At 38.6% G+C, this 72,089-nt stretch overlaps 4 protein-coding genes across 8 annotated transcripts; all 4 read left to right on the forward strand.

The window, feature by feature from the left end:
- The first annotated feature begins 287 nt into the window (after positions 1–287).
- On the forward strand, positions 288–13,593 carry LOC130173558 (protein NLRC3-like). 4 transcript variants are annotated; one of them, XM_056382946.1, is made up of 12 exons: positions 288–377; positions 1,118–1,243; positions 1,668–1,775; positions 1,877–1,984; positions 2,075–2,203; positions 3,752–3,830; positions 3,973–4,198; positions 4,366–6,169; positions 7,141–7,314; positions 8,857–9,030; positions 11,106–11,152; positions 11,294–13,593. In XM_056382946.1, the coding sequence occupies exons 2-12, from the start codon at positions 1,155–1,157 to the stop codon at positions 11,923–11,925; spliced, it is 3,570 nt and encodes a 1,189-aa protein (XP_056238921.1). In that variant the 5' UTR covers positions 288–377; positions 1,118–1,154; the 3' UTR covers positions 11,926–13,593. The 4 variants fall into 4 exon arrangements, with proteins under 4 accessions (XP_056238921.1, XP_056238924.1, XP_056238922.1 ...); XM_056382947.1 differs by having other exon boundaries at positions 298–377; positions 1,121–1,243; XM_056382948.1 differs by lacking the exon at positions 288–377 and adding an exon at positions 408–430 and having other exon boundaries at positions 1,121–1,243.
- Positions 13,594–14,161: 568 nt separating this feature from the next.
- On the forward strand, positions 14,162–19,632 carry LOC130173560 (neoverrucotoxin subunit alpha-like). Of its 2 annotated transcripts, XM_056382950.1 has the most exons (4): positions 14,162–14,402; positions 14,900–15,073; positions 17,145–17,191; positions 17,333–19,632. In XM_056382950.1, the coding sequence occupies exons 1-4, from the start codon at positions 14,389–14,391 to the stop codon at positions 17,962–17,964; spliced, it is 867 nt and encodes a 288-aa protein (XP_056238925.1). In that variant the 5' UTR covers positions 14,162–14,388; the 3' UTR covers positions 17,965–19,632. The 2 variants fall into 2 exon arrangements, with proteins under 2 accessions (XP_056238925.1, XP_056238926.1); XM_056382951.1 differs by lacking the exon at positions 14,162–14,402 and having other exon boundaries at positions 14,792–15,073; positions 16,308–17,191.
- Positions 19,633–22,101: 2,469 nt separating this feature from the next.
- On the forward strand, positions 22,102–27,316 carry LOC130173072 (polyadenylate-binding protein-interacting protein 2-like). The gene is made up of 4 exons (XM_056381985.1): positions 22,102–22,222; positions 22,488–22,699; positions 24,970–25,155; positions 26,205–27,316. Exons 2-4 carry the CDS (start codon positions 22,553–22,555, stop codon positions 26,268–26,270), a joined length of 399 nt encoding a protein of 132 aa, XP_056237960.1. The 5' UTR covers positions 22,102–22,222; positions 22,488–22,552; the 3' UTR covers positions 26,271–27,316.
- Positions 27,317–63,214: 35,898 nt separating this feature from the next.
- neurog1 (neurogenin 1) lies at positions 63,215–64,729 on the forward strand. Its single transcript, XM_056383305.1, has 2 exons — positions 63,215–63,396; positions 63,503–64,729. Exon 2 carries the CDS (start codon positions 63,525–63,527, stop codon positions 64,122–64,124), a length of 600 nt encoding a protein of 199 aa, XP_056239280.1. The 5' UTR covers positions 63,215–63,396; positions 63,503–63,524; the 3' UTR covers positions 64,125–64,729.
- The last annotated feature ends 7,360 nt before the right edge of the window (positions 64,730–72,089 follow it).

A 72,089-nucleotide genomic window follows, 5' to 3' on the forward strand; every position in this document is an offset into this window, starting at 1 on the left:
CAGTTTGTACCGGACAACACCAGATAAGGAGTTTACATGTGGGGACAGATTCACATTCAGGGATATATAAAGTTCAAACCAGTCACACAAAGTTCAAACCAGGTCACACAAAGTGCAGAATATGATTTTCTATAACATCAACATAATATAACTTTAACTGTTGTTCCACAGTGTTGTCGGGACTGTTCTCACATCGTATTCAGCCCATTAGAAAACCCTCATATCAAGTCTGTTTACCTGTTCTCATTCTTGTTGGCTCCGCCCGCGTGTTCCTCCTGTTACCTAGTCAACCGTGACGTCACGGCACCGCCCGTTGGACAGGTAAAGTTCACTTCTTGAGCTCGCGGAGCCGCGGCGTCCTCTCCCTCCGTCGAAAGGTATTTGTAAGCGACACTTTCCACAGTTTGACTCTTGAATGAAGTTTGTTCAGGTGAGTGAGGTGTTTACTTCCGGTAGGAACAGCAGAGATGTGACTAACAGTCAGCTCCCAGCTTTGACTGGACACGTCTCACTGGTTCCGGGCTCGAACCGTCCGGTACCAGTGGCGGGAAAAGTCCCGAGTTGTGAGTGAGAAGAAACCGTCCCGACATTGATGTAACTTGTGTTGTTTGTGTGGTTTAAAGTAAAAGTGCAGCACCCCTCCCCCACACGCCTACCAGGCTGTAGGCCTGTTCACTTTAGTTTCATATTTAACGTTCCCGCTGTTGCTGCGTCATGTCGCGTGCTGCCATGGTCCCGTCTGTGTAAACTGCGTAGAGGCCATTTTGTGAAGGCGGGATTTGAACCTGTACTTCAGGAGAACCTACAGGTGAAGGTAGAAAGTCTCTGGGAGCTGATGTGGATTCAGGTAACATGGTTGATGTGTGGAGCTTTTGGCTGCGTGCTCTGACCGGATACAGTAGTACAGTACAGTGGTGTTCCAGATGTTGAAGAGCTTTTCAAAGTCCGTCAGACAGAAGTGAAAACTTCCACCAACATGGAAACTGTCAGATCAGTGTATTGATTATTGGGATGAAGCAGCTGTTCCAAAGCTCCATGGGTTTCCTCCCGTCAGAGCTCTGTGTGTTTGTCATGTGACTGAGAGGCATGATGGGAAATGATGTGTGCTCTCTCCCAGCAGGTTGTTGTGTTGGTGTGACGGTGGGGGCTCTGCTATGGATCAGTGTGAGGACAGAGAGGAGGAAGCCCCTCCCTCTGAAACCTCTCTGTGTGGGCAACATGACAGAACGACCACAGCTCAGAGGTAAGCATCTCTAACTCTTGTTCCATCAAGTCCACGTTAGGACGTCTATAATGTTCACTTCTATGTTTTATCATTGAGCTCAGAGTCAGTGATGGTGTTGTACTGGACTACATTATATTCAGAGGTGTTCCTAATATTCTGACCCCTGGTGTATGTAAACAGGGAATAGCTCTCAGTATAATGTCGTCAGTACAACACCAGCTTTAACTGTGACCTCTTTATAAATGTCTGACAGTGTCGACAAAACCTGAACATTATTATTGTTTTAAAGGTAGAATTTAAAGCACAACTGTTGTTCTGAATTACAACAGATTGCACAGCTGTATCTAATAAAGTGTGCACTCAGTGTATGTTAAAACTTTAACGTATTTTACATCAGTATTTTGTCCAATATTCACATGTATCATTGATGTTTTTGTATCAGGATCCATCAGAGACCTAAATCTCCTGATCCCAGCTGTGTGTCCTTCAAGAGCGACCGGTCGAAGGGGATTGGTATTGATTTTAAACAAAGACATTTATCTGATAAAAAGTAAGTTTGTCTCAGTATTAATAGTTTATTATATATTGCTTCAACTGAATATGTGACTGTTAATTCATTATTCATTCATTATTTTATTTCTTTGTCATCAGGATCCATCAGAGACCTAAATCTCCTGATCCCAGCTGTTTGTCCTTCAAGAGCGACCGGTCGAAGGAGATTGTTACTAATTTTAAACAAAGACATTTATCTGATGAAAAGTAAGTTTGTCTCAGTATTAATACTTTATTATATGTTGCTTCAACTCAATATGTGACTGTTAATTCATTATTTTGTTTCTTTTTCATCAGGATCCATCAGAGACCAGACTCTCCTGGACCTGGTTCTGAGCCTGAACCCAGCTGTGTGTCCATGAAGAGTGACAACAGTATGAGGTTTCCTTTAGACTTCAAAGATAAACTCCAGTCGGTCGATCCAAGGTAAGAATGTCAGACTGATGATGGAAAGTCTTTCCTGACACATTACAGTGTGATATTCATCCTCTGTTGATGCTGCTCTGTTTCCCACTGAGCACAAACACGTCTAAACTACATCAGAGAGACATGATATCAGTTCACAGGAGTCAGGGTCAAAGTTTTCTTGCATTAATTCAGGACGTTTCACTGAACATCACTAATAACACGTCTGAAAAACGTTGGACGTAAAGACGCTACGACTGAAGACATGATACCTGTCGTTTTGTAAAAAGGTGCAACTCACCTGAAGACCTCACCTACTAAATCTGAGATGAAATGACTTTATAAATATACATTGCAGTGTTTCCTCTAGGATTTTTTCGGGGGGGGGGGGGGTAGAGTCAGTGGCAAAGTTTGCACCCAGGCTCATCTCTCTCTCCTGCTGCTCTGCTCTCCTCCACTTTGTTTAACAACTCCTCCCTGTCTAATGTCACTTGTCTAATAAGATTACATTAAAAGTGTGAGTAACGTAACGCTAACAGCGTTATATAATTTACACTCACATCACATCTGATTACAAGTGTGAACATTAAAATACTATTTTTGACCTAACCATCATCATTTACGAGTCAGTAAAAGGCTTATGATGCTTCCTGACCAGCGTCTTCTTCATCTGTTGTTCTCTTCTTAGAGAAGTATCTGAACAAGCTCATCTGAAAATGCAGTCAGCAGTTAAAACATAATGACGTGTAGGTATTAGCTTAATGCTAACAATTAGTTTAAGTTAGCGTCACTGAGTTGGCTAATAAGTCTACCTTTTCTCCGGTAACTCGCTGCCTTATTCCTCACGACACGATCCCCCAACCACCCCATTCCCTCCCCTCCCCTCCCCCGCTGTTGCCCCCATCATCACACAGGCTGTGCTGTGAAGGTGCATTTGCGACAATTTAAAAAGAAAAAAAAGAAATTTGACGGCGTGGCGGCTCGCCACTGCTAAATGAATGTAGAGGAAACACTGACATTCATAAAAAAGATCTCTGCAAGCTTTTCATTATTTAAAAATAATAATTCTGAAACTTCATTAAGAGAATAAAAACAAATAAAATGTGACACCTAATACATTACATACACATAATACAAAATACCTTTTAGTGAGGGAACCATAAACTGAAACAACAACAACAACAACAACACAAAACTCTCATGTAGTCACATGGTTTGTGTTCAGTAGGACTACATCACTCTTCTCTCACCAAAGACACTGGATGAAATCACAGGTTTTCAGGTCAGACTTTAGATTTAAAGTAGAAATTAAAAAGTGGTTGTGTTTCTATGGTAACGACTCACACAATCAGGTGGTAGGATGGTAGTAGTGTGTCTGCTGCTCAGCTTCCTCTTCACTCAGCTCACCTTATAATAACTGTCACTCAGCAGGACTAGTAAACCTTTACCGCTACAGGGAGTCGTCTGATTGGCTGTCACATCCAAACATGACTTCATGGACCTTCAGCTTGTGTCTGTCTCTGTGTGGACAGACATAATGTGAGCTCATTCTTCATGATTCCTCCACAGAGTGGACCAGGAAAGCTCAGAGGTTCCCAGTGCTCAGTCTGCCCAGCAGCATCAAACACAGCTGGACTCCATATTTATGGTCTGTACATGTACAACAACTACTGTTCCATCTGTTGTGTTCACAATAATCTCCATGCTGCACTTTCAGACCAGTGGACTGTCAGTCTGTCCAACATGGATCTGATGTTTGATGCTGTCATTCATATAGTTTTCTGTTCCAGCTGCTGGAGGAGAACATGGTCACTTTTGTGAAGAACCAGCTGAAGAAGATGCAGAAGCTTCTGAGTCCAGATTACCCAGAATGCTCAGGGAGTCAGAGGGACGATGAGGAGGTGATGGATGGTGAGGATGAAGAGCAGAGGAGCAGCAGAGAGGCATTTGAGAAGATCACAGTGAACTTCCTGAGGAGAATGAAGCAGGAGGAGCTGGCTGACTGTCTGCAGAGCAGTAAGAGGATTTCTCTAAAGATTCAACATGATGGAGAAATGAGACATTTACTAACATCAACACATGGAGGGAAACATGTTCATACATGTTTTCTTTAGGGGGATGAAATGATGAAATATTGACTTTATAGTTTCTTCATTGATCTTATTTGTTGTTTGTTCCTTCAGAACTTGTTGCTGCAGTTTGTCGACGTGAACTCAAATCTACCCTGAAGAAGAAGTTCCAGTGTGTGTTTGAGGGGATCACTAAAGCAGGAAACCCGACCCTTCTGAAGCAGATCTACACAGAGCTCTACATCACAGAGGGAGGGACTGGAGAGGTCAATGATCAACATGAGGTCAGACAGATTGAAACAGCATCCAGGAAACCAGTCAGACCAGAAACAACCATCAGACAAGAAGACATCTTTAAAGCCTCACCTGGAAGAGACGGACCAATCAGAACAGTGATGACAAGGGGAGTGGCTGGCATTGGGAAAACAGTCTTAACACAGAAGTTCACTCTGGACTGGGCTGAAGACAAAGCCAACCAGGACATACAGTTCACATTTCCATTCACCTTCAGAGAGCTGAATGTGCTGAAAGAGAGAAAGTTCAGCTTGGTGGAACTTGTTCATCACTTCTTTACTGAAACCAAAGAAGCAGGAATCTGCAGGTTTGATCAGTTCCAGGTCGTGTTCATCTTTGACGGTCTGGATGAGTGTAGACCTCCTCTGGACTTCCACAACACTGAGATCCTGACTGATGTTACAGAGTCCACCTCAGTGGACGTGCTGCTGACAAACCTCATCAGGGGGAAACTGCTTCCCTCTGCTCGCCTCTGGATAACCACACGACCTGCAGCAGCCAATCAGATCCCTCCTCAGTGTGTTGACATGGTGACAGAGGTCAGAGGGTTCACTGACCCACAGAAGGAGGAGTACTTCAGGAAGAGGTTCAGAGAGGAGGAGCAGGCCAGCAGCATCATCTCCCACATCAAGACATCACGAAGCCTCCACATCATGTGCCACATCCCAGTCTTCTGCTGGATCACTGCTACAGTTCTGGAGGAGGTGTTGAAAACCAGATGGAGAGGAGAGCTGCCCAAGACCCTGACTGAGATGTACATCCACTTCCTGGTGGTTCAGTCCAAACTGAAGAAGGTCAAGTATGATGGAGGATCTGAGACAGATCCACACTGGAGTCCAGAGAGCAGGAAGATGATTGAGTCTCTGGGAAAACTGGCTTTTGAGCAGCTGCAGAAAGGAAACCTGATCTTCTATGAATCAGACCTGACAGAGTGTGGCATCGATATCAGAGCAGCCTCAGTGTACTCAGGAGTGTTCACACAGATCTTTAAAGAGGAGAGAGGCCTGTACCAGGACAAGGTGTTCTGCTTCGTCCATCTGAGTGTTCAGGAGTTTCTGGCTGCTCTTCATGTTCATCTGACCTTCATCAAGTCTGGACTCAATCTGATGTCAGAAGAACAATCAACTTCCTGGTTATCTAAAGTCTTCAGGGACAAATCTAAACCCAAACATTTCTACCAGAGAGCTGTGGACGAGGCCTTACAGAGTCCAAATGGACACCTGGACTTGTTCCTCCGCTTCCTCCTGGGTCTTTCACTGCAGACCAATCAGACTCTCCTACGAGGTCTGATGTCACAGACAGGAAGTGACTCACAGACCAATCAGGAAACAGTCCAGTACATCAAGAAGAAGATTGAAGAGACTCCCTCTGCAGAGAAAAGCATCAACCTGTTCCACTGTCTGAATGAACTGAATGATCGTTCTCTAGTGGAGCAGATCCAACAGTCCCTGAGATCAGGACGTCTCTCCACAGATAAACTGTCTCCTGCTCAATGGTCAGCTCTGGTCTTCATCTTACTGTCATCAGAAGAAGATCTGGACGTGTTTGACCTGAAGAAATACTCTGCTTCAGAGGAGGCTCTTCTGAAGCTGCTGCCAGTGGTCAAAGCCTCCAACAAAGCTCTGTAAGTCCACAGATATTTGGATTCATGGAAAAGGTTTCTGTTACATTTTAAGATGAGAGAAAAACAAATGAATTAATCAACATGAAGTATTTCTCCACATTGACGGATGTCACAGATCACAGTACAGCTGGCCTTTAGTCATCGGCCCACCAGCAGCAGTAGTTGGTCCTTAAAGAAAACTGTCAGTTTCAAAGTTTTACATAATTTTTAATCATAAATATTGAATTTATCATTTTTAATACAGTGTTCAATTAAATCCAAACACATATGACTCTGTTATATTGAACACTGCCCTGATATGAAGTCATGCATGTAAACCACAGCTCTGTGCCTCATTCTGCAACATGTGGTTAAAACAGCACATGGTGCTGGAGTGAACACCAGAAACAGATCAATACTATAGTCCACCTTACTGAAATAAATCAAGTAGCCATAGAACTAAATCAGTTTTAATGCCACAGCTTCAGCAGACACGACCAGAACAGGTTTGATGGGAGCAATTACATCTCTCTGATACAATCCTAAAACCAAGAATCGTGTAAATCATATTTATTTTTAAATGAATTAAAGAGGAAACAGATGAAACATGTTGAAAACAGAAAGTCCTGCATTTGATTCATGCCTGAAAAATATGTTCCTCCCTCTGAACATTGCTGAAAGAAGTTGGTTGGTGCTTGGCTGAAGCTAACTGCCTCTGTCTTGAGTGGTGTGTTTAAACAGCCTCTCTCATGTCTTTATTTCTTCTTCTACATTTCATCAGGAATTTAAATTTTCAGTGTTGAAAAACTTTCAGTGATTTTCTTCTTCTTCAGCTTCATATAAAACGTACAGATATAAACTCTGCAGCTTGTTTAGAATAGAGCATCAAATACTTCAAATGTGAGAAGAGATTACACATCACCAAAAACATAAAGTGTGATTTTATTTGAATACTAATGTTATTTCTGTTCTTGTTCATATCATCTCTTCAGACTGAGTGTCTGTAACCTCTCAGAGAGAAGCTGTGAAGCTCTGTCCTCAGTCCTCAGCTCCCAGTCCTCCAGTCTGAGACACCTGGACCTGAGTAACAACAACCTGCAGGATTCAGGAGTGAAGCTGATCTCTGCTGGACTGGAGAGTCCACACTGTGCACTGGAGACTCTCAGGTCAGGTCAACCTGTTCAAATATGATCAATGTTCTAATCCTGATCAATAAATGATAAACCTGTGCATGTTCCTTCTGTTTATTATTATAGAACCAGTTATAGTCGTTTATTCACTGATCAGTTGATGATCAATTATTTTTACACCTCCGTGCTGACGACAGTCTTTCCAGGTGATCTCTGTAACGCCTTGAGGGAACTTCTTCAAATTTGGATTCAAGGATGAACTGATTAGATTTTGGTGGTCAAAGGTCACTGTGACTGCTCTCACAACACCTTTTAGACATTGCATTAATTGCTCAAATGCCACCAATCTGGTTTAGAACTACAGACTTTCTCACACCTTAGTGACAGGACGTATCCCAATATAGTGCTGCGATATGAACATGTGCAATAATCACATCGCAAAAGACCGAGAGAAACGATGAACTAGAAAAATCATTTTGTTTGCACACACCATTTATTCACACTGAGTTTTCAAGGCGTAGCTCCTGAGCTAAATGAACCAGAAAAAAACGACTGAATGTTCTCCACGTTCACACACACACACACACACACACACACACACACACACACACACACACAGAGGAGATGACCTATAATGACCTTTGTCTGTGTTCTTCATTCAGCTTCACTGTGTTTTCATGTCAGGAATATTATTTAGTTTATAGATATTTTACATTAGTTTCCATAGAGATATTATTGAGTTCATATACAGTGACTCTGCTGCTGTGAACATTATTGTTGCTGCTCTAGAAACTAATTTTGTCTATTCTAATCCTGTTGTAAATATTATTGTTTTAAAAGTAATAATAAGAATCAATACAAGTATCAATAAAGAGCAGATAAGCTGTAATGTATTGATGAGATGAGGTAGATCTAACATTATACAGCTACACCTGATGTAGCTGTATACACCCTACACCCTGTCTCACTGCTGCAGCCTCAACATGAGCCTCCAGACACTTAGAGAAAACCTGTATTCACACTCAGTGAACATGTGACCTGTCAGATGAAGCCTGGACACAGGGGTCATGGTGTCAATCAGGTGAGGTCATTTAGCACCATGGTGGAGGAAAACATAGGGACTGTATATGTGCACTTCAATATTTGTTCATTTATCTCAAGTCACATCGTCATTGAAATATTGAACAGTCTTATTGCATAATTTCCTCATATCCTGCAGGACTAGCCCAGCGTCATTTACTGTCATTTACAGTCATTTACAGTCTTTCCTCTAAGCTCAACAACACTGGGTGATTAATGACATCTAGTGAAAGAGAGTGAACAAGTTTGATTTGTGGCTGAAATTCTCTCTTTGTGTATTTAAGTTTGTTTTAACCAACAACTGAAACTGAGTGGAGCTGATAAGGAAACGTAGCGTGCTGCCAGTGAGGTCTGATTGTTGGTTTATATTAGTGGTCACATGGATGAAATTCCAGTTTGATAGACTGGTGGTGATGGTAATGTACTGGATCCCAGTGATGCAGTAACTTGTCCAGTCCACCCTCAGATTGTGTAACGTGTTGTTTTGTGTGTCTTCAGTCTGTCAGGATGTCTGGTCACAGAGGAAGGCTGTGCTTCTCTGGCCTCAGCTCTGACATCCAACCCCTCCCATCTGAGAGAGCTGGACCTGAGCTACAATCATCCAGGAGACTCAGGAGTGAAGCTGCTGTCTGCTGGACTGGAGGATCCACACTGGAGACTGGAGACTCTCAGGTATGGAGAGGCCTGCAGCCACAGACACTGAGCCACATGCAGTAACTACTCATACTAGTGATTTATTTATTGTCTCTATGAAACATTGACTAGCAGTGAGAGGGTTGCTGATTCATGTCCCGTCATGTGACGAGGGGAGCTGTAATAAGCTGCAGCTTTTCAGCCAGTATTGTTCTACTTTATTTCTATGTGTATTTACTTTGTATGAATATTAATAAGGAGCAGAATAAACTGAAGTGATTTTAGAGGATCTGTGGCATTCAGAGATTTAGTTTCACTTAGGATTCTCTCCCTGTCATTTATATACAGTATATGTAGAAGTGTGTGTGTGTGTGTGTGTGTGTGTGTGTGTGTGTGTGTGTGCGTGTGTGTGTGTGTGTGTCAGTTGGCAGTTTATTAAGTACACCCAGTTAAAACTAATGCAGTCTAATACAGCAGTCCTGTAGTAAATCCTACCTAACCCTTCATACACTTGAGTAGAGCTGCCACTAACCACTATTTTTCTAACGAATAATCTATCGACTATTTTATCAATAATCGATTAATCGAAACGAATAATTTTACTCCAGAAAATGGAAAAAGGACTGGCATGATCAATAATCCCAGATTCAGGCAGAAACATTTTCTCAAACACTTATTCAGTGTAAATTCTCAGGCAGCAGCAACGACTTTATGACTTTATGAGAGTTTTTATCAGCTACAAGGACCAAAGAGATTAAAAAGCTCCGTCCACTAATGAACAGACACTTACATGAAGTAATCCTTCACATGTCTGTGACTGATCTCACTGTGCAACATAATCAATAATAATCACACAGTAACACTGGTTAAACAAGACTTAGAGTGAAGGGGTTTGAACTGTGATGTGCTCATCCTCCCACAGTCAGACATTAAGCAGCTGTAGGGATGGGTATCGTTAGGATTTTATCTTGATCTGATCCATATCCTTATTGATCCAGCTCAGACTGTTACTGCTTCTTTTCTTTTTAAAAGAATAAATTCAGAACAGGATGTGAATTGATTGTTCTGGTTTGTTTCAGCCAGTCGCTCAGTTACAACAATCTGCCACGTTGTAAGATTCATGGTGAAGTCAGATCATCAGTTACAGGCTTTCGTTGTAGCGTTTCCTAACAGTTGGTCATCAGCTGAACCAGCGCCATGTTGTTGTGTGAAAGACACCGGGAGTCGGAGGAGGAAACATGACAACATCTCTTTTCTGTTTGTTGCTTGTTGAACAGATGGTTGGAGGAAGTTCTTATCGGCCTTTTAGGTTTTATTGCACTGACAGTAAAGTTCAGTGATAGTTGTCGTCGACTCCAGTAATCTTCAGTTCTCTTAATAGTGACACGTCACCACAAATAAATCAGTGTTTGTGTGAGAAACGATTCGTCGACGGCGTCGATCATGGCGACTAATGGAAGGCGTCCCTCTGGGACAGGAAGATGAAGAACCTTGATGAAAGAGGATGAGGAAGAAAAGTGGACAGAACACGACAGTGAATGTTGTTTCCATTGATGATGTGATGAGAATCGATCTGGGTTTTCTCCTCTCACGATATCGGTCCAATAAACCTGATGATGGATTTCCAGCATCTGCCTCTCTGTTGGAAGCGGCTCCCTGGGGCCTGATACGACAGGAGCCACGACTTGAATGTGACAAAGTGTTTGCATTTCAGTTTTGTGAAATATTGCTTTGTCTTCAGCAGCAGTGTATTAAGCAGGTGAATGGAAACACACCTGTAGTCTCCATATACTGCAGTAGAGTGAAGGAGCACGGTCGATGTTTCCTCTGCTGTGTGTTCATGTATGTGTGAGGAGCTCCGCCCCGCTGTCATGTGAACAGTAACCGACACAGAGAGAAGAGGAAGAAGTGATGGAATCAAACCAGAGCGACCACGTTTGCTCTAAGTTCAGGTTGTAGGAAGCTCCAGGTTACAGGTTCCTCCAGGGACAGAGAGAGAAACAGAAGCAGCGCCTCTTACTGAGACACAACAGTAGAGAATGAGTGACCTGTGTGTGTGAGAGCCATGTAATGTCCATGTCTGCATGCTGGTCTGACCCCCCTCCTCCTTTCAGGGCGGAGCCTGGTGGAGTCCCATGGTTGACTCCAGGTCTGAGGAAGTGTAAGTGTGTTTTTCATTTGATTCATCAAAACAAAGCAGCACATTCAACCATCTTCAAACTGATGTCATGAGTCATCATCAAACTGTCAATAACTGATCACATGATCAATAACTGCAGCTGTGTCTTGTTCTCTCCATCAGATTCCTGTGAACTCACAATCGACACAAACACAGTTCACAGACAGATCAAACTGTCTGACAACAACAGGAAGGTGACACATGTGGTGGAGGATCAGTCATATCCTGATCATCCAGACAGATTTGACCTTCGACCTCAGCTGCTGTGTTCAACTGGTCTGACTGGTCGCTGTTACTGGGAGGTCGAGTGGAGAGGAGGGGTTCATATATCAGTGAGTTACAGAGGAATCAGCAGGAAAGGAGACAGTAAAGACTGTGTGTTTGGATGGAACGATCAGTCCTGGAGTCTGAGCTGCTCTAATGATGGTTGTTACTTTGTCCGGCACAATGAGGAAAAAACACGCCTCCTCTCCTCTTCCTCTTCCTCTTCCTCCTCCTCCTCCTCCTCTTCCTCCTCCTCCTCCCCCTCCTCCTCCTCCTCCTCCTCCTCCTCCTCCTCTTCCTCCTCCTCCTCCTCCTCCTCTAACAGAGTAGCAGTGTATGTGGACTGTCCTGCTGGCTCTCTGTCCTTCTACAGAGTCTCCTCTGACTCACTGATCCACCTCCACACCTTCAACACCACCTTCACTGAACCTCTGTATCCTGGGTTTGGACTCTGGTATCATGGGTCTGTTTCTTCTGTGTGTCTGTTGTAGACAGAACCTCCTCCTGTTGGAGAAACTGTCTCACTGCTGCCCAGATAGTTCAGTCTGTACAGGATCACACACAGCTGATGTTATTTAAAACCAACATGGTTTCCACATGGTTTCCAGTTTGTTGTTGTTTTCTGTGACAGTCTGTCGTTAACGATTGCAGATGTATCCAGAGGTTTTCCATGTAGATCCTGAACATCAGGCACAAACATGGTCTGCATGGATCACTTCATAGATTTTCATACTGAACAGCAACATAACATCACGTCACTGTTAACATGTCATACAAACAACCTCCTGTGTCTCTCTGCCCATGTTTGGCACTGGCAACAACATGAGCAAAACTCCACACAAGCTAAAATCAAGACTCAGCTGTGGAGACAAAACCAAAGATTTAAAGTGTTGGTCTGGAACAACTAGAAATCAGTCACAGAGGAGGAGCCACAGAAAAATGAAGAGAGATATATTCCCTCAGAACTACAGTGTATAACCTTACTGGTATTTTACACTTTTAACTGGTGTCCTGTTTTTCCTCCTGTATATTTTACCTTTGCTTTTATTTGATGTATTTTCATTTCAGTTCTTTCACTTGATTGTGAAGCTCTTCATGTCTGTGACAAATGTTTTATAAGTAATAATACTGCTGAACGGCCGAGTTGAAGACAATCCAGTGGTCTTCCTGTAAATAACTGTGTTGCTTTGGGACCATAGACTGTAAATTTCACACGGTTCCAACTGAACAAATTATCACTAAATATAAATAACAATAATATATTTCTTCATATTTGCAGGAAGAGCAAAGTATTATAAAAATGACGCCAAGCTCTTTATTGAGGGAAAAGAAATTCACAGAGTAACATCCACTAAAAAGTTGATGATAAATGTTGCAGAACTACATCAATATTATTGAAAATCAGTGGGTGAAATCGACTCTTAAAATATGGAAAAATGTTGTAAAACAATATAAACTAGAGGGAGATATGTTAGTCCTTAAATTGTGTGCATACCACTCAGATTTTACACCGAATAGATTGGATACTACATTTAAGGACTGGTAGCTAAAGGAATAACAGTTTTATGTCTTTTTAAAGAGAAACACTAACTAGAAAAACAGGACGACTATCAATATCTGCAAATACTACATGATGTTAATATGAAAAACCTGATCAGGTACTCTATCACACCTGCCCAAAAATCCCATTATGATAATAGTCTCCCTTTTTGCTGGAGAAACTGTGGAAGTCAAAATGCAAACCACTGCCATGTTTTCTGGGACCTTGTCATCAAAGACTGTTGGAGAAGGAAACACAAGGCCCTACAAGACATTCTGAAATACATAATCCATAATTAACACTGTTTGCTTTGGACATATATCTCAAGACTGGACAAAACTAGAGAAATATTTAATGAATATCCTGCTGAGAGATTAACAGCTTTTATCAACCATAAATTGGAAAAATGTATTGTATACTGGGAAAAACTGATTCATTATGTAAAGTCACTACGGCTGGATTTTAGTTTTACAAACCAATAACCGCTATAGAGAAAAGATCACTCTCTATCTGCTCATGTTTTCTTTGTTTGTTTCTTCTTTTTCCATGTATGTATAGGTAAATACAAATGTCATAAATTCAGTCTCAAGTGTGAAATACATTGTATGGAATTATTATAGATGATGAATGTCATTAAAAAAATAATTATGAAAAGAAACTGATAAAAAATACATTACACTACATCTTAATAAATCCAAACCTTAGCTACTGATATAGTGTATGGGCCAGTACTTCTCCACATATCTCCATAAAATCAACATGATCCAGAAAAGGTTTGTCAGACTGGCCACGTTTGAAAGTCCAAGGAGCCGTCTGCTTCTCTATTTCATAAACTAAAAATATATGAAATATTTTTGATATAAACATCATACAAACATGTATTTTCATTTATAAAGTGAGATTACAGAACAAAAATCACACCAACACCAGAACACCAACTTACACCTGGTGGACACCTCACCTTCACTACCTGATATTAAAAGAAAGTTAAAAGAAGCATTAATAATCTCTCAGGTGGGAATCAGGGTAAACTAATAGGGTTTTGATTCATGTATTTTTGTTTTGTTTGTGTCTCTGGTTGATGGATTCATTTAAATATCTGTGTCACTTCCACTATATATTCTGTTGTTGAAGCTGTTTTCTTTTTTCCTTTCTCATTTTGTAAGAAGTAATTTTTGTTTTAAAAGTAATAATAAGAATCAATACAAGTATCAATAAAGAGCAGATAAGCTGTAATGTATTGATGAGATGAGGTAGATCTAACATTATACAGCTACACCTGATGTAGCTGTATACACCCTACACCCTGTCTCACTGCTGCAGCCTCAACATGAGCCTCCAGACACTTAGAGAAAACCTGTATTCACACTCAGTGAACATGTGACCTGTCAGATGAAGCCTGGACACAGGGGTCATGGTGTCAATCAGGTGAGGTCATTTAGCACCATGGTGGAGGAAAACATAGGGACTGTATATGTGCACTTCAATATTTGTTCATTTATCTCAAGTCACATCGTCATTGAAATATTGAACAGTCTTATTGCATAATTTCCTCATATCCTGCAGGACTAGCCCAGCGTCATTTACTGTCATTTACAGTCATTTACAGTCTTTCCTCTAAGCTCAACAACACTGGGTGATTAATGACATCTAGTGAAAGAGAGTGAACAAGTTTGATTTGTGGCTGAAATTCTCTCTTTGTGTATTTAAGTTTGTTTTAACCAACAACTGAAACTGAGTGGAGCTGATAAGGAAACGTAGCGTGCTGCCAGTGAGGTCTGATTGTTGGTTTATATTAGTGGTCACATGGATGAAATTCCAGTTTGATAGACTGGTGGTGATGGTAATGTACTGGATCCCAGTGATGCAGTAACTTGTCCAGTCCACCCTCAGATTGTGTAACGTGTTGTTTTGTGTGTCTTCAGTCTGTCAGGATGTCTGGTCACAGAGGAAGGCTGTGCTTCTCTGGCCTCAGCTCTGACATCCAACCCCTCCCATCTGAGAGAGCTGGACCTGAGCTACAATCATCCAGGAGACTCAGGAGTGAAGCTGCTGTCTGCTGGACTGGAGGATCCACACTGGAGACTGGAGACTCTCAGGTATGGAGAGGCCTGCAGCCACAGACACTGAGCCACATGCAGTAACTACTCATACTAGTGATTTATTTATTGTCTCTATGAAACATTGACTAGCAGTGAGAGGGTTGCTGATTCATGTCCCGTCATGTGACGAGGGGAGCTGTAATAAGCTGCAGCTTTTCAGCCAGTATTGTTCTACTTTATTTCTATGTGTATTTACTTTGTATGAATATTAATAAGGAGCAGAATAAACTGAAGTGATTTTAGAGGATCTGTGGCATTCAGAGATTTAGTTTCACTTAGGATTCTCTCCCTGTCATTTATATACAGTATATGTAGAAGTGTGTGTGTGTGTGTGTGTGTGTGTGTGTGTGTGTGTGTGTGTGTGTGTGTGTGTGTGAGTTGGCAGTTTATTAAGTACACCCAGTTAAAACTAATGCAGTCTAATACAGCAGTCCTGTAGTAAATCCTACCTAACCCTTCATACACTTGAGTAGAGCTGCCACTAACCACTATTTTTCTAACGAATAATCTATCGACTATTTTATCAATAATCGATTAATCGAAACGAATAATTTTACTCCAGAAAATGGAAAAAGGACTGGCATGATCAATAATCCCAGATTCAGGCAGAAACATTTTCTCAAACACTTATTCAGTGTAAATTCTCAGGCAGCAGCAACGACTTTATGACTTTATGAGAGTTTTTATCAGCTACAAGGACCAAAGAGATTAAAAAGCTCCGTCCACTAATGAACAGACACTTACATGAAGTAATCCTTCACATGTCTGTGACTGATCTCACTGTGCAACATAATCAATAATAATCACACAGTAACACTGGTTAAACAAGACTTAGAGTGAAGGGGTTTGAACTGTGATGTGCTCATCCTCCCACAGTCAGACATTAAGCAGCTGTAGGGATGGGTATCGTTAGGATTTTATCTTGATCTGATCCATATCCTTATTGATCCAGCTCAGACTGTTACTGCTTCTTTTCTTTTTAAAAGAATAAATTCAGAACAGGATGTGAATTGATTGTTCTGGTTTGTTTCAGCCAGTCGCTCAGTTACAACAATCTGCCACGTTGTAAGATTCATGGTGAAGTCAGATCATCAGTTACAGGCTTTCGTTGTAGCGTTTCCTAACAGTTGGTCATCAGCTGAACCAGCGCCATGTTGTTGTGTGAAAGACACCGGGAGTCGGAGGAGGAAACATGACAACATCTCTTTTCTGTTTGTTGCTTGTTGAACAGATGGTTGGAGGAAGTTCTTATCGGCCTTTTAGGTTTTATTGCACTGACAGTAAAGTTCAGTGATAGTTGTCGTCGACTCCAGTAATCTTCAGTTCTCTTAATAGTGACACGTCACCACAAATAAATCAGTGTTTGTGTGAGAAACGATTCGTCGACGGCGTCGATCATGGCGACTAATGGAAGGCGTCCCTCTGGGACAGGAAGATGAAGAACCTTGATGAAAGAGGATGAGGAAGAAAAGTGGACAGAACACGACAGTGAATGTTGTTTCCATTGATGATGTGATGAGAATCGATCTGGGTTTTCTCCTCTCACGATATCGGTCCAATAAACCTGATGATGGATTTCCAGCATCTGCCTCTCTGTTGGAAGCGGCTCCCTGGGGCCTGATACGACAGGAGCCACGACTTGAATGTGACAAAGTGTTTGCATTTCAGTTTTGTGAAATATTGCTTTGTCTTCAGCAGCAGTGTATTAAGCAGGTGAATGGAAACACACCTGTAGTCTCCATATACTGCAGTAGAGTGAAGGAGCACGGTCGATGTTTCCTCTGCTGTGTGTTCATGTATGTGTGAGGAGCTCCGCCCCGCTGTCATGTGAACAGTAACCGACACAGAGAGAAGAGGAAGAAGTGATGGAATCAAACCAGAGCGACCACGTTTGCTCTAAGTTCAGGTTGTAGGAAGCTCCAGGTTACAGGTTCCTCCAGGGACAGAGAGAGAAACAGAAGCAGCGCCTCTTACTGAGACACAACAGTAGAGAATGAGTGACCTGTGTGTGTGAGAGCCATGTAATGTCCATGTCTGCATGCTGGTCTGACCCCCCTCCTCCTTTCAGGGCGGAGCCTGGTGGAGTCCCATGGTTGACTCCAGGTCTGAGGAAGTGTAAGTGTGTTTTTCATTTGATTCATCAAAACAAAGCAGCACATTCAACCATCTTCAAACTGATGTCATGAGTCATCATCAAACTGTCAATAACTGATCACATGATCAATAACTGCAGCTGTGTCTTGTTCTCTCCATCAGATTCCTGTGAACTCACAATCGACACAAACACAGTTCACAGACAGATCAAACTGTCTGACAACAACAGGAAGGTGACACATGTGGTGGAGGATCAGTCATATCCTGATCATCCAGACAGATTTGACCTTCGACCTCAGCTGCTGTGTTCAACTGGTCTGACTGGTCGCTGTTACTGGGAGGTCGAGTGGAGAGGAGGGGTTCATATATCAGTGAGTTACAGAGGAATCAGCAGGAAAGGAGACAGTAAAGACTGTGTGTTTGGATGGAACGATCAGTCCTGGAGTCTGAGCTGCTCTAATGATGGTTGTTACTTTGTCCGGCACAATGAGGAAAAAACACGCCTCCTCTCCTCTTCCTCTTCCTCTTCCTCCTCCTCCTCCTCCTCTTCCTCCTCCTCCTCCCCCTCCTCCTCCTCCTCCTCCTCCTCCTCCTCTTCCTCCTCCTCCTCCTCCTCCTCCTCTAACAGAGTAGCAGTGTATGTGGACTGTCCTGCTGGCTCTCTGTCCTTCTACAGAGTCTCCTCTGACTCACTGATCCACCTCCACACCTTCAACACCACCTTCACTGAACCTCTGTATCCTGGGTTTGGACTCTGGTATCATGGGTCTGTTTCTTCTGTGTGTCTGTTGTAGACAGAACCTCCTCCTGTTGGAGAAACTGTCTCACTGCTGCCCAGATAGTTCAGTCTGTACAGGATCACACACAGCTGATGTTATTTAAAACCAACATGGTTTCCACATGGTTTCCAGTTTGTTGTTGTTTTCTGTGACAGTCTGTCGTTAACGATTGCAGATGTATCCAGAGGTTTTCCATGTAGATCCTGAACATCAGGCACAAACATGGTCTGCATGGATCACTTCATAGATTTTCATACTGAACAGCAACATAACATCACGTCACTGTTAACATGTCATACAAACAACCTCCTGTGTCTCTCTGCCCATGTTTGGCACTGGCAACAACATGAGCAAAACTCCACACAAGCTAAAATCAAGACTCAGCTGTGGAGACAAAACCAAAGATTTAAAGTGTTGGTCTGGAACAACTAGAAATCAGTCACAGAGGAGGAGCCACAGAAAAATGAAGAGAGATATATTCCCTCAGAACTACAGTGTATAACCTTACTGGTATTTTACACTTTTAACTGGTGTCCTGTTTTTCCTCCTGTATATTTTACCTTTGCTTTTATTTGATGTATTTTCATTTCAGTTCTTTCACTTGATTGTGAAGCTCTTCATGTCTGTGACAAATGTTTTATAAGTAATAATACTGCTGAACGGCCGAGTTGAAGACAATCCAGTGGTCTTCCTGTAAATAACTGTGTTGCTTTGGGACCATAGACTGTAAATTTCACACGGTTCCAACTGAACAAATTATCACTAAATATAAATAACAATAATATATTTCTTCATATTTGCAGGAAGAGCAAAGTATTATAAAAATGACGCCAAGCTCTTTATTGAGGGAAAAGAAATTCACAGAGTAACATCCACTAAAAAGTTGATGATAAATGTTGCAGAACTACATCAATATTATTGAAAATCAGTGGGTGAAATCGACTCTTAAAATATGGAAAAATGTTGTAAAACAATATAAACTAGAGGGAGATATGTTAGTCCTTAAATTGTGTGCATACCACTCAGATTTTACACCGAATAGATTGGATACTACATTTAAGGACTGGTAGCTAAAGGAATAACAGTTTTATGTCTTTTTAAAGAGAAACACTAACTAGAAAAACAGGACGACTATCAATATCTGCAAATACTACATGATGTTAATATGAAAAACCTGATCAGGTACTCTATCACACCTGCCCAAAAATCCCATTATGATAATAGTCTCCCTTTTTGCTGGAGAAACTGTGGAAGTCAAAATGCAAACCACTGCCATGTTTTCTGGGACCTTGTCATCAAAGACTGTTGGAGAAGGAAACACAAGGCCCTACAAGACATTCTGAAATACATAATCCATAATTAACACTGTTTGCTTTGGACATATATCTCAAGACTGGACAAAACTAGAGAAATATTTAATGAATATCCTGCTGAGAGATTAACAGCTTTTATCAACCATAAATTGGAAAAATGTATTGTATACTGGGAAAAACTGATTCATTATGTAAAGTCACTACGGCTGGATTTTAGTTTTACAAACCAATAACCGCTATAGAGAAAAGATCACTCTCTATCTGCTCATGTTTTCTTTGTTTGTTTCTTCTTTTTCCATGTATGTATAGGTAAATACAAATGTCATAAATTCAGTCTCAAGTGTGAAATACATTGTATGGAATTATTATAGATGATGAATGTCATTAAAAAAATAATTATGAAAAGAAACTGATAAAAAATACATTACACTACATCTTAATAAATCCAAACCTTAGCTACTGATATAGTGTATGGGCCAGTACTTCTCCACATATCTCCATAAAATCAACATGATCCAGAAAAGGTTTGTCAGACTGGCCACGTTTGAAAGTCCAAGGAGCCGTCTGCTTCTCTATTTCATAAACTAAAAATATATGAAATATTTTTGATATAAACATCATACAAACATGTATTTTCATTTATAAAGTGAGATTACAGAACAAAAATCACACCAACACCAGAACACCAACTTACACCTGGTGGACACCTCACCTTCACTACCTGATATTAAAAGAAAGTTAAAAGAAGCATTAATAATCTCTCAGGTGGGAATCAGGGTAAACTAATAGGGTTTTGATTCATGTATTTTTGTTTTGTTTGTGTCTCTGGTTGATGGATTCATTTAAATATCTGTGTCACTTCCACTATATATTCTGTTGTTGAAGCTGTTTTCTTTTTTCCTTTCTCATTTTGTAAGAAGTAATTTTTGTTTTACGTTGAGGTTTAACAAAAGCCCTCGATGTGTTTCTTACCTCACCTTCATTAAAAAAGAGAAAACTGTTTACAACGTGTTTGGAAATGTTTATTTGTACAAATAAATAAAATAAAACAAAATAAAGATGGACGTAGCCTCTGTGACATCACCAACAGGTTTCTGAAGCTCAGAGTGAACTGCTCCACTGTCGCCATCTTGGCGTCTGAGCCAAACTCTGAAATTTCCAAAAATGGTCAGAGGTGGAGCCAAGACTTCAGTTTATGCCAGTTTATTCTCCATAACTGTAATAATTGTGTAATAAAATGTAAACAGGTGAGTTATATAAACAGGTGAGTTATATAAACAGGTGAATTCTATAAACAGGTGTCATGAAGGAGGAAATTATCTCTAGAGACCAAAACAGTTTTTGTACCAGGCTGTAAACATGTTTATTTCTGCTGTAAAGTTGGACATTTTAACATGGGAGTCTATGGGGACTGACTCACTGTTGGAGCCAGACTCTAGTGGCCGTTAGAGGAACTGCAGCTTCTGGTTCTTCATGTTGATGCTTCATGTTTCTGGAGCTTGATGCTTGTTTTGGACCCAGGTGTTCACTGTTGTATCTGGTTTCCTTGTCAGGTGCAATGCTAATTACCTTGAGGGGAATCACCTGTGTTTCTGTTACCAAGGTAACAACACTGCATGATTAGCTAACATTAGCACTTGTTACAGCAGACCTCTGCCACAACAGCATGACATCTGTTAAAGGCTAACTTTAACCCAGTCCGGTCCTATGTGAAGAAAACAGCTGCAGAGAGAAACAGACTCACCTGTGGTTCAGGAGTTCCAGGTGAACTTGTGGAAGCCATCGCCCAGGTATGTGGTCCTGTCAGGCTCCTTGCTCTTCCCCTCAAGAAAAACACATCATAATACAAAGCTGCACAGAGCTGAGTCAGCACGTCTGAAACAGTGTGAACACGAACTGAACATTGAACCTTCATGAAGGAGGAGTTCTCATTAGAGTGAATGTTCTTCTGTCGGCCTCATTTTCAGTTCAGAGCATTGAAGACATTTACTTGGCCTTGTTGTGGATCCATGTCTGCTCAGTTAGAGCAGCACATACTATTATGGTCTGGATTTAAATGTAGATTTGTCATCTAAACATTAAATCTGTGAACTCTATTGCAGCACAGTGTAACAGAGAGATTAGTAGATTTCAAGATTAGTGATGCCGTTTGTGCCAAATTCATTCCCCACCTATGTCATGTAAATTCAAAATAGTAAGATCAGACAATTTTTGCCTCTTTTTATGAACATTTGTTGTGTTGTGGTTTCAGAATGATGGAGACGGAGAACAAGTAGATTCAAAACATGATGCAGACTCTGGATGATTATTTTTCCTGTTCAGTAAATAGTTCATGTAGCTGCCGTGAATGGGGGAAAAATGTCGCCTGAATATAGACTGAAGTTGGAGTAAAGCCCTGGATGTTTACAATGTCTGGCCCCGCCCCTGCTTTTATATACACTGGGTTACAATCATGTAACCTAGTCTAGAGAGAGACAAAACAAGAAACACTCATAATCAGACAAGAAGACAATCAGCAAACAGAAATAAACAGTTACAGTTTTAATTAATTTTATTTGTAACGTAGTACTTTTGTATTTCAATAAATACGTTTATTTATCATCTTATTGTTACATAATTTATATAAAGACATAATTTCATGAATAGATGTACTCAATAAATAAATAAATGTATTATTGATTTTATCTATTTAACAAAATACATTTTATTTGTTTATGTATTTATTTGCGAACTGTCATTAAACTGTCACGGTATTCTAGTTTCCGACGCTCCGGTCCCTTTGGTTTTAACGGGTCCTGTAGTACGTGAAGGCAGCAAAGGGTTTGTCCAATCATCAGCGAGCACAGAGTGACGTTGGCGATGTAAACAAACAGAGGCAGCGCGGCCATTACGCTCAGAGAAGAGTTGGACTCGGAGTTGGCCGTTTGATTCTTCCGTCGTCGAGGAAATCCGCTTGTCAGGTATTTTCAGCCATTAAAACACAACGTTCACCTTGTTCAGGTTGTTGTGAAGCTGCTGGAGGTTTATTATCGTGTTTTACTGTCGAGGTAACTCGCGTTTTCTGGTCTGAGGACTGTGAAAACGGCAGAGTCGGCGACCGTCGTTAGCCGCGCTGCTATTGTCTGTCAGACAGCGGCCATCACAGCCGCAGCCTGGACGGCGACTTAACGGACGAAGCGCGCGGTGTTTAACCGTTAAAATGACTCCTTTTCTCCCGCCCTGTAGGGTCGTACACCGGACCGCAGCGACCGAGGCCACCTGTCCCCGTCCGTCTGCGCGAGAGGAGTGAAATGAAAGACCCGAGTCTCAGCAACGTCTCAGCCCCGAACATGACGATCAGCAACGAGGTGATCCTGAGCAGCCAGTTCAGCTCCGACGACAACAACCCGTTCGCCGAGTACATGTGGATGGAGAACGAGGAGGAGTTCAACAGGCAGGTGAGAGGCTCGGAGCCCACGGCACACCTGACGCACAGGTGAAAAAAGGGGAGGACACGTCACGAAAACCGTGTCGGTGTCGTTCAAGCGTGAAGTCGGTGTCGACAAACACAAAAACCTCTTTTGATTTTGTAACATGGAGTCTGGTGTTTCACCTGCGGGTTAAAGGGAAATTACAACCAACAAAAACAACCAAGTGACGTCAGAGGCTCCTGACCTGTTTGTGTCACCTGCTGACAGGTTCAGGTGTTAAACAACAACAAACAGGGAGGAGGTGGTGTTGTTTCAGGAAGTATTTATCTCACACTCAAAACCTCCATTTAAAATAAAGAACAAGAGACTCTCACGTCTTCACCTGCATGTGTTACGACACGTTATAGATCATAACCTTTATAAATAATCTATGATTCCCTCATGATCAGGCTACAGCTCATCTCTGACGGTCCGAGCAGCTGCTGGTAACACGACACTGTAACTTATGTATGTGCTGAACACGATTATAGATCCAGAGTTATTTTACTTCTATTTTTGACGACGTTCTCGTCCGTTATAGATCGACAGGTCACAGCTCAGGCTCCTCGCACTGAGGCAGGTCACATGTTTACAGCTGCTTTTCTATAATGAGACGCAGAGCGAGGACACGCTCAGCCGAAACCGACCTGCTCTTTGTTCTTTATATTATTTATATGAAGTCACCGTGTGCACAGTTCTTGACAGCTGTTGTTCCAGGAGCAAACATCTGTACCGGTGCACCCAGTGTAGACATCGGTTCTGTTCCTTTACTTTCAGGGTGTAGGTGGTTGTTTATCATCACAGGCTGGAGCAGAGGACACACCTGCTCTGTCACTACCTGTATCTGCAGTGTGGACCATGTTAGGATGAGACATAATTAACCTGCTTATTCAAACATGATTCCTCCACAGCCGTGTGAAGAACAGAACCAGTGAGTGTCAGACAGCAGGACACAGGGGGACACTGTCTGTCTGTCTGTCCTACTGTCTGCCTGTCTGTCTGGCTGTCTGTCTGTCCTACTGTCTGTCTGTCCTACTGTCTGGCTGTCTGTCTGGCTGTCTGTCTGTCCTACTGTCTGTCTGTCCTACTGTCTGGCTGTCTGTCTGTCCTACTGTCTGCCTGTCTGTCTGTCCGTCTGTCTGTCTGTCTCTCCTACTGTCTGTCCTACTGTCTGTCTGTCCTACTGTCTGCCTGTCTGTCTGTCTGTCTGTCTGTCCTACTGTCTGTCTGTCTGTCCTACTGTCTGTCTGTCCTACTGTCTGTCTGTCTGTCCTACTGTCTGTCTGTCCTACTGTCTGTCTGTCTGTCTGTCTGTCCGTCCGTCTGTCTGTCTGTCTGTCTCTCCTACTGTCTGTCTGTCCTACTGTCTGCCTGTCTGTCTGTCTGTCTGTCTGTCCTGCTGTCTGCCTGTCTGTCTGTCTTACTGTCTGTCCTACTGTCTGTCTGTCCTACTGTCTGTCTGTCTTACTGTCTGTCTGTCTGTCTGTCTGTCTGTCTGTCTTACTGTCTGCCCTACAGTCTGTCTGTCTGTCCTACAGTCTGTCTGTCTGTCTTACTGTCTGCCCTACAGTCTGTCTGTCCTACAGTCTGTCTGTCTGTCTGTCCTACAGTCTGTCTGTCTGTCCTACTGTCTGTCTGTCTGTCCTACAGTCTGTCTGTCTGTCTGTCCTACTGTCTGTCTGCCCTACTGTCTGTCTGTCTGTCCTACAGTCTGTCTGTCCTACAGTCTGTCTGTCTGTCTGTCCTACTGTCTGTCTGTCTGTCCTACAGTCTGTCTGTCTGTCTGTCTGTCTGTCTGTCCTACTGTCTGTCTGTCCTACAGTCTGTCTGTCTGTCTGTCTGTCTGTCTGTCTGTCTGTCTGTCTGTCTGTCTGTCCTACAGTCTGTCAGTGTGTTCATCTCATTATGACGTGTCATTATTAAAACCAGTGTTTGTGTGTTTGAACGTCTCCTGCAGCGGCATCTCCGTCATGTGACACGTGTCTCCATGGGAACAGATTATTTGTTTTAATATCTGGAGCCAGAGTTCCTGCTGGAGCCTGAGCCTCTCTCTCCTCTGCAGACACTGACCTGAGTTCAGTCTCCTGGTCCTGAATGTTGTTTACAGTCTTTAACATGTTGGAGTCGTGTTGATGCTTAAAGGAAGAACACGTGTTTCCACTGATGAACACATGAATGTCCCAGTCTGACGCCTGCAGGTGTGACCCACATACTGTGTGTGTGTGTGTGTGTGTGTGTGTGTGTGTGTGTGTGTGTAGGTGGAGGAGGAGCTGTGGGAGGAGGAGTTCATCGAGCGTTGTTTCCAGGAGATGCTGGAGGAGGAGGAGCAGTGGGAGTGGTTCATCCCGTCCAGAGACCTCCCCCCTCAGAGCGTCAGTCAGCTGCAGGAGCAGATCAGTCTGCTGGTCCTGGACGAGGACGAGGACGCAGACCTCGACGTCGTGGTGAGTTCACTGACCTTCTTTTCAACCCAGTTTAGATGAAGCAACGCCCTCTTCAGTATGGATCGGGGATAGGGATTGGCTGCGGTCGTTCTGTTGAGGTTTTTGTCACACAGAAGTGGGCGTGGCTTCTAAACTGGGCTGAAACCATGATGGATCCAGAGCTGGACATGAACTTTTGTTCCTGACTAGCACACAGCGTCACAACACGTCAGGTCCAGTCTGAGTCTCAGGGTTCGTTTTCAGGACCTTCACAATGTGTTTGTTTGGTGTTTTGTTGGTGGGAGGAGAGAGAACCAGGTCTGGTTCTGCAGCAGCATCAAACTGAACACAATGAAGAAATGTGCAGCGATGACACAGTAAAAGTAAAACCACTAGATGTAAAAAAAAAAATAATAATAATAATTTGTTACTGGGCTTTTAAACATGGCTGCTGAGTTACAGGAGAGGAGTGTCGGTGGTGTCAGTCCAGCTGCTGAGGCTACGCCCACATGACTACGTCCTCATTTTAAAATGAAAACGATCTCTGTTCAGACTAACACACCTGAAAACACACACACATACCTGAGCAGTCACCGCACTGAGCATGTGCGAGCCGGTGTAAACAGGAAGTAGCTTGTCTCCTCTGCAGTAAAGCCTCTGAAGGAGGAACAGCAGAGACAGTTGTAGCATTAAAACAGAGAATGTAAATGAACAGCATCTGCTGCAAAGACAACAAGGTCAGTGACACTGTCATTCATCATCATGTTGTTTTCACCACTGGTAGTCCAGGCTGATGACAGCCAATCAGGAGAGACACTGGCTGTGACCTCATCGTTTACAAAGGTCTCACTTTCTGTCCAGACTACAACACAATCCCAGAGCTTTCAAAATAAAACACAACCCCAGAGTTTTCAAAATAAAACACAAGCAAGACTGCAGGTAGTAGAGGGAAGTGGAGCCAGGTATGAGTCACACAAGGTGAGCAGATGTGGCCAGCTGTGAGCAGAGGCTCGAGTCAGATGACAGAAGACGTCACTCTTTCATCATTCTCTTCTTCTTCTTCTCTCCAGATGAACAGCAGTCTCAACCCCAACGCCAAGGAATTCACCCCAGGCATCCAGAAACACATCATGTGACCCCGCTGGGCCCCGCCCCCCACTCGCACTGTGACATCGCCAACAAGATGTCAGCCGTATTTTTCAGTCGCCACTCAACCTTCAGCCTGACGTGTTGCCAAAGTTCTGCGCTCGCCTCGCATGTTTTCAAGTTCAGAGTCCAGTTACTGTTAGTTACTGCAATCCTCCACCTGTGTGTGTGTGTGTGTGTGTGTGTGTGTGTGTGTGTGTGTGTGTGTGTGTGTGTGTGTGTGTGTGTGTGTGTGTGTGTGTGTGTGTGTGTGTGTGTGTGTGTGTGTGTGTGTGTGTGTGTGTGTGTGTGTGTGTGTGTGTGTGGTCAGTGAATGTAGGTCAGCTGAGAGGAGTGTTGTTGTTGTTGTTTGTGTTGATTCAGAACAAACCGGGTTGTGTTAGAATCAGCTGATGTCTCACTCTCACATTCTTTTATTTTGCACTTTGATGAAACACAAACTGTTTTTATTTCAGACGCTCTCAGCATCTGCTCCAGTTGGAAAGCACTTCTCCGCTCACGCTCTGGTTTTAATGTGTTAGTTTAGATCTGATTCTCTTTGGTTTTTAGTTTCTCTGCTTTTCTTGGTCTTTCCTGCATCCTTTGTGTTTTTTCTGTCCCTGCTGGTCCTGCTGGTTCTTGCTGGTCCTGCTGGTCCTACTGGTTCCTGCTGGTCCCTGCTGGTCCTGCTGGTCCCTGCTGGTCCTGCTGGTCCTGCCGGTCCTACTGGTTCCTGCTGGTTCCTGCTGGTCCTGCTGGTTCCTGCTGGTTCCTGCTGGTTCTTGCTGGTCCTGCTGGTCCTACTGGTTCCTGCTGGTTCCTGCTGGTCCTGCTGGTTCCTGCTGGTTCCTGCTGGTCCTGCTGGTTCCTGCTGGTCCTGCTGACCCTCAGAGCAGCCGACTATCTGTTGCCTCATTAACTGATGTTTGTGTTGTTTTTTCTAAATGCACAGAAAGTACTGTATAAAAAGTCGTATAAAGAAAAATGTTGTAAAAAAAAAAAAAAATCTATTTTTTCTTAAACTACTTGAGAATAAATGTTTATGGAGAAAAACGTTGGACTGAGTCGTGTTCATGTGGACCTGGTCCACGAGCAGCTGTTTCCCTCAACTTGCTGAACCACATTTTAAAAATCCATCCGCATTCTCATGGTTTTTTTTTTTGACCGAGACGCGACGACACGTCAGACTTCACATGTTATAATAACAACAATCGTCCAGACTGACGTCGGGAAACTCTGAGGACTCATGAAGACCTGGATCTGGACCTGGCGGTCCTGGTGTTGTCCAGCAGAGGGCGACGTGGACTCAGGTTGTTGCTCTCTGGGTTGTGTTCACACACTTCAGTGAGTGTTACACCTCCACAGGAACAGGAAGTGCTGCAGGTTAATGTTGAAACATCCACTGTCACACCTGCACAACACATGAAGCTGTGATTGGTTGTTGTTGCTTCATCTGTGATGTCAGAGGTACTTGTACTTTACTTGAGTACTTTTACTTCCTGCTACATTAAACTAATACTCCATCACAGAGGGAATAACTTTATTCACTTCAAATTAATGAATTCATAAAACACTTGTCAGGATCCACTCTTTTTTTCTTTTAATTTTAATAATTTTTTATTTAATTTGAATCATTTGGAAAAAACACAATGAAGACTTCAGTGTGACTCACGGTATTTCTCACTAAGTTTTTATAAACCAAAAATTTTTACAAATCGAGTCAATTCATCAAGGAAATAATCAGCAACTCAATTAATAATGAAAATCATTATTTGTAGCCAGATGGTTAAAAGTAGCTGCAGAGCTGAAACAGTGAAACAGTCACAGGGACTTTATTTCAGTGTTAGTGGTTTTACTTCAGTGAAGGACCTGGACTCTTCCTCCAGTACTGAGCGGCTACAGGAAGAAGAAGAGGAAGAGGAGGAAGAGGAGGAGGTGATGATGATGTAATCTGTAGGCTGTTAAATACAGATGTTCTCCTCAGTATGAGCTCAAAGCCTCATGTTTGGTTTGTATTTTGAACAGTTCTGTTGAAGCAGTTGGACCAGCAGGGGGCAGCAGAGTTTGAGCAGGACTCAAACTCTGACTGAAACAAACAGACTGACTTAAAATGTTGACTTTAAATGCCCATATGCAAATGTATATACATATATATATATATGTATATACATGTGTTGAATTTCCATGTGACTATATGTACATATGAATTAAAATCATATATGTGTATACAGCATAGCTTATATATGTGAAACCTGTTATAAATTGGAACAATATCATATATTGATATATTTGCATAGCTAATAGAAATATTAGTATATATTTGTATGTCTGTTTATATTATAGGTTTATATTATTGATATATCTTATGTAAATATATATCCATCCCAATATATGTAATTATACATAGACATGTATGTTCAAATTTAATAAGAAATTTAAAAAGAAAATCATAAATAAACATATAGAATGTTTATGAGCATGTTGTTTTAATAAAGTACCATTTTACAAAGAGTATTTCATGTAATGTTATAAGTTTGTATCTTCATGTATCCAGAGGATGTATATATGTCACAATGATATATCCGCTTATAGGTGACACATATGGTAACATCACTCTTGATATGGATAAAGACAAATATGTCGTATATATGTCTATAAGTCTTAGGACAGTAAGGCATAAACACGTTATGCTATGCTGAGCCTTACTGTATTCTGACAATTTTATAACGTACTTATGACGTCTTTTAATGTTTTTATGCCTTGCTATACTGTGATGTTTTTTGAAATTTTATGCTCTACTATACTATGACGTTTTTTTCATTTTTATGCTTTACTATAATATGAATTTTTTTGGCATTTGTTTGCCTTACTATACAATGACGTTTTTTTGGCATTTTTATGCCTTATTATACTATGATGTTCTATGATATTCCAAGGAGTAGTATACTGATATTTCATATATCTTGCTATACAATGGTTAGGACTATTCCCTCACACTGAGAACGGCAAGGGTTCAAACCCTGTTTTTAGGCTTTTATATGCTGTGACATTTTTGCGCCATCCTATACTATGATGTTTTTTGATATTTATATGTCTTACTATACAATAATGTTTTCATGACATTTTATGCCTAATGGACAATCTTTTGTGATATATCATGGATTAGTATGCTAAGATATTCTTAATATCTTGCTATACCATTAGCTTGTGAAGCAGCAGCATCGTGGTACAATGGTTAGGACTGCTACCTCACACTGGCAAGTTCATGGGTTCAATCCCTGGTCTGGGGCTTTACTGTCCTATGGTCCTTTTTGATATATTTTTTGCCTATGATGTTTTTTTTCCCTTTTTATACCTTATGATACTGTGATGTTTTTTGGCGTTTAATGCCTTACCATACTGTGACGTTTTTATGACCTTTCATGCCTTTATATACTATTATGTTTTTGTGACATTTTATGCCATGCTATACAATGACATTTTTTTGACATATTCAAGTCAAGCTATATGATTACGTTTTTTGACATTTTTTTGCATTACTATACTTTGATTTTTTTTATGACATTTTATGCCTAATGGACAATCTTTTGTGATATCTCATGGATTAATATACTAAAATATCCTTAATACCTTGCTATACTATGAGCTTGAGATGTAGAAATATTGTGGTACAATGGTCAGGACTACTGCCTAACACTGACAAGGTCATGCGTTCAATCCCTGTTTTGGGGCTTTACTGTCCTATGATGCTTTTTGGCATTTTTATGCCTGACTATACTATGACGTTTTTTGAAATTTTATGGCATACTATACTATGACGTTTTTTGACATTTTCACGCAATAGTACACAATGAAGGTTTTTGGCATTTTTATGCCTTACTATACTGTGACGTTATATGCCATTTTTATGCCTTATTATACTATGATGTTTTTTTGAAATTTTATGCCATACAATACTAGGACGTTTTTTGACATTTTTACGCTCTACTATAATATGTATTTTTTTTTTGCATTTTTATGCTCTACTATAATTTTTTTTTTTTTGGGCATTTTTATGCCTTACTATACTGTGACGTTTTGTGCCTGACTATACAATGAGGTTTTTTTGTCATTTTTATGCTCTACTAGAATATGACTTTTTTTGGCATTTGTTTGCCTTACTATACTGTGAGGTTTTTTGACATTTTTATGCTCTACTAGAATATGACTTTTTTTGGCATTTTTATGCCTTACTATACTATGATGTTTTGTGCCTGACTATACTATGATGTTTTTTTGAAATTTTATGCTCTACTATACTATGACGTTTTTTTCATTTTTATGCTTTACTATAATATGAATTTTTTTGGCATTTGTTTGCCTTACTATACAATGACGTTTTTTTGGCATTTTTATGCCTTATTATACTATGATGTTCTATGATATTCCAAGGAGTAGTATACTGATATTTCATATATCTTGCTATACAATGGTTAGGACTATTCCCTCACACTGAGAACGGCAAGGGTTCAAACCCTGTTTTTAGGCTTTTATATGCTGTGACATTTTTGCGCCATCCTATACTATGATGTTTTTTGATATTTATATGTCTTACTATACAATAATGTTTTCATGACATTTTTATGCCTAATGGACAATCTTTTGTGATATATCATGGATTAGTATGCTAAGATATTCTTAATATCTTGCTATACCATTAGCTTGTGAAGCAGCAGCATCGTGGTACAATGGTTAGGACTGCTGCCTCACCCTGGCAAGTTCATGGGTTCAATCCCTGGTCTGGGGCTTTACTGTCCTATGGTCCTTTTTGATATATTTTTTGCCTATGATGTTTTTTTTCCCTTTTTATACCTTATGATACTGTGATGTTTTTTGGCGTTTAATGCCTTACCATACTGTGACGTTTTTATGACCTTTCATGCCTTTATATACTATTATGTTTTTGTGACATTTTTATGCCATGCTATACAATGACATTTTTTTGACATATTCAAGTCAAGCTATATGATTACGTTTTTTGACATTTTTTTGCATTACTATACTTTGATTTTTTTTATGACATTTTTATGCCTAATGGACAATCTTTTGTGATATCTCATGGATTAATATACTAAAATATCCTTAATACCTTGCTATACTATGAGCTTGTGATGTAGAAATATTGTGGTACAATGGTCAGGACTACTGCCTAACACTGACAAGGTCATGCGTTCAATCCCTGTTTTGGGGCTTTACTGTCCTATGATGCTTTTTGGCATTTTTTTGCCTGACTATACTATGACGTTTTTTAAAATTTTATGGCATACTATACTATGACGTTTTTTGACATTTTCACGCAATAGTACACAATGAAGGTTTTTGGCATTTTTATGCCTTACTATACTGTGACGTTATATGCCATTTTTATGCCTTATTATACTATGATGTTTTTTTGAAATTTTATGCCATACAATACTAGGACGTTTTTTGACATTTTTACGCTCTACTATAATATGTATTTTTTTTTTGCATTTTTATGCTCTACTATAATTTTTTTTTTTTTGGGCATTTTTATGCCTTACTATACTGTGACGTTTTGTGCCTGACTATACAATGAGGTTTTTTTGTCATTTTTATGCTCTACTAGAATATGACTTTTTTTTGGCATTTGTTTGCCTTACTATACTGTGAGGTTTTTTGACATTTTTATGCTCTACTAGAATATGACTTTTTTTGGCATTTTTATGCCTTACTATACTATGATGTTTTGTGCCTGACTATACTATGATGTTTTTTGCAATTTTTATGCTCTACTAGAATATGACTTTTTTTGGCATTTTTATACCTGACTATACTATGACGTGTTTTGCCATTTTTATGCTCTACTATAATATATTTTTTTGGGGGCATTTTTATGCCTTACTATACTGTGATGTTTTGTGCCTGACTATACTATGATGTTTTTTTGGCATTTTTATGCCTTATTATACTATGACATTTTTTGAAATTTTATGCCATACTCTACTATGTGTTTTTTGCCATTTTTATGCTCTACTATAATATTTTTTTTTTTTGGCATTTTTATGCCTTATTATACTGTGACGTTTTGTGCCTGACTATACTATGACGTTTTTTTGCCATTTTTATGCTCTACTAGAATATGACTTTTTTCGGCATTTTTATGCCTTACTATACTGTGATGTTTTGTGGCTGACTATACTATGACGTTTTTTGCCATTTTTATGCTCTACTAGAATATGACGTTTTTTTTGTCATTTTTATGCCTTATTATACTATGACGTTTTTTGAAATTTTATGCCATAGTATACTATGTGTTTTTTGCCATTTTATGCTCTACTATAATATTTTTTTTTTTTTGGCATTTTTATGCCTTACTATACTGTGACATTTTTTGACATTTTTATGCTCTACTAGAATATGACTTTTTTTGGCATTTTTATGCCTTACTATACTGTGATGTTTTGTACCTGACTATACTATGACGTTTTTTGCCATTTTTATGCTCTACTAGAATATGACTTTTTTTGGCATTTTTATACCTGACTATACTATGACGTGTTTTGCCATTTTTATGCTCTACTATAATATATTTTTTTGGGGGCATTTTTATGCCTTACTATACTGTGATGTTTTGTGCCTGACTATACTATGATGTTTTTTTGGCATTTTTATGCCTTATTATACTATGACATTTTTTGAAATTTTATGCCATACTATACTATGTGTTTTTTGCCATTTTATGCTCTACTATAATTTTTTTTTTTTTTTGGCATTTTTATGCCTTACTATACTGTGACGTTTTGTGCCTGACTATACTGTGACGTTTTTTGACATTTTTATGCTCTACTAGAATATGACTTTTTTTGGCATTTTTATTCCTTACTATACTGTGATGTTTTGTGCCTGACTATACTATGACGTTTTTTTTGTCATTTTTATGCCTTATCATACTATGACATTTTTTGAAATTTTATGCCATACTATACTATGTGTTTTTTGCCATTTTATGCTCTACTATAATATTTTTTTAATTTTTGCATTTTTATGCCTGACTATACTATGAGGTTTTTTGAAATTTTATGCCATACTATACTATGACGTTTTTTGCCATTTTTATGCTCTACTATACTGTGATGTTTTGTGCCTGACTATACTATGACGTTTTTTGCCATTTTTATGTCTTAGTATACTATGACATTTTTTGAAATTTTATGCCATACTATACTGTGATGTTTTTTGCCATTTTTATGCTCTACTAGAATATGACTTTTTTTTGGCATCTTTATGCCTTACTATACTGTGATGTTTTGTGGCTGACTATACTATGACGTTTTTTGCCATTTTTATGCTCTACTAGAATATGACGTTTTTTTTGTCATTTTTATGCCTTATCATACTATGACATTTTTTGAAATTTTATGCCATACTATACTATGTGTTTTTTGCCATTTTATGCTCTACTATAATATTTTTTTAATTTTTGCATTTTTATGTCTTAGTATACTATGACGTTTTTTGAAATTTTATGCCATACTATACTATGACGTTTTTTGACATTTTCACGCAATAGTACACAATGAAGGTTTTTGGCATTTTTATGCCTTACTATACTGTGACGTTATATGCCATTTTTATGCCTTATTATACTATGATGTTTTTTTGAAATTTTATGCCATACAATACTAGGACGTTTTTTGACATTTTTACGCTCTACTATAATATGTATTTTTTTTTTTGCATTTTTATGCCTTACTATACTGTGATGTTTTGTGCCTGACTATACTATGATGTTTTTTGCCATTTTTATGCTCTACTAGAATATGACTTTTTTTGGCATTTTTATACCTGACTATACTGTGATGTTTTTTGCCATTTTTATGCTCTACTATAATATTTTTTTTTTTGGCATTTTTATGCCTTACTATACTGTGATGTTTTGTGCCTGACTATACTATGATGTTTTTTGCCATTTTTATGCTCTACTATAATATTTTTTTTTTTTGGCATTTTTATGCCTTACTATACTGTGACGTTTTGTGCCTGACTATACAATGAGGTTTTTTTGTCATTTTTATGCTCTACTAGAATATGACTTTTTTTTGGCATTTGTTTGCCTTACTTTACTGTGACGTTTTTTGACATTTTTATGCTCTACTAGAATATGACTTTTTTTGGCATTTTTATGCCTTACTATACTGTGACGTTTTGTGCCTGACTATACTATGATGTTTTTTGCAATTTTTATGCTCTACTAGAATATGACTTTTTTTGGCATTTTTATACCTGACTATACTATGACGTGTTTTGCCATTTTTATGCTCTACTATAATATATTTTTTTTTTTGGCATTTTTATGCCTTACTATACTATGATGTTTTTTGCAATTTTTATGCTCTACTAGAATATGACTTTTTTTGGCATTTTTATACCTGACTATACTATGACGTGTTTTGCCATTTTTATGCTCTACTATAATATATTTTTTTGGGGGCATTTTTATGCCTTACTATACTGTGATGTTTTGTGCCTGACTATACTATGACGTTTTTTGAAATTTTATGCCATACTATAATATGACTTTTTTTGGGCATTTTTATGCCTTACTATACTGTGACGTTTTGTGCCTGACTATATTATGATGTTTTTTTGGCATTTTTATGCCTTATTATACTATGACATTTTTTGAAATTTTATGCCATACTATACTATGTGTTTTTTGCCATTTTATGCTCTACTATAATATTTTTTTTTTTTGGCATTTTTATGCCTTATTATACTGTGACGTTTTGTGCCTGACTATACTATGACGTTTTTTTGCCATTTTTATGCTCTACTATAATATGTATTTTTTTTGGCATTTTTATGCCTTACTATACTATGACGTTTTTTGAAATTTTATGCCATAGTATACTATGACGTTTTTTTGCCATTTTTATGCTCTACTATAATATTTTTTTTTTTTGGCATTTTTATGCCTTACTATACTGTGACGTTTTTTGACATTTTTATGCTCTACTAGAATATGACTTTTTTTGGCATTTTTATGCTCTACTAGAATATGACTTTTTTCGGCATTTTTATGCCTTACTATACTGTGATGTTTTGTGGCTGACTATACTATGACGTTTTTTGCCATTTTTATGCTCTACTAGAATATGACGTTTTTTTTTTTTTGCATTTTTATGCCTTATTATACTATGACATTTTTTGAAATTTTATGCCATACTATACGATGACGTTTTTTGCCATTTTTATGCTCTACTATAATTTTTTTTTTTTTGGCATTTTTATGCCTTACTATACTGTGATGTTTTGTGCCTGACTATACTATGATGTTTTTTGCCATTTTTATGCTCTACTATAATATTTTTTTTTTTTTGCCATTTTTATGCTCTACTAGAATATGACTTTTTTTGGCATTTTTATGCCTTACTATACTGTGACTTTTTTTGGCATTTTTATGCCTTACTATACTGTGACGTTTTGTGCCTGACTATACTATGATGTTTTTTGCAATTTTTATGCTCTACTAGAATATTTTTTTTTGGCATTTTTATACCTGACTATACTATGACGTGTTTTGCCATTTTTATGCTCTACTATAATATGTATTTTTTTTGGCATTTTTATGCCTGACTATACTATGACGTGTTTTGCCATTTTTATGCTCTACTATAATATTTTTTTTTTTTGGCATTTTTATGCCTGACTATACCATTACATTTTTTGCCATTTTTATGCTCTACTATAATATTTTTTTTTTTTGGCATTTTTATGCCTTACTATACTATGACGTTTTTTGCCATTTTTATGCTCTACTATAATATATTTTTTTGGGGGCATTTTTATGCCTTACTATACTGTGACGTTTTTTGACATTTTTATGCTCTACTAGAATATGACTTTTTTGTCATTTTTATGCCTGACTATACTATGACGTTTTTTGACATTTTTATGCTCTACTAGAATATGACTTTTTTTTGGCATTTTTATGCCTTACTATACTATGACGTTTTATGCCATTTTTATGCCTTATTATACTATGATGTTTTTTTGAAATTTTATGCCATACAATACTTTGACGTTTTTTGACATTTTTACGCTCTACTATAATATGTATTTTTTTTTTTGCATTTTTATGCCTTACTATACTGTGACGTTTTGTGCCTGGCTATACTATGACGTTTTTTGTAATTTTTATGCTCTACTATAATATTTTTTTTTTTTGGCATTTTTATGCCTTACTATACTGTGACGTTTTGTGCCTGACTATACTATGATGTTTTTTTGGCATTTTTATGCCTTACTATACTGTGACGTTTTGTGCCTGACTATACTATGACGTTTTTTTGTCATTTTTATGCTCTACTATAATATTTTTTTTTTTTGACATTTTTATGCTATACTAGAATATGACTTTTTTTGGCATTTTTATGCCTTACTATACTGTGACGTTTTGTGCCTGACTATACTATGATGTTTTTTGCAATTGTTATGCTCTACTAGAATATGACTTTTTTTGGCATTTTTATACCTGACTATACTATGACGTTTTTTGCCATTTTTATGCTCTACTATAATATGTATTTTTTTTGGTATTTTTATGCCTGACTATACTATGACGTGTTTTGGCATTTTTATGCTCTACTATAATATTTTTCTTTTTTTGGCATTTTTATGCCTGACTATACTATGACGTGTTTTGCCATTTTTATACTCTACTATAATATTTTTTTTTTTTTGGCATTTTTATGCCTGACTATACTATGACGTGTTTTGCCATTTTTATACTCTACTATAATATTTTTTTTTTTTTGGCATTTTTATGCCTGACTATACTATGACGTTTTTTGCCATTTTTATGCTCTACTATAATATATTTTTTTGGGGGCATTTTTATGCCTTACTATACTGTGACTTTTTTGACATTTTTATGCTCTACTAGAATATGACTTTTTTGGCATTTTTATGCTCTACTATACTATGACGTTTTTTGAAATTTTATGCCATAGTATACTATGTGTTTTTTGCCATTTTATGCTCTACTATAATATTTTTTTTTTTTGGCATTTTTATGCCTTACTATACTGTGACGTTTTTTGCCATTTTTATGCTCTACTAGAATATGACTTTTTTTGGCATTTTTATGCCTTATTATACTATGACATTTTTTGAAATTTTATGCCATACTATACTATGTGTTTTTTGCCATTTTATGCTCTACTATAATTTTTTTTTTTTTTGGCATTCTTATGCCTTATTATACTGTGACGTTTTGTGCCATACTATACTATGACGTTTTTTGCCATTTTTATGCTCTACTAGAATATGACTTTTTTTGGCATTTTTATGCCTTATTATACTGTGACGTTTTGTGCCATACTATACTATGACGTTTTTTGCCATTTTTATGCTCTACTAGAATATGACTTTTTTTGGCATTTTTATGCCTTATTATACTATGACATTTTTTGAAATTTTATGCCATACTATACTATGACGTTTTTTTCCATTTTATGCTCTACTATAATAATTTTTTTTTTTTGGCATTTTTATGCCTTATTATACTATGACATTTTTTGAAATTTTATGCCATACTATACTATGTGTTTTTTGCCATTTTATGCTCTTCTATAATATTTTTTTTTTTTTTGCATTTTTATGCCTGACTATACCACGACGTTTTTTGAAATTTTATGGCATACTATACTATGACGTTTTTTGACATTTTCACGCAATAGTACACAATGAAGGTTTTTGGCATTTTTATGCCTTACTATACTGTGACGTTATATGCCATTTTTATGCCTTATTAGACTATGATGTTTTTTTGAAATTTTATGCCATACAATACTAGGACGTTTTTTGACATTTTTACGCTCTACTATAATATGTATTTTTTTTTTGCATTTTTATGCCTTACTATACTGTGACGTTTTGTGCCTGACTATACAATGAGGTTTTTTTGTCATTTTTATGCTCTACTAGAATATGACTTTTTTTTGGCATTTGTTTGCCTTACTATACTGTGACGTTTTTTGACATTTTTATGCTCTACTAGAATATGACTTTTTTTGGCATTTTTATGCCTTATTATACTGTGACGTTTTGTGCCTGACTATACTATGATGTTTTTTGCAATTTTTATGCTCTACTAGAATATGACTTTTTTTGGCATTTTTATACCTGACTATACTATGACGTGTTTTGCCATTTTTATGCTCTTCTATAATATATTTTTTTGGGGGCATTTTTATGCCTTACTATACTGTGATGTTTTGTGCCTGACTATACTATGATGTTTTTTTGGCATTTTTATGCCTTATTATACTATGACATTTTTTGAAATTTTATGCCATACTCTACTATGTGTTTTTTGCCATTTTATGCTCTACTATAATATTTTTTTTTTTTGGCATTTTTATGCCTTATTATACTGTGACGTTTTGTGCCTGACTATACTATGACGTTTTTTTGCCATTTTTATGCTCTACTAGAATATGACTTTTTTCGGCATTTTTATGCCTTACTATACTGTGATGTTTTGTGGCTGACTATACTATGACGTTTTTTGCCATTTTTATGCTCTACTAGAATATGACGTTTTTTTTGTCATTTTTATGCCTTATTATACTATGACGTTTTTTGAAATTTTATGCCATAGTATACTATGTGTTTTTTGCCATTTTATGCTCTACTATAATATTTTTTTTTTTTGGCATTTTTATGCCTTACTATACTGTGACGTTTTTTGACATTTTTATGCTCTACCAAAATATGACTTTTTTTTGGCATTTTTATGCCTTACTATACTGTGACATTTTTTGACATTTTTATGCTCTACTAGAATATGACTTTTTTTGGCATTTTTATGCCTTACTATACTGTGATGTTTTGTACCTGACTATACTATGATGTTTTTTTGGCATTTTTATGCCTTATTATACTATGACATTTTTTGAAATTTTATGCCATACTATACTATGTGTTTTTTGCCATTTTATGCTCTACTATAATTTTTTTTTTTTTGGCATTTTTATGCCTTACTATACTGTGACGTTTTGTGCCTGACTATACTGTGACGTTTTTTGACATTTTTATGCTCTACTAGAATATGACTTTTTTTTGGCATTTTTATTCCTTACTATACTGTGATGTTTTGTGCCTGACTATACTATGACGTTTTTTGCCATTTTTATGTCTTAGTATACTATGACATTTTTTGAAATTTTATGCCATACTATACTGTGATGTTTTTTGCCATTTTTATGCTCTACTAGAATATGACTTTTTTTGGCATTTTTATGCCTTACTATACTGTGATGTTTTGTGGCTGACTATACTATGACGTTTTTTGCCATTTTTATGCTCTACTAGAATATGACGTTTTTTTTTTGATTTTTATGCCTTATTATACTATGACATTTTTTGAAATTTTATGCCATACTATACGATGACGTTTTTTGCCATTTTTATGCTCTACTATAATATTTTTTTTTTTTGGCATTTTTATGCCTTACTATACTGTGATGTTTTGTGCCTGACTATACTATGATGTTTTTTGCCATTTTTATGCTCTTCTATAATATATTTTTTTGGGGGCATTTTTATGCCTTACTATACTGTGATGTTTTGTGCCTGACTATACTATGATGTTTTTTTGGCATTTTTATGCCTTATTATACTATGACATTTTTTGAAATTTTATGCCATACTATACTATGTGTTTTTTGCCATTTTTATGCTCTACTATAATATTTTTTTTTTTTGGCATTTTTATGCCTTATTATACTGTGACGTTTTGTGCCTGACTATACTATGACGTTTTTTTGCCATTTTTATGCTCTACTAGAATATGACTTTTTTCGGCATTTTTATGCCTTACTATACTGTGATGTTTTGTGGCTGACTATACTATGACGTTTTTTGCCATTTTTATGCTCTACTAGAATATGACGTTTTTTTTTTGTCATTTTTATGCCTTATTATACTATGACGTTTTTTGAAATTTTATGCCATAGTATACTATGTGTTTTTTGCCATTTTTATGCTCTACTATAATATTTTTTTTTTTTGGCATTTTTATGCCTTACTATACTGTGACGTTTTTTGACATTTTTATGCTCTACCAAAATATGACTTTTTTTTGGCATTTTTATGCCTTACTATACTGTGACATTTTTTGACATTTTTATGCTCTACTAGAATATGACTTTTTTTGGCATTTTTATGCCTTACTATACTGTGATGTTTTGTACCTGACTATACTATGATGTTTTTTTGGCATTTTTATGCCTTATTATACTATGACATTTTTTGAAATTTTATGCCATACTATACTATGTGTTTTTTGCCATTTTATGCTCTACTATAATTTTTTTTTTTTTTTGGCATTTTTATGCCTTACTATACTGTGACGTTTTGTGCCTGACTATACTGTGACGTTTTTTGACATTTTTATGCTCTACTAGAATATGACTTTTTTTGGCATTTTTATTCCTTACTATACTGTGATGTTTTGTGCCTGACTATACTATGACGTTTTTTGCCATTTTTATGTCTTAGTATACTATGACATTTTTTGAAATTTTATGCCATACTATACTGTGATGTTTTTTGCCATTTTTATGCTCTACTAGAATATGACTTTTTTTGGCATTTTTATGCCTTACTATACTGTGATGTTTTGTGGCTGACTATACTATGACGTTTTTTGCCATTTTTATGCTCTACTAGAATATGACTTTTTTTTTTTGATTTTTATGCCTTATTATACTATGACATTTTTTGAAATTTTATGCCATACTATACGATGACGTTTTTTGCCATTTTTATGCTCTACTATATATTTTTTTTTTTTGGCATTTTTATGCCTTACTATACTGTGATGTTTTGTGCCTGACTATACTATGATGTTTTTTGCCATTTTTATGCCTTATTATACTATGATGTTTTTTTGCCATTTTTATGCTCTACTAGAATATGACTTTTTTTGGCATTTTTATGCCTTACTATACTGTGACTTTTTTTGGCATTTTTATGCCTTACTATACTGTGATGTTTTGTGCCTGACTATACTATGATGTGTTTTGCAATTTTTATGCTCTACTAGAATATTTTTTTTTGGCATTTTTATACCTGACTATACTATGACGTGTTTTGCCATTTTTATGCTCTACTATAATATGTATTTTTTTTGGCATTTTTATGCCTGACTATACTATGACGTGTTTTGCCATTTTTATGCTCTACTATAATATTTTTTTTTTTTGGCATTTTTATGCCTGACTATACTATGACGTTTTTTGCCATTTTTATGCTCTACTATAATATTTTTTTTTTTTGGCATTTTTATGCCTGACTATACTATGACGTGTTTTGCCATTTTTATACTCTACTATAATATTTTTTTTTTTTTGGCATTTTTATGCCTGACTATACTATGACGTGTTTTGCCATTTTTATACTCTACTATAATATTTTTTTTTTTTTGGCATTTTTATGCCTGACTATACTATGACGTTTTTTGCCATTTTTATGCTCTACTATAATATATTTTTTTGGGGGCATTTTTATGCCTTACTATACTGTGACTTTTTTGACATTTTTATGCTCTACTAGAATATGACTTTTTTGGCATTTTTATGCTCTACTATACTATGACGTTTTTTGAAATTTTATGCCATAGTATACTATGTGTTTTTTGCCATTTTATGCTCTACTATAATATTTTTTTTTTTTGGCATTTTTATGCCTTACTATACTGTGACGTTTTTTGCCATTTTTATGCTCTACTAGAATATGACTTTTTTTGGCATTTTTATGCCTTATTATACTATGACATTTTTTGAAATTTTATGCCATACTATACTATGTGTTTTTTGCCATTTTATGCTCTACTATAATTTTTTTTTTTTTTGGCATTCTTATGCCTTATTATACTGTGACGTTTTGTGCCATACTATACTATGACGTTTTTTGCCATTTTTATGCTCTACTAGAATATGACTTTTTTTGGCATTTTTATGCCTTATTATACTGTGACGTTTTGTGCCATACTATACTATGACGTTTTTTGCCATTTTTATGCTCTACTAGAATATGACTTTTTTTGGCATTTTTATGCCTTATTATACTATGACATTTTTTGAAATTTTATGACATACTATACTATGACGTTTTTTTCCATTTTATGCTCTACTATAATAATTTTTTTTTTTTTGGCATTTTTATGCCTTATTATACTATGACATTTTTTGAAATTTTATGCCATACTATACTATGTGTTTTTTGCCATTTTATGCTCTTCTATAATATTTTTTTTTTTTTTGCATTTTTATGCCTGACTATACCACGACGTTTTTTGAAATTTTATGGCATACTATACTATGACGTTTTTTGACATTTTCACGCAATAGTACACAATGAAGGTTTTTGGCATTTTTATGCCTTACTATACTGTGACGTTATATGCCATTTTTATGCCTTATTAGACTATGATGTTTTTTTGAAATTTTATGCCATACAATACTAGGACGTTTTTTGACATTTTTACGCTCTACTATAATATGTATTTTTTTTTTTGCATTTTTATGCCTTACTATACTGTGACGTTTTGTGCCTGACTATACAATGACGTTTTTTTGTCATTTTTATGCTCTACTAGAATATGACTTTTTTTTGGCATTTGTTTGCCTTACTATACTGTGACGTTTTTTGACATTTTTATGCTCTACTAGAATATGACTTTTTTTGGCATTTTTATGCCTTACTATACTGTGACGTTTTGTGCCTGACTATACTATGATGTTTTTTGCAATTTTTATGCTCTACTAGAATATGACTTTTTTTTGGCATTTTTATACCTGACTATACTATGACGTGTTTTGCCATTTTTATGCTCTTCTATAATATATTTTTTTGGGGGCATTTTTATGCCTTACTATACTGTGATGTTTTGTGCCTGACTATACTATGATGTTTTTTTGGCATTTTTATGCCTTATTATACTATGACATTTTTTGAAATTTTATGCCATACTCTACTATGTGTTTTTTGCCATTTTTATGCTTACTATAATATTTTTTTTTTTTGGCATTTTTATGCCTTATTATACTGTGACGTTTTGTGCCTGACTATACTATGACGTTTTTTTGCCATTTTTATGCTCTACTAGAATATGACTTTTTTCGGCATTTTTATGCCTTACTATACTGTGATGTTTTGTGGCTGACTATACTATGACGTTTTTTGCCATTTTTATGCTCTACTATAATATGTATTTTTTTTGGCATTTTTATGCCTTACTATACTATGAAGTTTTTTGAAATTTTATGCCATACTATACTATGTGTTTTTTTGCCATTTTATGCTCTACTATAATATGTTGTTTTTTTTGGCATTTTTATGCCTTACTATACTGTGACGTTTTTTGCCATTTTTATGCTCTACTAGAATATGACTTTTTTTTGGCATTTTTATGCCTTACTATACTGTGACATTTTTTGACATTTTTATGCTCTACTAGAATATGACTTTTTTTTGGCATTTTTATGCCTTACTATACTGTGATGTTTTGTACCTGACTATACTATGATGTTTTTTTGGCATTTTTATGCCTTATTATACTATGACATTTTTTGAAATTTTATGCCATACTATACTATGTGTTTTTTGCCATTTTTATGCTCTACTATAATATTTTTTTTTTTTTGGCATTTTTATGCCTTACTATACTGTGACGTTTTGTGCCTGACTATACTGTGACGTTTTTTGACATTTTTATGCTCTACTAGAATATGACTTTTTTTTGGCATTTTTATGCCTTACTATACTGTGATGTTTTGTGCCTGACTATACTATGACGTTTTTTGCCATTTTTATGTCTTAGTATACTATGACATTTTTTGAAATTTTATGCCATACTATACTGTGATGTTTTTTGCCATTTTTATGCTCTACTAGAATATGACTTTTTTTTGGCATTTTTATGCCTTACTATACTGTGATGTTTTGTGGCTGACTATACTATGACGTTTTTTGCCATTTTTATGCTCTACTAGAATATGACGTTTTTTTTTTCATTTTTATGCCTTATTATACTATGACATTTTTTGAAATTTTATGCCATACTATACGATGACGTTTTTTGCCATTTTTATGCTCTACTATAATATTTTTTTTTTTTGGCATTTTTATGCCTTACTATACTGTGATGTTTTGTGCCTGACTATACTATGATGTTTTTTGCCATTTTTATGCTCTACTATAATATATATTTTTTTTTGCCATTTTTATGCTCTACTAGAATATGACTTTTTTTGGCATTTTTATGCCTTACTATACTGTGACTTTTTTTTGGCATTTTTATGCCTTACTATACTGTGATGTTTTGTGCCTGACTATACTATGATGTGTTTTGCAATTTTTATGCTCTACTAGAATATTTTTTTTTGGCATTTTTATACCTGACTATACTATGACGTGTTTTGCCATTTTTATGCTCTACTATAATATGTATTTTTTTTGGCATTTTTATGCCTGACTATACTATGACGTGTTTTGCCATTTTTATGCTCTACTATAATATTTTTTTTTTTTGGCATTTTTATGCCTGACTATACTATGACGTTTTTTGCCATTTTTATGCTCTACTATAATATTTTTTTTTTTTTGGCATTTTTATGCCTTACTATACTATGACGTTTTTTGCCATTTTTATGCTCTACTATAATATATTTTTTTGGGGGCATTTTTATGCCTTACTATACTGTGACGTTTTTTGACATTTTTATGCTCTACTAGAATATGACTTTTTTGTCATTTTTATGCCTGACTATACTATGACGTTTTTTGACATTTTTATGCTCTACTAGAATATGACTTTTTTTTGGCATTTTTATGCCTTACTATACTATGACGTTTTATGCCATTTTTATGCCTTATTATACTATGATGTTTTTTTGAAATTTTATGCCATACAATACTTTGACGTTTTTTGACATTTTTACGCTCTACTATAATATGTATTTTTTTTTTTGCATTTTTATGCCTTACTATACTGTGACGTTTTGTGCCTGACTATACTATGACGTTTTTTGTCATTTTTATGCTCTACTATAATATTTTTTTTTTTTGGCATTTTTATGCCTTACTATACTGTGACGTTTTGTGCCTGACTATACTATGATGTTTTTTTGGCATTTTTATGCTCTACTAGAATATTTTTTTTTTTTGGCATTTTTATGCCTTACTATACTGTGAGGTTTTTTGACATTTTTATGCTCTACTAGAATATGACTTTTTTTGGCATTTTTATGCCTTACTATACTGTGACGTTTTGTGCCTGACTATACTATGATGTTTTTTGCAATTTTTATGCTCTACTAGAATATGACTTTTTTTGGCATTTTTATACCTGACTATACTATGACGTTTTTTGCCATTTTTATGCTCTACTATAATATGTATTTTTTTTGGCATTTTTATGCCTGACTATACTATGACGTGTTTTGGCATTTTTATGCTCTACTAGAATATTTTTTTTTTTTGGCATTTTTATGCCTTACTATACTGTGAGGTTTTTTGACATTTTTATGCTCTACTAGAATATGACTTTTTTTGGCATTTTTATGCCTTACTATACTGTGACGTTTTGTGCCTGACTATACTATGATGTTTTTTGCAATTTTTATGCTCTACTAGAATATGACTTTTTTTGGCATTTTTATACCTGACTATACTATGACGTTTTTTGCCATTTTTATGCTCTACTATAATATGTATTTTTTTTGGCATTTTTATGCCTGACTATACTATGACGTGTTTTGGCATTTTTATGCTCTACTATAATATTTTTCTTTTTTTGGCATTTTTATGCCTGACTATACTATGACGTGTTTTGCCATTTTTATACTCTACTATGATTTTTTTTTTTTTTTGGCATTTTTATGCCTGACTATACTATGACGTTTTTTGCCATTTTTATGCTCTACTATAATATATTTTTTTGGGGGCATTTTTATGCCTTACTATACTGTGACTTTTTTGACATTTTTATGCTCTACTAGAATATGACTTTTTTGGCATTTTTATGCTCTACTAGAATATGACTTTTTTTTGCATTTTTATGCCTTACTATACTGTGACGTTTTGTGCCTGACTATAGTATGACGTTTTTTGCCATTTTTATGTCTTAGTATACTATGACATTTTTTGAAATTTTATGCCATACTATACTGTGACGTTTTTTGGCATTTTTATGCTCTACTATAATATGTATTTTTTTTGGCATTTTTATGCCTTACTATACTGTGACGTTTTTTGCCATTTTTATGCTCTACTATACTATGACGTTTTTTGAAATTTTATGCCATAGTATACTATGTGTTTTTTGCCATTTTATGCTCTACTATAATATTTTTTTTTTTTTGGCATTTTTATGCCTTACTATACTGTGACGTTTTTTGCCATTTTTATGCTCTACTAGAATATGACTTTTTTTGGCATTTTTATGCCTTACTATACTGTGATGTTTTGTGCCTGACTATACTATGATGTTTTTTTGGCATTTTTATGCCTTATTATACTATGACATTTTTTGAAATTTTATGCCATACTATACTATGTGTTTTTTGCCATTTTATGCTCTACTATAATTTTTTTTTTTTTTGGCATTCTTATGCCTTATTATACTGTGACGTTTTGTGCCATACTATACTATGACGTTTTTTGCCATTTTTATGCTCTACTAGAATATGACTTTTTTTGGCATTTTTATGCCTTATTATACTATGACATTTTTTGAAATTTTATGCCATACTATACTATGACGTTTTTTTCCATTTTATGCTCTACTATAATAATTTTTTTTTTTTTGGCATTTTTATGCCTTATTATACTATGACATTTTTTGAAATTTTATGCCATACTATACTATGTGTTTTTTGCCATTTTATGCTCTTCTATAATATTTTTTTTTTTTTTGCATTTTTATGCCTGACTATACTATGACGTTTTTTGAAATTTTATGCCATACTATACTATGCCGTTTTTTGCCATTTTTATGCTCTACTATACTGTGATGTCTTGTGCCTGACTATACTATGACGTTTTTTGGCATTTTTATGTCTTAGTATACTATGACGTTTTTTGAAATTTTATGCCATACTATACTGTGACACTTTTTGACATTTTTATGCTGTACTATAATATGACTTTTTTTTGGTATTTTTATGCCTTACTATACTGTGATGTTTTGTGCCTGACTATACTATGACGTTTTTTTGCCATTTTTAAGCTCTACTAGAATATGACTTTTTTTGGGCATTTTTATGCCTTACTATAGTGTGACGTTTTGTGCCTGACTATACTATGACGTTTTTTTGCCATTTTTATGTCTTAGTATACTATGACATTTTTTGAAATTTTATGCAATACTATACGATGACGTTTTTTGCCATTTTTATGCTCTACTATAAATTTTTTTTTGTTGGCATTTTTATGCCTTACTATACTGTGACGTTTTGTGCCATTTTTATGCTCTACTAGAATATGACTTTTTTTGGCATTTTTATGCCTTACTATACTGTGATGTTTTGTGCCTGACTATACTATGACGTTTTTTTCATTTTTATGCTGTACTATAATATGAATTTTTTTTGGCATTTGTTTGCCTTACTATACAATGACGTTTTTTTGGCATTTTTATGTTCTACTATAATATGACTTTTTTTGGCATTTTTATGCCTTATTATACTATGATGTTCTATGATATTCCAAGGAGTAGTATACTGATATTTCATATATCTTGCTATACAATGGTTAGGACTATTCCCTCACACTGAGAACGGCAAGGGTTCAAACCCTGTTTTTAGGCTTTTATATGCTGTGACATTTTTGCGCCATCCTATACTATGATATTTTTTGATATTTATATGTCTTACTATACAATAATGTTTTCATGACATTTTATGCCTTATGGACAATCTTTTGTGATATATCATGGATTAGTATGCTAAGATATTCTTAATATCTTGCTATACCATTAGCTTGTGAAGCAGCAGCATTGTGGTACAATGGTTAGGACTGCTACCTCACACTGGCAAGTTCATGGGTTCAATCCCTGGTCTGGGGCTTTACTGTCCTATGGTCCTTTTTGATATATTTTTTGCCTATGATGTTTTTTTGCCCTTTTTATACCTTATGATACTGTGATGTTTTTTGGCGTTTAATGCCTTACCATACTGTGACGTTTTTATGACCTTTCATGCCTTTATATACTATTATGTTTTTGTGACATTTTATGCCATGCTATACAATGACATTTTTTTGACATATTCAAGTCACGCTATATGATTACGTTTTTTGACATTTTTTTGCATTACTATACTTTGATTTTTTTTATGACATTTTATGCCTAATGGACAATCTTTTGTGATATCTCATGGATTATTATACTAAAATATCCTTAATACCTTGCTATACTATGAGCTTGTGATATAGAAATATTGTGGTACAATGGTCAGGACTACTGCCTAACACTGACAAGGTCATGCGTTCAATCCCTGTTTTGGGGCTTTACTGTCCTATGATGCTTTTTGGCATTTTTTTGCCTGACTATACTATGACGTTTTTTGCCATTTTTATGTCTTAGTATACTATGACATTTTTTGAAATTTTATGCCTTACTATACTGTGACGTTTTTTGACATTTTTATGCTCTACTAGAATATGACTTTTTTTTGGCATTTTTATGCCTTACTATACTGTGATGTTTTGTGCCTGACTATACTATGACGTTTTTTGAAATTTTATGCCATACTATACTATGACTTTTTTTTGGCATTTTTATGCCTTACTATACTGTGATGTTTTGTGCCTGACTATACTATGATGTTTTTTTGGCATTTTTATGCCTTATTATACTATGACATTTTTTGAAATTTTATGCCATACTATACCATGACGTTTTTTGCCATTTTTATGCTCTACTATAATATGTATTTTTTTTGGCATTTTTATGCCTTACTATACTATGACGTTTTTTGAAATTTTATGCCATACTATACTATGTGTTTTTTGCCATTTTATGCTCTACTATAATATTTTTTTTTTTTTGGCATTTTTATGCCTTACTATACTTTGACGTTTTGTGCCTGACTATACTATGACGTTTTTTGCCATTTTTATGTCTTAGTATACTATGACATTTTTTAAAATTTTATGCCTTACTATACTATGTGTTTTTTGCCATTTTATGCTCTACTATAATATTTTTTTAATTTTTGCATTTTTATGCCTAACTATACTATGACGTTTTTTGAAATTTTATGCCTTACTATACTATGACGTTTTTTGCCATTTTTATGCTCTACTATACTGTGATGTTTTGTGCCTGACTATACTATGACGTTTTTTGGCATTTTTATGTCTTAGTATACTATGACGTTTTTTGAAATTTTATGGCATACTATACTATGACGTTTTTTGACATTTTCACGCAATAGTACACAATGAAGGTTTTTGGCATTTTTATGCCTTACTATACTGTGACGTTATATGCCATTTTTATGCCTTATTATACTATGATGTTTTTTTGAAATTTTATGCCATGCAATACTAGGACGTTTTTTGACATTTTTACGCTCTACTATAATATGTATTTTTTTTTTTGCATTTTTATGCCTTACTATACTGTGACGTTTTGTGCCTGACTATACTATGATGTTTTTTGCCATTTTTATGCTCTACTAGAATATGACTTTTTTTGGCATTTTTATGCCTGACTATACTATGACGTGTTTTGCCATTTTTATGCTCTACTATAATATGTATTTTTTTTGGCATTTTTATGCCTGACTATACTATGACGTGTTTTGCCATTTTTATGCTCTACTAGAATATGGCTTTTTTTTGGCATTTGTTTGCCTTACTATACTGTGACAAGCCTGTGTATATTCTCATTTGTCCAGGTCATAGTATCCTAAAGGAGTTTTTAAATCGAAACAACTGGACTAGGTTGTTTGTCTGTGAAGACGTTTCACCTCTCATCCAAGAGGCTTCATCAGTTCTTATACGCATCTGACCAGGCTGTCCAGTCCAGTCCAACCCCACCTTAGTTGAAAGACTACATACAGAGACTTAACAGTTTAATTTGCATTTCTTCAGTTTATTATATTTTATGAGATAGAGAAGTTGAAGTTTTAATGTTTTAATGTTTAACACAGTATTTTTTACTTTGTCTTCCAAAACAAAAGGTTTACTTTAAAATATTAAGCATGTGTTAATATTTCATTCATTGACACTTAATTTTATTATTAGGAAAAAGTTTCTCTGCAGAAACTTTATTGGCGTCACTTTATTGATGGTGTTTGATCAGAATCATTTAGGAACAATCTCTAAAATAACAGTTTTTCTCTGTAGAAATATTAATTAATTAATTTTATGGTTTTTGTTTGGCAGATGTAAAAACAAGTCATACTATAGTACGGAAAAAAAGTCACAGTACAGTAAGGCATAAAAAGTATAAGTATCTTTAGACATAAAAAGTCACATGCAAAAAAGCCAAAAAAGTGTAGTAAGGAATCAAAGGGTCATAATAATCATTGTCACATTTTCATTGGAAAGATATTCGACCCATACTTTGATATATCCACCTTTTTATTTTTCTCCTGCCAGCAACCTGACTGCGTGCCGACAGAGGACAGAAGCCATGGTTAGTTAGCTAGTTAATGCTAGCTAACATGGGTAAATAACATCATTTGACATTTTTCTGGTGATGTTATGTACCACTGTGATATTGTCACATGACCTGAGCCTTCAGAAAGGCCTCTGCCCTTTCAGTCAATCAAATGCTAGCATGCCTAAATCGGTTGTCTGGGCTCTTTGGAGTGATATAACATGACTGAGAGATGTCCCTGCCGTCCATATACAAACCTTCGCCTTTGGTGAGCTCAGTGTTTCAAGCTTGGTTTGTATTTTGAACAGTTCTGTTGCAGCAGCTGGACCAGCAGGGGGCAACAGAGTCCAAGCAGGACTCACTGAGGTCCTGGTCTGGAGGAGGTCTCTGTGTCTAAGCAGGACTTTAGTGTCAGGAATAATTTATCTGAGAGGAAGTTCCTCCTGCACGTCCCGACTTCTCTTCTTTAGTGTCTCTGTGTCGGAGGCACAAAGGCGGCGGCCATAGATCAGCTGCTGTCCTCCATTGTAGCCCGACGGGTCAGATACAGACCAGGACCACAGCCATGCATGTAGATGAGTGTGTGTGTGTGTGTGTTTGTGTCAGAGGGGGGCGTGGCCTCGGGGCGCAGGTCACACATTCTTGCAGAGAGCTGATTGGATGGAGGACGATGTCAGGGAATGTGCAGCAGCTACAGATGTCTGCTAAGAGCCACAGGGTCACGACCTCTGTGTTGGTGTCAGCACCGCCTCCCCATCCCATCTACATATCATCATCACCACCATCACCTTCACCACCACCACCACCACCATCATCATCATCATCATCATCATCATCATCATCATCATGCTGGTGAGGATCTGGCTCTTTGTTCCTCTGAGCGTCTGTGAGCAGGACGAGGATTTAAAGCTCAGAGCTCGTCACAGAAACTTCACACGTCGTCTCGTGTCTGAGGAAACGCTTCAGTCCCAGAACCGGATCAGAATCTGATACAGCAGGCCGCTGACCACAGACCTGTAAAGTCCACAAACCATGCTGCCATATTGTTCGTAGTCCTTTTGTTTCTCTCTGTCTGCATCCGTTTCCCTACAACAGAAAATCTTTGTCTTTTTGAAGAATTCTAAAGTTTCAAGGACGTTTTACTTGAAGAGTGAAACAATAAAAAGAAAAATCAGATTTTTTCTGAAAACTCTTTCCCTTCTCTTTGATCTCTCCAGAACAACGTCAGAATGTCACAATGTTTCTTGTTGTCGGGCGCTACTGCTCAGTGCAGGTGTCACAGATTACCATGTTGCCATGGTAACAATGTTCTTTGAACTGAGTTAGCCTTGGGTTAGGGTGTCTAATTTTTTGGGCTTAAAATGAGTCAGTCTTTATTTAATATGAAACTGACCCGGACCAACACACAGACCAGTCTGAGATATCTCTGGGTGTCAGAGTCTGAAGCTCCGGACACCCAAAGGTTCCGGGACGTTCTGGAGGTTAAAGGTTGCTCCAGTGTGATGTGACGTGTTTCCACATCAGGACCAAAGCCCCGGTGAGATGAAGAAATGAGTTCAAATTCTACAGTTTGTGTGATGATTCAGTGAGACGACGACAAAGTGAAGACACTGTTTTATATGACGCTTTTATCCAGAGACAGACAGTGAGGGACATCACTGCACCTAACCCTCTGAGTCTGACGGCATTTTCTCAATGTCTGCACTATTTCTTAAAAGGGTTCTTGCATATAACAAAATACCCAAATGTTTTATATCACAATCCTCAGAACAATCTCAGCTCCTTCGATAATGAGGCGCCTGTTTGTCGTAGAGCAAAGACATCATTCGGCCCAAATGCTGAAAACTTGAGGCCTGGTTTTATAAATTCTTCAAATATTTTGTGAAAACAAACCTTTACTGAAGCGGATGAATTGTTCTGGTGTTTCTAATGTCTTCACCAAAGTCTACAGCTTCATGAAACTAGAGCAACATGTGAGTACAATGTAGATAAATGGATAATAAATGCCTAAAATGAAATGTTGTGATGTCCGTGATTCATAGTGTCAGTCACTCTACTTTTAACCAAATTTTAGAGGCGGAGTCACGTAGGATCTGTAAGAAGAAGAAGTTAACACAACTGCATTTTAAGTCAACATAAGAAGTGGATATAAAGTCAATGTAACTTAAATGAACAGTTATATTTACTTAGTTTTTTCAAGGCGATCGGCTTCCTGGATGTTTTTTAAGTAACATCAACTTGTCACATTTGACTAATTTAAACTTAGTGTAAACCTTCAGTACAGACTAAACACATCTGTTAATAAGTGAAGAAGATCAGGTGAAGAGGTGAAAGTTCATGGTAACAGCTGGTCAGACATGTTCAGGTGTCAGAGGAGTCTTCAGAGATTCTTGGTTGGTTTTTCAAAATGGCAGATGTATAAAACGCTGGTGTCGGCCTCCCTCACCGATGGGAGATGTTCAGCCCCCCCACCCCCCCAAACCCTAAGGCCCTGGTACCTCTGCTGGAAATGTAAAGGTTCCTGTTCCTGTGGTGGAAACTCAGCCTTTGTCTTTTTCTTTTCCTCCCTCTTTCTTTCCTTCTTTATCTGTTGTCTTCTTTTGTTGCTTTCCTTAATGTCTTTATTCACTTTCTTTCCTTCTTCCACTGATGTAAAAACACTAAGAACTGGAGACATTGACATTAAACTAAACTCTTCTTCACTGGAAAACTTGTTTATGTTTAAAATCAGATACGGGACCTTTGCCTGTACTGGAGTATCTGTATTTCATTCTTTACTTCCGTCTCTGATCAAACTGTTTTTCATTTTATTTTCCTCTGTTTTTCTCTCTCTTCAGGATTTTCTGCAGAAACTGACGATTTATTTCCTTTGTTGTAATAAAGTAGAAACTCTGCGTCCGAGCAGTTTCAAAAAGAAACACAAAAACCACAAATACCCTCAGACCTGATGATGCAGGGAGGCAGTTTGACCCCCCCACCCTCCTCCTCCTCCTCCTCCTCCCCTCTGCCCCTCCCTCCAGCCTTCGGCCCTGCAGCTTTCAGATGCAAACGAAGCAGACATATGGAGAGGAGGTCTCTCTGCTGCGACCCTCCTAAAGATTCAGATTGTATGACAAATCACGTCCAGGGCTGCTCAACCTCCTCTATCCTCCGCCCCCCACCTCCTGCTCCCCCCCCTCCCCCCCACCACCACCACCACCACCACACCCCAGACAACAGCTTCATTAGGCTGAAAGAAGAGAGTTTTCGCAGCTTTGTCGAGTCAAGACTCACAGCTCCTTCTCCCCTTCTCAATTACTCCTTTGTTGGAGCGAATTCAAGTTATTGCACTCCAAACCATATGGCCCCCTCTCTCTCTCTCTCTCTCTCTCTCTCTCTGAGCTCTACCAGTGCAACCAAACCTCGCTCGTCCCCTCAGACACGTCTGACTTTCAGGAGAAACACTGACTCTCTGTTTGTGATGTGTATGTGTTTGTTATCAGCTCATGTTCATCTGTAATTAAAGTTTTATTTTCTTAAATCAGGAACACTTCAATCTGGTTAAAATCAGCTGCGAGATACCAGCTTCAAGAAAATACTTCAGTCCGTCCAGGAAGTCTCGATGTCTCAATCGCAATAATTAACGTAAATTCAACCAATCCCTGTGAATTCTGAGCGACCTTGCATTTCAATCATCGAGCACGTTGTGAAGCTGCAGACACACGTGACATGAACGTCTCATTCACCAACAAGCATCACTGTTAAAGACATGTGAAGACGTTCAACCCTGTTTTACATGAAAGGGTTAAATAGTTCTGTACAACACTATGGAGGAGCCACAGGTGTAGAGCTGGAGCCACAGGTGTAGAACTGGAGCCACAGGTGTAGAACTGGAGCCACAGGTGTAGAGCTGGAGCCACAGGTGTAGAGCTGGAGCCACAGGTGTAGAGCTGGAGCCACCTGAACGACGCTCCACTACTTTTATTCTCCAGAGGAAATAAAACATCTTCAGTCACATGATCATGTTGGTGTTTACCTACATTTGAAGAAGCTGAAGATCCGATCATCACTGAGTCTGTCATGAAGAGCGAACAAAGTTGTCATATTGACATTTAAGGTGCATTGATTGATTTCCAAATGTCAATCACACATCAAGTGAGTTAAAGTTGTTTTTGGTCATAATGTCAGAGGACATGCAACAAAGGTCAGAGCTGGATTCAAACCAGTTAGAACTGGGCCTAAACGGTATCCGCTCTACCAGGTGAGTCACCGGGGCGCCCAGTTATTCATTTATTAATTATGATCTAACTGACCAGACTGAAGTGACCATGTGCAGATACAAGACGTGTGTTTTCTACATTATATATTCTTCATACATATAATTACATGTAGGAGAACTTTAAGTCGTTAAGTTAAATAAATGTATTTACGTTTCCTCTGAGTGGAAACTTTATTATTTTTATCCGGAGGAGAAGCAGCTCATCTCTGATGACGCTCAGCGCAGCAGTGATGCATCATGGGAGTCTCACTACTGCTGATGAAAAAGCTGCGAACATCAGGAAAAACAAAATGTCGCAGAGAGAAAAACAAGCCTTTTTAAAGCGTCTCTTCCTGAAGCGAAGGTCTTTGTGTGAACGGCGGCAGAAGGTTTGTGTCTGCTGTCACTCCAGTCGTAGACGCCGCAGGTTGAAGAGCGACGCTCGGTAAACATCTCGTCCTCCTTCATCACGTCTCCGCACACAAACACGAGGCGTGATCAAATACAGTGCATTGTCCCGTCTGTCTGCTCTTATGAATCTCTTCCCCTCCGCTCACAGCCGTCTTGTTGTTCAGGAAGGTTTTAATGTAATGGAACGCCGCTGTGAATCAGCTGCCTGAATGCTGCTGCTGCCGCCGTCACCGTGCGGCCTCAACCCGCCGGCCTCCACCTCAATCAATCTGCTGTTGCATTCTGGGAGCGGCGGCTTCCTATTCACTTGTCTGCGGCTGTTTGCTCAGGGTTATAATTTACCTCCAGTTTACCCTGCATTAGCAGCCACAAAGGAAACAGTTTGGAGCGAGGGTTTATCTGTGGCTGGCCGGCGTCATGGCAACGCCACGACCAGAAAACACGCCACCTGAAAAGACTCGTTGGTGCTGGCCAGACACCAGCCGCTGCCGAAGAGCCTCCAGCACAGGCTTCCTACTGAAGATATAAAACTGTGGTGAAGTTTAGGCACAAAAATACTTTTGTAATAGTTAAAGTTTCTCTCCAGACATGTTTTAAACTCTGTAAAAATCCTCTGCTATGATTCCTATTCAGCTGAATGTGGTTTTCACACATTAAACTGGGTCTGAAGCTCATAGACTTGTACTTCCTGAATCGGGCCTTGAGCCCCGCCCACCACCTGCTGGCTCCAGGTGGACAGGTGAAAGAGCAGAGAGCATCAAGATGGTGAGAGGAGGAAAGATCAGAGAGACTCAGCCTCATGTTTGAGCCTCAGTCAGACCCAGACTCAGAGGAGGAGTCTGAGACCAGAACCAGAGACTAGCAGACGGGTCAGAGCGGTTAGCATAGTTAGCATCTTTCCAGAACGGTTAGCTAGTTAGCATCTTTTCAGAACCGTTAGCTAGTTAGCATCTTTTCCGAACGGTTAGCTGGTAAGCATCTTTTCAGAACCATTAGCTAGTTAGCATCTTTTCAGAACCGTTAGCTAGTTAGCATCTTTTCAGAACCGTTAGCGTACTCTGAAGAATCCTTCAGCGGACGTGGTGGGTGTTGCTCTTCATAGACAACGCAGGTTCAACTAAAATGAGACTTGTCTTGTTAACGAAGGAATTTATCTTTGCGTCACCAGCTGTTCCCGCCCTTTTCATTATGGTTGCTGTCGCCTAGCAACCTGGACAACATAACTTTTTTTTTTCACAGATACTTTTTGTTTTCAGTCTCTTGGTTTTGACACTTGTATCTTTAGCTGTTGAAACGAGCTGAAACACAAGACTGACATTTAACAGTGTGGGCCTCACGCCCTCTGTCAGTGTTGTTTGCTTTCATCACCGGCGCGCAATGAATCTTGGGATATGTAGGACCCAGGAAAAGAAGGACACATTTAAAGAACATTTGAAATGGGACAGTCTAGTCGCGACACTATGACATCATCGGTCTTTAGATTCAGCCTCCGAAGGATGAAGCTTGAACTGGGACACATCTCAAGAGACAGAACAGAGGAACCACATGTGGATCACGTCTTTAGAACAGATCTGTGTCTGTGTTCTGCTGTTGATCTCCTCCAGGTTTCCTCTGGTAGAACATGAGGAGTGCTGGATGTTCAGGTTGTGTAGTTGTCGTGTTACAGGATTAAAACAGTTGTTAATCAGAGTCTGAGCAGATTAAACTTTTTCTCTCCTTCAGCTCAATCACTTGTTTTTGTTTCCTCTTTTTCCTGGAGAGTCCTCCAGCTTCTTTCTTCTTCTGTCTAAGGGAGGAGGTGGAGGAGGAGGTGGGGGGGGGGGGGGTCTTTGCTTCATTTCATTCTGTGTCATTTTCTCACGTGTTTTACTTCATTGAAATTCAATCACATCTCGTGTAGCTGAGACTTAATCCTGTCAGAGCTTCACCCCGGACAGACCTCTCACTCTGCTTTTTTTCTCCTCTTCTCCCAGTCTTTCTCTTCTGACACACAGTGTTCATACACTGCCTCTCATTTAAAGTCAGTGTGTTTGTTTCAAAGACCAACAACACAAACACTCAAATTTACAGATTTTACACAGAAATTTAAAACACAATAACACACCACATGGCCAAAAGTATGCGGACATGTGAATCCTCCAGCCATGTAAAATATAATAAACTCTATTGAGGTGTCACTGCAGCACAGGGACGTACATCAGATGATCAGTAACTATAACAAGCCTCCATCGCCGACTTTTACACGTTGAAAACATGGTCATCAAACGTCTTCAAAATAAAGACTTTGATCTAAATAATTTCATCTGGTTTCAACTGATGTCTTTTCTGTGATCAGCTGATCCAACAACAACATAAACAAAGTAAAATCCACTGAATTGCTGCATGAAATCTGTTTGTTTTCATAGATTTCAGAGACCAGAGCAGGAGCAGGAGATAATCATATTAGATCTGATGAATCCTGAACTGATATGTGTTAAAGCTTGTGCTGTATCAGATCCCACTGAAGTCCCTACACAGCCCAGCAGCTCAGTTCTGTATCACCACGGTCTCAGGAACCTGCTCGGACCTGGATCTGGCCTCAGAGCGTCACCTGTAAAGATTGACACCCTTCATGTCACCAAACCAGGAGAGACAGACCCAGACGGCTTGTCCGCATACTTCTGTCCATGTAATGTAAATCTAACCCGTGCCACCCACGTGTCCGTCAGCTCTCAGCCAATAAAATCACAGCTGTGAACTGTTTCCATCGTCTTTAACTGCAGCCTGACGAGCTGTGAGATCACTTTGAAGTGATGGAGGCTGTAAAAGAAAAACCTGCCTCCACCTTCTTCTTCTTCTTCTGTTTCTGTCAGGGTTTAAACTGCTTCTCCTCCCACACACACACACACACACACACACACACACACACACACCACACACACACACACACACACACACACACACAGACACACACACACACACACACACACACACACACACACACAGACACACACACACACACACACACACACACACACAGACACACACAACACACACACAGACACACACACACACACACACACACACACACACACAGACTCACACACACACACACACACACACACACACACACACAGACACACACACACACACACACACACAGACACACACACACACACACACACACACACACACACACACAGACACACACACACACACACACACACAGACACACACACACACACACACACACACACACAACACACAGACACACAGACACACACAGACACACACACACACACACACACACACACACACACACACACACACAGACACACAGACACACACAGACACACACACACACACACACACACAGACACACACACACACACTAACACAGACACACACACACACACACACACACACACACACACAGACAACGCAGCTTCTCAACTCTTAACTCAGTGTTCATTTGATCCACTGAAGAAGACCATGAGATGTGGTTGAAAGTTGTGAAAGTTCTTACAGCTCCTTTTCTGCTCTCAGTCTTTTCATATCTGTCAACATGTGCAAAACCACATGTGAGACCCATGTACGAGGTCAGTTGTTGTTGTTGTGTGTGTGTGTTTGTCTGTGTGTGTGTGTGTGTGTGTGTGTGTTTGTCTGTGTGTGTGTGTGTGTGTGTGTTTGTGTGTGTGTTACAGCAGGTGGAAACATGTTCTCTCATGTGTCACGTGATCAAATGTTTCTACATGGACACGTGTGGAAAACGTTTTCAGACAAACTCAGAAAACAACCTCTTTGTGCGTTTGATGACACTACAGACGCAACACGACAACAACAACAACAACAACAACAACAACACGACAACAACATGAACACAACGACACAACGACACATTCTGAAGGAACTAGAACGTTTGTTTTCAGGTAGAAATCAACATTTCTGCTTTTTCTTTTCGAAGCTGATGAGAAATATTTTTAGATTCAATCTAATTGATTCATATTTATTTTTATATATTTTAAAGCTGATGAGATTTATTCAACCTGGACACAACTTTCTTCTTCTCTTTCTTTCTTTCTTTCTTTCTTTCTTTCTTTCTTTCTTTCTTTCTTTAATCTGAAAACACAAAACATCTTTGAAAGGACTTTGATTTCCTTTCTTTCTTCCTGTTTTGTCAATTGAGCTTCTTTCTGTCTTTTTTACTTTTCTTCTCCTCCACCTTTTTCTTTCTTTCTTTCTTTCTTTCTTTTTTCTTTCTTTCTTTCTTTCTTTCTTTCTTTCTTTCTTTCTCTTATAAATCCTCAGAACTTTTTCACTTTTCCTTTTCTTCTTTCTTTCCTTTATTCCTCCCTTTTTGTCTTTTTCCATCTTCTCTTTATTCGTCTTTATAAATTTATAGATACATTGACACTTTATCAGTATTTTATATTGTGGCCTTATTGATCAGTGATATTATTGTGGAGCAGTCGGTGTCTCCTGAGCGTCCACCCTCAGTCGTCGGTTTCACTCTGACCTCAGTAGAAATGTAGAAAACAGAACTTGTGTTTGTATCTGAGGGTTTTTTTAAGTGTGCTTTATCCTCTTTGGCTGAAATAGGATTTAGGATTTGCAGACTTGTTGTTGGGGCCTCACAGAGGCTTGTGCCGGCCCTGCAGCCGGGGCAGAGATGATTTGTGTGCAGCCTGGGTTTGGTTTTGTTCCTGCTGAGGCCCATTTGAATAAGAATGATGCCAATAGAGTGGCTGAGGCAGAAAGAAAGCTGCACAAAAGGCCAGAGGAGCTGAATTTGGACGAGGGACAAATCAGGAGAGGAGTGAAAAGAAGTGCAGGGCGGACGGGCACAATGGAACAATTCACCTTATAATCGCTTTGATATATTATACATGCCTGAAGACTCTAAACATTGTGTAATTATTTATAAATGACTGTCCCCCCCTCTCCTGCAGCAGAAAGACTCTGCAGGTCTCTGCTTCTTCTCCGCTGAGCTGCAAACTGAATAAATGGAATAATTAATGGAAAATTGTATGGCTGTCTCATAAAGATGTCTTTAAAAAACACTTAAAGAAAATTGGCCTGTGTGCGCTCACGCTGGACGGGTTTACTGCTGCCGAGGAGATGAAAAGACAAACAAAAAGCCAGACTTCATAAAGTGAAACTGTTGAAGCTGAAATTGTTCACGTCGGATAAAAATGAGGCGCATCGCTCCGTCTGCAGACTCCAGACCAGGGTCACTTTTAATGGGCTTTGGATTGTTGATGTTGGTTCAGACGGTGGTTTACATCCTGAATCTGGTCTTAATCCTCTGAGGTCTGAGGGGTTTTTATCCGTTTCTACATGATTTCTTAAATTCACCTTTAAAGGATTCTTACATATCAGATAATACCCAAGTGTTTATCTCACAGTCCTCAGAACAATCTCAGCTCTTTCTGTAACGAGGCGCCTTTTTGTCATTCGGCCCAAATGCTGAAAACTTGTGTCTGGTTTTTGAAATTCTTCAAATACTTTGTGAAAACAAACCTTTACTGAAGTGGATGAATTGTTCTGGTGTTTCTGATGTGTTCACCAAAGTCTACAGCTTCATGAAACTACAGCAACACGTGACTAAATTAGTAGATAAATGGATGAGAAATGCCTAAAATGAAACGTTGTGATGTCACTGAGTCGTAGTGTCGTCTTGTCTCTACTTTAACCAGATTTTAGAGGCGGAGTCACGAACGATCTGTAAGAACATGTGAGAGAAAGTGGAGAGTCGACAGATTCTAACATTTAAACCACAGTTCTGCTCCGTGTCATCACAGCGACATCGAGGGTTAAACTGGTTCATGTATTCTTTACCTTAAAGAAACATGTTGTTAGTGACACAGTGTGGAGAACCTCAGGGATCTGCTGTGGAACCTGTTTCATTTTTTTACAGGTTACCGTCGAGGATTTCAGAAACACTGAGGTCATACATGTGAAACAACAGAACCCACTTCAGAAACTTCAGATTACCACTCAATCAAAGTATTAAAATGTATTTATTGGACAGTTCAGTTACTTTTGCTGTAAATATCAGCTCCTTATTTCATGGTGTTGTCCTGAGTCAGAGTGTAACTCTGGAAAAGATTAAAGATAAATAGATTATTTTAAGTTTTTTTTGTTTGTTTGTTTTTTGCTTAAAAATTGTTAAATTTGTTCAAAATGTTCAATATGTGTGAATGTAAAAATGTAGAATGGGAATTTCTCTTCATGTTGTTCTGAAGTCCAGACACATCACTGAAGACATGTCCTCATGTTTTCATCAGCCCCGTTTTCTTTAGTCTTCTCCACAATTTCTCTTCTATGCAGACGATGTGATGATAAAACTGAGCTCTGTGTGACCTTTGACCTCTGAAATCAAACTGTACACTAAGAGCCTGACAGATACTGGACTTTTGAGGTCATCTTTTTAATTATGAAATAATTTTTGTCATCAGATAAATTATTCAACACAATTCAAAATAAAATGTTTGTTACAAACCATCTGACTCAATTCAATGGAATGAAATTATCAAAGAAAAAAAGTTAATAACAAACAATATTAATATAATAAAACACAATAGAATTAATAATAGAATTAACAGAATACATTGATAATGAAATAAAGAAAAGGAAAAATAGTAATAAATATACACATATATACACACATATGTACATGTACCTACACATATATACATATGCAAATATATGCATAAATAAACATGTTCCCGACCTGTTGATAAAAAAATATTTATTTTTCAGTTTTACATCGTTCAACTCAAGTTCTTATTTTATCTCAATATTTTCTCACTTTCAAGACTGATTTCTTTTCTGTTACTGTTTGATTTTTTTTTAATGATTTTTGATTTTATTGTGAAGGCATTAAATAAACAAATCTTTATTTACTTATATATGTATAAATATAAATATTTTCACTTCACTGGCTCCAGAGAAGAATTCTTAGTAAAAACAGGTTAAAATATAAATATTCCTCCACTTTAGTTTCAGACTGTTAGAAAACAAACCTCTGACCCTCCTCCTCCTCACACTGTAAGAGGAACCTACTCGGACTTTCAGAATAAGGGTTTTTGAGATGCAGGTGAACCTGTGGAGATACGAGGTTTGTCTGACTGTTGATAAACTCTTTGTTGCTGTGACTGAAGTGAAGGATGTGAGTTCTTCTCCCGCTGCTTCTCTTTCTCTGTTTGTGGTGTTAACGGAGGATGGATGGATGTGTGTGTGGATGAATGGATGGAGGGATGGGTGGAAGGATGGGTGAATTCTCCGGAGCGTGTCTCCGCCCGGCGGGGGGGCGGGGACTCCTACTGACTCCTCTTTCTTCGTTCTCTCTCTTTTTTATGTTTTTGGTTTTAACTCTGAAAGTGGGTTTGGTCTTTTCTGTCTCTCTGGGAGGGAGGGGAGAAGGGGGGTGTGCGGGTTCGTGCGTGTCGCTCGCGTGGCCGGCCGCCGGCTCTGATTGGCTGGCCGTGATTACCGGCACGCTTCCCTGTGCGGGGCGAGCAAACACCGCAGGCGTCATTATGTTAATGAGCAGCTCCCGCGGCACGGGGCAGACCTGCCGCAGCATTCATCCTCCTCATCCTGCGCTCTGATGCCAGGGAGGGGGGGTCACAGGGGGGGTACAGGAGCAGGGGGCCGGTCATTGTCCGGCCACAGTATATAAGCGGACTGAGGCCGGTCGTGTGCCAGGCTCACCGGCTCGCACGAGCTGATCCAGAGCAAAAAGACGCAAAGAGGCGCGTGTCGATCCCCGTGCACCACATCACCCGGTCCTGTTGGATCCGTGCGCAGAAACTTCAGCTGACTCCAGGTAAGCTCAGCGCGCGTGTCTGCACTCACCTGCACGATCCTTCACATCTCACTGCACGCGCTCCGGTAGCCGCAGGTCCTGACCCGCCGCTCTGCTCTCTCCCCAGATAAACCGCCTCCCGCTCCGGTATGGACTCCGTCTACTCCGACATCGACAGCAACAGCTGCGACTTCTTCCCGCACACCGACGATGAGGACTCCCGCGGCAGCCTCCGCTCCACCTCCCCGGAGCCCGAGCCGCAGCAGCTGCAGCAGAAGAAGCGGCGCCGCGGCCGCGGCCGCAACGAAGCCACCGTGCAGGTGGTGAAGAAGACCCGGCGCCTGAAGGCCAACGACCGGGAGAGGAACCGCATGCACAACCTGAACGACGCACTGGACGAGCTGCGCGGCGTGCTTCCCGCCTTCCCGGACGAGACCAAACTCACCAAAATCGAGACTCTGCGCTTTGCGCACAACTACATCTGGGCGCTGTCAGAGACCATCCGCATCGCCGACCTGCAGACGGGAAAGACCGGCGACGCTCCGCTGCTGCTGAGCGCCGCGCGCCTCGGCGAAGCCCCGAGCCCCGGCAGCGACGCCTGCTCCTGGAGCTCCAGCGGCTCCTCCTCCTCCTCCTCCCCGGCATACTGCTCCTCCAGCCCGGGCAGCCCCGGCGCGTCGGAGGACTGCAGCTACCTGACGCAGGACGCGCTGTACGGCTTCCGCAGCTTCGTGCAGGGCATCTACTGAGGGGGGGGGGGGGACTCACAGACCAGAGAAATGTAGAGACACAACGGGACATAGGACAGAGGACAGAGGACAGTCCGCTGGAATAAGACTGAGAATCACAGTTTGCCTTATGAGCTCATTTATCTTCCTCCTGTCTCGTGCCTCTGCTGACGGATTGTAAATGAGAATAACTTAATTAATTTCCTCTTTATTATTTAGTTCCTTTTGATTTTGTGTATTTCTCCAAAAACCCTTGCACTTTTTCCCGCCCTCCCTCAGCAGCAGTCTGCAGGTTACAGTCAGGTTTTTACTCTCAGAGGTGAAAAGTCAATTTTACAATTTGTAGAGTGATGAAGCAGAAAAGAGCGTGAAAATCGAGTTTCAACGCTCTGACAATGAGTGAATGGAGCTGCCTCATTCATTATGTATTCACCCCCCCCAACACACACACACACACACACACACACACACACACACACACACTCGCCCTCTCTGTTAGATTATTGTCCTTTTTTTATTTATTCGTTTCATTTGCTCATGAAATTTGTATTTTGTACATAAAGAGATTTTTATTCTATTTACTCGGAGCTTTGCCGCCAGTTTTCTACAAAATAAAAGTTATAACGTTTCTATAAAAACAAATCTGTGTTTGTCTTCATCACCTCAGTGTGTGTGTGTGTGTGTGTGTGTGTGTGTGTGTGTCTGCAGACAATGGGCTCAGATGCATTAACAGGTTTTTATGATAATTAATATTAATAAGATAACGGCTCGTTCAGAGCAGCAGGTGGAAACAAAGATCGTCTATTGTGAGTGAGCCGTTTGAGTGTGATGATAATGAGGAGACTGTGAGAAACAACAACAACACACTCACTGTGTTTGTCTTTAATACTGAGAGACAGAAAAGGCAAAATTCATTAGAGAAGATTTTAATTAAATAAATTAAAAACAGAAACTTTAACAACAAGTTCAGTTAAGTTTTAAATTCAAATGGCGGATTTGTTCTGAAGCTTGTGAACCGGAAGCTGAAACAGAAACTGATGCTTGAACTTTCTCTCGGTGTCGTTATAAAAGTATTAAAGGACATTATTACAGGGGGTGTTTCTGTAGTTTAAACCCCCCCCCCCCCCCCCCCCCCCCCCCCCCCAGCAGCAGCGGTCTTGTCTCTGCACGTGTTGAGGATGGACAGATAATCAGGGGACAGACTCCTGCCAAGTCCCACAAAAGAAAAGAACTGAAAAGAAAAAAGAAAAGAGAGATGATGACGATGATGACGATGATGATGATGATGATGATGATGATGATGATGATCCTCATGCAGCATTAATCTGTCTTTATATAGAACTGGACCTGACAGGAGGACGTTGTTATTATTATTATTATTATTATTATTATTATTATGTAGTTGTTGTTTTTTATCTATTCTATTTACTTTTTACTGTATTGTTTAGTTTTCTTTTTTTTCCCTTTTGTTAAAGCTTGTTTTCACGTTAGGCCATATTTATTTAGGCTGTTTTTTACTTTATTTTTCAGCTTTTCTTTTACCTTTTTTTCTTTTCTTTTCTTTTTTTTTTTACTTTATTTTTAGATTTAAACGTTATTTTTTATTTAGGCTTCTTTACTTTTCATTTCTTTTTTACTTCATTTTTTAAACTTTCTTTTCATCTGTAAAATTCAAAAAGGAAAGAAAACTTTTTGGCGGGGTTCAGCTCGGTTTAGATTGACTGGTTCCTCACATTAGAAATAATAACTGAGGCACCGAAGGAGAAACATAAGAGAATTATTTATAGGATTCAATTTGACACAATCCAACACAAACTGACAGAAATAATAATATTAATTATTAACAAATCAATGTTTAAAATATATGTATCATCATTATTGTTGCCTGTTGCTTTACATATGAGGAGTGTTGGGGGGGGGGTCGGGGGGGGGGGGGGGGGGGGTCCCTGGTTCTGGTTCTGCACCTTCATCTGATCTGAAACCGTTTAAAAACAGAAACACGCGCTGATACTTCATTATCTCTCTGCGCGCTCCCGATGTTGACTCGGGTGTATTGTTGGTGTGCGCGGGGCCGTGCACTAATTGAGCGGGATTAACCGCCGCCGGCCCGCGTGCACCTGCAGACTCATAATGAGGTCCAGTAAGTTTTAATTAGATTTCTATTGTGGCCGCTGAGAGGATGAAGCCAAGTCTGACAACTGGTTCACACACACACACACACAAACACACACACACACACACACACACAGACACACACACACACACACACACACACACACACACACACTCTCACCCCCCCACTAATGGACGACATCATGTCCTGATCATCAGTCACTGTCAAATCATTATTTTTCATACAGTTTGGTGGATGACTGTAAATACTACAATACCCATGAGCCTCAGCTGCGGATGCTATGAAGAAAAAAGATCTGAAGGTCCAGTCAAGTCTGAGTCCAGACCAGGACCCAGAGTGGTCGACACCAAGTCAGGACTGGACACAGTGAGCAGTGAATCCACAGTGTGACACACACAACAACAGGTATAAGGAACATGTGATACTAGGCCTATACATGTGAGAGCAAGGGGTGATGGGAAATTGAGTTTTGATGTGAATCTTTATTCTTTCTTCACTTTTTCAGAAAAAAACTGAATGAAACACAAATCGTGACCAGATCTGGACCTTCTGGACCTGGACCTGCTGGACCTACTGGACCTGGACCTGCTGGACCTGCTGGACCTGCTGGACCTGGACCTGCTGGACCTACTGGACCTGGACCTGCTGGACCTGGACCTGCTGGACCTGCTGGACCTGGACCTGCTGGACCTGGACCTGCTGGACCTGCTGGACCTGCTGGACTTACTGGACCTGGACCTGCTGGACCTGGACGTGCTGGACCTGGACCTGCTGGACCTGGACCTGCTGGACCTGGACCTGGACCTGCTGGACCTGCTGGACCTGGAGGACCTGCTGGAAGAGGTTTCTGTGGAGACTCAGCTCTCACTGTTTTATCACCTCATTAACTATTGATCAGGACAAGATGGAGGAGACAGCAGGCCGCCGGCCCCCAACACTCCCTGGAGCGTGTGTCTTTGTGTGTGTGTGTGTGTGTGTGTGTCTGTGTGTGTGTGTGTGTTAAAACAGGGAGGAGAGACAAATATATTGATTATAGACCAGGATGAATACAGTGACACACTCAGAGCTTGGGGGCTCAGCTGGGCTGTAGAGAGCTGCCCCCCCCCCCCCCCCCCCCCCGCCCAGCAGGTCGTCATTGTAACAGTCTGATTCAAATTGCAGTTAATGGACAACAGATGGAGGAAGAGAGATTCGTTCCTTTGCTCTTCTGCTGAATCACAATGTTTTTCCTGACTCGTCTCTGATCTGATGGATAAAACAAACGTCCCTTTATTTCACCCTGAAAACATCTTCTCATTCTAAAGTTGAATAACTGAGTCTGAGCTGATCAGACACGTCAGAGCTGAACACTCACATGAAACTTATTAATGATGTTTGATTAGGAAATAAACAACAGACTGAAGCTGCATGTTGTTAATGACACTTTGATCAGGCAGCAGCTCATTAACTCTGTAATTAACTGGTTTAATTAGAACCTGAACAGGAGCCTCAGATGTTTCCACCATCATCGTGTGTCTGACGCTTCCTGTTCACTCCGGTCCAAACAACAGATCTGAGACTGTTCTCTTTAAACGCTGCAGGTTTGGATCTGATCCTGGATCAGAGCCTCAGATCGGCTCGTTGCCGCCCTGAGGCGACAGCAGACACACTTACCCATCAGCACCGGTCCCGGGTCAGCGTGAGCGGCCACCTCACGGTCACAGAGTCACCTTTGGACGGTGACCTCTGACCTCTGGGTCACAGCGGCTCAGGAGGAGGAGGAGACGCCTCAGGTGTGGAGGAGGTTCCTCTAGTCAAACGTCTCTGAACATTTCATCACGACCATCCAGCAGCTGCAGACGTTCATGTTCCTCTGAGGATGAACTCTGATGATGATGATGATGATGAAGCATGCTAACATGGAGAACATTACACCTGCTAAGGACCTGAGGTTCAGGATCTGATGACCTCATTCACTCAGTGATTTAAATCATAAACATCTTGGTCAGTCAGCTGATCGTACCTGACCCAGGTGAGTTGTGAGGTAATGAGTTGTTATTGGACATATGTTCTGTTCTTATCTCAACAACTGTCATTTATTTACCTGTTTACCTGTCACCTGGTCCCTCCCTCCCCCTGCGGTGACTGTCTGTCAAACAGACTGAACCAATTAGACTCAAGTTAAGCTTCTATTTTATCAACAAGTCATTATCCTGCAGGAGGAAGATCTAAGCCCCTCCCCCCACTGCTGGGTCAGGGTCTGTCAGGCCTCTGGGCCATTTCTTCTTCTCTGCGGAAATCAGGTCTTTACAGTTTGTTTCTTCTTCTCTGCTGAAATCAGGTCTTTACAGTTTGAGTTTCTTCTTCTCTGTTGGGATCAGGTCTTTACAGTTTGTTTCTTCTTCTCTGCTGAAATCAGGTCTTTACAGTTTGAGTTTCTTCTTCTCTGCTGAAATCAGGTCTTTACAGTTTGAGTTTCTTCTTCTCTGCTGGGATCAGGTCTTTACAGTTTGAGTTTCTTCTTCTCTGTTGAAATCAGGTCTTTACAGTTTGAGTTTCTTCTTCTCTGCTGGGATCAGGTCTTTACAGTTTGAGTTTCTTCTTCTCTGTTGAAATCAGGTCTTTACAGTTTGAGTTTCTTCTTCTCTGCTGGGATCAGGTCTTTACAGTTTGAGTTTCTTCTTCTCTGTTGAAATCAGGTCTTTACAGTTTGAGTTTCTTCTTCTCTGTTGGATCAGGTCTTTACAGTTTGAGTTTCTTCTTCTCTGTTGAAATCAGGTCTTTACAGTTTGAGTTTCTTCTTCTCTGTTGGGATCAGGTCTTTACAGTTTGAGTTTCTTCTTCTCTGTTGGGGTCAGGTCTTTACAGTTTGAGTTTCTTCTTCTCTGTTGAAATCAGGTCTTTACAGTTTGAGTTTCTTCTTCTCTGCTGGGATCAGGTCTTTACAGTTTGAGTTTCTTCTTCTCTGTTGAAATCAGGTCTTTACAGTTTGAGTTTCTTCTTCTCTGCTGAAATCAGGTCTTTACAGTTTGAGTTTCTTCTTCTCTGCTGGGATCAGGTCTTTACAGTTTGAGTTTCTTCTTCTCTGTTGAAATCAGGTCTTTACAGTTTGAGTTTCTTCTTCTCTGCTGGGATCAGGTCTTTACAGTTTGAGTTTCTTCTTCTCTGTTGAAATCAGGTCTTTACAGTTTGAGTTTCTTCTTCTCTGCTGAAATCAGGTCTTTACAGTTTGTTTCTTCTTCTCTGTTGGGATCAGGTCTTTACAGTTTGTTTCTTCTTCTCTGCTGAAATCAGGTCTTTACAGTTTGAGTTTCTTCTTCTCTGTTGAAATCAGGTCTTTACAGTTTGTTTCTTCTTCTCTGCTGAAATCAGGTCTTTACAGTTTGAGTTTCTTCTTCTCTGTTGAAATCAGGTCTTTACAGTTTGAGTTTCTTCTTCTCTGTTGGGGTCGGGTCTTTACAGTTTGAGTTTCTTCTTCTCTGTTGGGATCAGGTCTTTACAGTTTGAGTTTCTTCTTCTCTGTTGAAATCAGGTCTTTACAGTTTGAGTTTCTTCTTCTCTGTTGGGATCAGGTCTTTACAGTTTGAGTTTCTTCTTCTCTGCTGAAATCAGGTCTTTACAGTTTGAGTTTCTTCTTCTCTGTTGGGATCAGGTCTTTACAGTTTGACCTCCTCTCACAGAGACAACAGTCCGGTTAATGAGCGCCTGTTCCTCTGCAGCACGCTCCCATTCAGCTCATTGTAAATTCCTCCACATTGTTCTCAATTTGTTAACCCACTTTATGCTCTTTGTGTTGGAGGACTAAAGCTCTCTACTGTGTCCTCCTCCTCCTCCTCTTCTTCCTCTCCTCTGACTCTTTATGGCAGACTTCACCTCCTCCTCTCTGCCCTCAAACACTGGAGGAAGAATTCCTGTAGTCAAAAGCCTCGTGGCCTTTTCCTCTTTTCTTTCTGTGGTCGATGATGACTCCTTCCTCCTTCCTCCTCCTCCTCCTCCTCCTCCTGCCCACCTGATTTCTCTGAACGTACCAGAGAAACTTCACAGTTCCTGATAGTTTCTGTGTCTATATTATTGTTTTTAACAAACCAAGTCTTTGTTTCATTTCATCATCAGAATCTTGTTTAAATAACGTTTTTCTGTTTTTCAACTCTTCAAATCAGGTAAAATAAAAAATTTTACAACTAAAACAACTAAAATATCAGTTGTTATTTTAAAGAGTCTGGAGTCTCTCCTCTCATTGGCTCACAGACCTGGGTCCACGGTTGGACCCTCATGACCTCCATGATGTTTGGGGAGATGCTGCTGAGAGGCTTTACTCCACCTCTCTGTAAATATTCCCTCACACCTCGACCCGATCGACCCGATCGACCCGTCCTTCATCCAACCAGGACAGAGACTAAAGCAGATTCCTTAGACCAGGATGTGATGTGAACATGAGCAAGTCCTGAAACCGGATCACAACTGGGTCAGTGCAGACTGGAAACTAATCACTGGTAGCCGTCAATCAGCAATCATTTATTGACGACCTGTTGACATCATGTGATTTTTTTTTTATGTTTTATGCATTTTTGAGATTCTTATTGAGAAAACAAAGTCGAACAAACTAACTCGGGTTTATAAGGTTCTACTTCTGAACAAATCAGCACTTAGTGTTCAAACAAGACGACCAATCAGCTTCTGCTTCTCTGCCTTAATGGTAATTAATAGTCAACATTTTAATTGATGGGGGTCTTAATTGCAAGATAAAACACTAATTTCATTCATTCATCCATCTTTTTTTTCTCTTTTTCCCGCCCAAAATAAAACATATTTTGGGGCATCAGAGTCAAACAAAAGCGAATCCCTTTCTTTGGGTCTGTGTCTCACTGACCTCTGCACCGGACTAAATATTTCCTACTGGCCTTTAAACATAACCTGCAATGCTTCTTTTATTTTATTCTAAATAAGAAAAAGATTAACAGAACACATTAAATTGAACTTGTAGACGATCTGTTCCAACCATGATGTTCTTGAACATATGAACTGTTTGTAAATCGTTGCTTCTTTTCATGTTTACGAGACGGAACCTTTTAGTTCCTGTTCCAAAAAACCCTTTTTACATATTTAATAGGACTTTGATATTGTTCTTGTAGAAAAGATTTTCACGTATGAAACAGATTCCTGTTCCACATCAGTTTTGCTGTTTCAAATGCAAAAACTTTGAACCTCAACATCTCAAAACCGCAGATAGAACCAGATAAGTCGAAGGTTACGATGATACTCAGCTTATCAATATTGAACCTTCTTCCTCCTGGTGAGAGAGAGAAACCTGATTGATCGACCGCAGCTTTATTGAAATGTCAGTGAGTGCTGATGGAGAGTCGGAGGAGGCCGAACCTCCAGAGAGCGAGAGGAGAGCGGACGCTCGGTCGGCCACATGAAGAAGAGTGAGCTGTGACAACAGGAGGAGGAAGAGGAAGAGTTTCCCCTTTTGTTCTGCGAGTTTCTGCGTGGACGGAGAACTTTGAGAAAACGACAGGACTTCACTTCCACTTGGTTTCTCTTGACTTCCTCCATTCAGACAGCCTCCGCCCTGAGGCCGCCCCGCCCCCCATTCACTCACCTTTCTGTTGTTTACAGGGGACGGACCAATCACTGCTTCGTACCTGCATGAGACGGAGGTGACGTGATGTGTTCATGTGGTTTTAAATCGAAGGTCAGATCATATTCTCAGACTCCAGCACGAATCACTCAATCTGTTTTTTAATCATCTTCCAGCCCTCTGAGGTCAGAGGGATTATTTCTTAAATTCTCCTTTAAAGGGTTTTTACATACAACACAACAGCAGAGTGTTTTATATCTCAGCTCTTTCTGTAACGAGCAAAGAGAACAAA

The sequence above is a fragment of the Seriola aureovittata genome, chromosome 8 (genome assembly GCF_021018895.1).
Source record: "Seriola aureovittata isolate HTS-2021-v1 ecotype China chromosome 8, ASM2101889v1, whole genome shotgun sequence".
In the NCBI taxonomy this organism is placed as follows: domain Eukaryota; kingdom Metazoa; phylum Chordata; class Actinopteri; order Carangiformes; family Carangidae; genus Seriola; species Seriola aureovittata.

Coding starts and splice junctions, on each gene's coding strand:
- neurog1 (XM_056383305.1), top strand. CDS start 63,525: ATGGACTCCGTCTACTCCGACATCGACAGCAACAGCTGCGACTTCTTC.
- LOC130173560 (XM_056382950.1), top strand. Junction 15,074..17,144: donor TGGAGACTGGAGACTCTCAG/GTATGGAGAGGC, acceptor TCCTCCTTTCAG/GGCGGAGCCTGGTGGAGTCC. Junction 17,192..17,332: donor GACTCCAGGTCTGAGGAAGT/GTAAGTGTGTTT, acceptor TCTCTCCATCAG/ATTCCTGTGAACTCACAATC.
- LOC130173072 (XM_056381985.1), top strand. CDS start 22,553: ATGAAAGACCCGAGTCTCAGCAACGTCTCAGCCCCGAACATGACGATC. Junction 22,700..24,969: donor AGGAGGAGTTCAACAGGCAG/GTGAGAGGCTCG, acceptor GTGTGTGTGTAG/GTGGAGGAGGAGCTGTGGGA. Junction 25,156..26,204: donor ACGCAGACCTCGACGTCGTG/GTGAGTTCACTG, acceptor TCTTCTCTCCAG/ATGAACAGCAGTCTCAACCC.
- LOC130173558 (XM_056382946.1), top strand. CDS start 1,155: ATGGATCAGTGTGAGGACAGAGAGGAGGAAGCCCCTCCCTCTGAAACC. Junction 7,315..8,856: donor TGTGCACTGGAGACTCTCAG/GTCAGGTCAACC, acceptor GTGTGTCTTCAG/TCTGTCAGGATGTCTGGTCA. Junction 9,031..11,105: donor TGGAGACTGGAGACTCTCAG/GTATGGAGAGGC, acceptor TCCTCCTTTCAG/GGCGGAGCCTGGTGGAGTCC.